At 36.0% G+C, this 72,089-nt stretch overlaps 2 protein-coding genes across 2 annotated transcripts; both read left to right on the top strand.

The window, feature by feature from the left end:
* The first annotated feature begins 14,695 nt into the window (after positions 1–14,695).
* Positions 14,696–16,004, top strand: LOC149843891 (uncharacterized). The gene is made up of 2 exons (XM_090001983.1): positions 14,696–14,926; positions 15,753–16,004. Exons 1-2 carry the CDS (start codon positions 14,705–14,707, stop codon positions 15,837–15,839), a joined length of 309 nt encoding a protein of 102 aa, XP_089858109.1. The 5' UTR covers positions 14,696–14,704; the 3' UTR covers positions 15,840–16,004.
* A 27,819-nt stretch (positions 16,005–43,823) lies between these two features.
* LOC149843890 (WAT1-related protein At5g07050-like) lies at positions 43,824–45,902 on the top strand. The gene is made up of 6 exons (XM_090000984.1): positions 43,824–44,026; positions 44,136–44,198; positions 44,344–44,460; positions 44,573–44,828; positions 44,952–45,262; positions 45,632–45,902. Exons 1-6 carry the CDS (start codon positions 43,824–43,826, stop codon positions 45,900–45,902), a joined length of 1,221 nt encoding a protein of 406 aa, XP_089857110.1.
* Positions 45,903–72,089: the final 26,187 nt, after the last annotated feature.

The following is a 72,089-nucleotide window of genomic DNA, read 5'->3' as shown; positions in this document are numbered from 1 at the left end:
GCTCCTCTTATGTGCAAACCTAAAGAACATGATCTTAGGGCAACATCTCTATGGGTTCATGCATTGCATTTGGTTCATGTTTCCATTTGCATTTTCACTATTTGATGCTAATATTGATCTATGGTGTTTGTATCTTTTCAAATTCTTTATTTTTTAAATTTATATTTATGTTATATTTTCCAAATAGATACATGGCATGCTCATATCTATGTTGTTTGAGATCTATGTTGACATCTACATTCGTACAAATATGTATATTGATATCGATCTATGTTGTTTGAAATCTATGTCGACATCTGCATCCATACAAATATCTACATGAATTGAAAGTTATAGCATGTCATGGATCCTCAATGAGGTCTATTATTTGTTTTACTATTGACCAATGGTTATGTTAAATTAATTAGCATTCCTTGGCCTCCTTTTCCTTTTTCTTTTAACTAAAAATTTTGGGGACTTCATGTGTTACTATGACATGTTTCTTCTTTGGATCGGGCAATAGTTGTATATTTGTCAAATCTTGCTAGTGAGATCCTTGTGCTTATGTAAGGCTTATCAACCCTAGATCAAATTTGGACACAGGTTTGCTCAACATAACTCTATCCATGTTTGAACATAATTAGATTCAATCCAGGGTTGTATTAATTACCATATAAAAATTTTGCTATGACTTTCTTTAAAACATAGGGATTTGCCTATCATCAGTCAACCAATATGACTTTCTTCTTTTATTTATACTTTGACAAGGTTTATGCGTAGGTCTATATTGAGAATCAGGGAATCATATAAAATTTTTGATATGATTTACCCATTTTAATCCAGCCAACCACGAAGGTAAATCAGGTGCAATCACATTGCATACCAAAAGTGTGTTGTTGCAATTGACTGCCCTTCATCTATGAGTGCATTCTGTCAGTTATGGGGCCCAACAACGAGGTAGAGGGGAGTCAGGTGCAACAACACACTTTTGGTGTGCAATGTGATTACATATGATCTACACTTGCCGACCATATTGTGTCATCACACAATCTTCAAATACAAGTTACAATCCAAGAGCACCAATGCTCTGATATCATGTAATGAAAATGGAAAAAAGATACAATAGAATGGCTCTTATGAAATTATAAGAGCTTAAGAACAATGATCACTTATGGGTTAATAAATAAACACATGCTCACAATCGACCAAGGGGCAAAAAACACAAGTAAAAATATAGACTTTTATTAGAAAACAAATATTTCAGAGAGCATAATTATACAAGAGGAAGTACAAGGATGCATGTCAATAGCAGCGATATATCTCACCTCTATTGACTTATTTTATGCCGTTATAGACCTAGTTGTCGAAAAGAAATAGCCTTTGTTGAGTAATAATGACGATGTTTATAATTCATTGTTAAAAGGTGAACCAACACTAGCTAAGAACCCCGTTGAAACTGGAAACACCAATAAAAGCGTAATATTTAACGATGAGGTTGTTTTGACAACAGCAAACAAAGAGAGTTTAGAAACATACTTCAAATACAAACACATTACACCCTTTACATCCTTTCTAAGCATGCAACAAACATATACACTTCTAATATTCACATAAACAAGTAAACAAAGGGAGTTTAGAAATTCTATCATCTTCAAGCCTGCAACAACATACTCCATATACAAACCCCCTACATCATCTCTAAGCCTTCAACAAACATATACACTTCTAATATTTATATATACAATTAAACAAAGAGGGTTTAGAAATTGCATTTTCTTCAAGTCTGCAACAAATACAAACCCCCTACATCATGTTCAAGCATTCAACAAATATATACACTTCTAATATTCATATAAACGAGTAAATAAAGAGAGTTTAAAAATTATATCCTCTCCAAGCCTGCAACAAATACACTTTAAATACAAACTCCCTACATCTTCTCTAAGCCTACAATAAACATATACACTTCTAATATTTACATAAACAAGCAAACAAAGCAAGTTTAGAAATTATATTCTTCAAGCCTACAACAAATACATTTCAAATACAAACCTCTTATATTCTCTCCAATCCTGCAACAAATATATACACTTCTAATATTTACATAAATAAGTAAACAAAGAGAGTTTAGAAATTATATACACCCATCATATGAGAATCAAAATAATTACATCATAAACAAGTAAACAAAGAGTTTAAAAATTATAGCAAGGTAAAAAATTGTGGTTAAACAATATAACAACGAAAATTTGAATCTAGGATGGGGGTTTCTGTCTATGCACATCCACGAAGGCCTGCATTTCCTCTTTGAACTTTCTAGCTGCTTCTCTCTCTCTCTCATTCTTCTCGGACCATCATTTGTTCTTCTCTTAATTGTTGGATCTCCACATGTGTCGCCTCCAACTGAGAAGATAGTTTCAAAACTCGAACCTGACTGTAAGATGATGGTTTGGATGGAATGACAAATACAATCATCCCCTCATATATCTGTACCGCTCCTCGAAGACCTTGGCAAAGACCTCTCATTGTGTCATTGACAAGCCTTGGTGTAAGTTTTGGAAAACTCTTTTTAAAACAATAATTTTAATTAAAATCCAGTGAAAGCCAGACACCAAATAATAAAAACTGGCTCGCACGAGTGGTGGAGTTTGGGTCGATCTCAGGGAACGAGAAATATTTTGTATTCAAACACACAATTTAAACTACGTTTTATTGCCAAAAATACAAAAATCAATTAATTGAATTAATAAGGGAGAGAGTGCAGCCCCCTACGGAGGACTTTAAACAATAATTAACGGCCTTATTACAACCCAAATAATTAAAATAAAAATAAAATATAAGCCTAATCTAAATAAAAGACAAGGTCTTCGGTGCTCTGAGTCCTTAGTAGTCCCCTTTCTGTTCCATTTTCTAATAAAATAGGTAATGCATCTTTTCTTTTGCCCTTTGAGGGCTCCCTGAGGGCACTTGAAGGCTTGAAGAGACCTCAGAGGGTACTTTGAGGGCACAAAAAGGGCTCTACCGCACGTTCCAACTCTCCCTACAAAAATCAAAAACACAAAACAGAGCAGTACGAGGAAAACTAACAAGAATTTACTAACTAATGACTAATAAATTCAGCAAAAACAAGAGTTGAATTAACTAAACTAAACTAAAAACATTAACTAAACTATAAACTAACTAATAACTTACACTAAAAGACAAAATAGCAAAACTACCTAACTAACTAAGAAACTAGAAGACGAAATAGCGAAACAAACTAACAAAGACTAAATAATGTCAAGAGATCTAACTAAACTAAAATAATTATGAACTACTGAATTTAAAACACACGATGGAATGAAAATCGTGAAAATTACTAAAACCAATTAACTAATATCTACTACTAAAAAATCATGAATTTAACTTACTAAGTCTAATATAACTAACAAGCACTCAATGTGAGCTAATTCAATACATGAACTACTTAAATAAAATATAACTACTTAAGACTATGAAGTAAATTAACAAAAATCAAATCCACTAAAATAGAATGGCTAATGAAAACAACTATCACCGTATGGAATAACTAATATTTAAACAACTAATGAGATCAATAACTAATGACTAAATGCTAGTGAAATAACATAACCTAATGTATGCTATATATGAACAACGAGTAGGATAAACGACTAATGAAAAGAGACTAACTAATAAAATGATTGCTATTACAAACTAAAAACAAAACATTGTATGATGAAAACCAATTATTAATAAGAAACTACAAACTAAAAAAACAAAACACTATATGCTGAAAACCAAAAACACATAGATCGAATAAAACAATACGCTGAACCTAACAAAAAAAATTATTAGCACTAAAAGGAACACACACTACCGTCTTGACTTCACGTTGTATCACTCATGCTAATACTTAAGTAGCAACTTAACAAAATTGATATGGAAATAAAATAAAACTAAATGACATTGAGTAGAACGATTAACGAGATGCTATTTAACTAACATGTTAAGTGAATAATATAAGTGGCTAATCTGGAAAAAAATATCAAGGAAATAAAATACGTCTAAGGACTTTAAACTAATGAAGTAAGATATGATGATATCCACGACTACTAGACTAAGCACTTAAATCCTATGAACTGCAACACACCAGAAATAAACTACTAAAAAAAACAGAAAACAAAACACGTTAATTGACTAACGAACTACGCACCCCTAACAAAAAACCATGATTTCAGAAAAATGATAAAGGAAAGCTAATCGGCCAAAAAAATCTATTTACTTGATTAAAAAAAATGAAACACACCGAATATATAAACAAATGGGTTGAAGCTGTTCTAAACTAAATCTAAACCTAAACTATCCTAGAACTAATCAAGATCTAATCATGACTCACGAAAATATATAAAACCCTACATTAGAATCGACGATCTACTCGACTTCAACGCTTAAAAAGTGAAACGATTACTCTATCAAAAATGTCATATTTTTATTTTCTTTTTCTTTATTTTCAGATGCAAATATAAAACTAAGTATGCAGATCTAAATCAAATATTCAAATCATGACAAAGAAAATCAAATGATGCTATGTTTAATGCCTTGCAAACTAAACTACAGTGGAAAAAGAGAGAGAAAGAAACAACATGTCACATATCATTTTCGATGGAAGGGTTGAGAAGAGAAGATGGTTGATCCAGCTGCATCCACGCTGCCCCGACGAAGAGGAAGAAGTTGCCGATGATGAAAGGGTTCGAAGCTTGAAGAAAAAGGGGGAGAACAAGAAGAAGGGGAGAACAAAGAGAGAAAGAAATCGACAAGAGTGCGAGAGAGAGCAAGGAGGAGAAAGAAGAGGGAGGCAAGAAGCAAGGGGCATGTTTTCCAATCTGAAAAAACATCTGCTTTTGCTGGAAAAAATGTATTTATAATGCTCTAATTAGGTTAAAATAGATTTTTCAAAAAGAGTCCGAAGATTTTCGATAATTTCAAAAATAGGGTCTCTTATGAAAAATGTGTTTTTCTAAAAAACACTACTTCCTAAACTAATTAATATTGGCTAATTCAAACCTAACCTAATTAAAATATAATTAAGAAAATCTAAAACTAATAAAAACACTAAAAATGCAGGCTAAGCTTTGAAATATGTGATTTTTTGATAAATTTAATTTCAATACGGTTTCTCAAAACTAACAATAAAATTGGGGTTTTAAAGTGATTTTAACTTGGATCATGCATAAAATAAGATGAATAATAATGCAAAATGTATGCATGATCAAGCCTCTTTATGAAGATGTTGAACTCTCAATCTCCAGATATTTAAACTTAGTCTGCATGTCATTCATAAATGGTATCAGTCATTACTGATAATGTACAAAATAGAATAAATGAATGTGGCACTAAAAAGTGTGAGTTACTTACAAAAGTGTTTTCTTCTTGGCTATTGATGAATGACTCGCGATCTGAATGAATATATGTATCTTTGTAGAATGCACTCACAATCGGTTTCTGACCACCTATTTCAGTATGTAAATAATGAATTAAGAATTTATTAGATTAGCATTATATTACATAAGAAAATAAACTTATGGAATAAGAATTTTTCTCTCATATGGTACATCTGGAGGTACGAAGATGATCTACTAGTATGTAGGACTATCTATTTTGCTCTGTTCGATAATTTTTTCTTCGATGGTCACTGCTAACCAAAAGAAGATCAATTAGTAGACGAAAATCTAAAAAGTTAACTATTTATTTACTTATAAATATAAATCCAATATTTATCATCTAATAGTCTTCAGTGAAAAACTTGCAAATTTGTTTTCACACTTCAGAGTCACATCCCTCGGGAGAATGTTCTGTTACGTCATGATTTTCAAACTTCTGGTAATATTTGTAAAACCCTTTTTGAACCCTTGAATATGATAGTGCAAGTTGTTTCTTCATGCACACCTAATGTTCAGGTATATCCTTGTCTAAATCAAACTCGTCCTATACCAAATTATCAAAATATAGTTATTAACACTTTTTTAATGGATTAATCTTTTTATCAAAATATAGATAGGCAATATACAAACATAAACTGCCTCGTGCGATACCATCTTCTTATTGTCTGAGACCTTCTTCCACGAGTTGTGAGTGAGTATGGCCCGCTCCCTACTGATGCATGTAAATTTCCTTAAGAATGTGGAAGAACCCTCACCAACGACTACATGCATCACATGCTTGATAGTTATTGAAGCCTTTTGTTGCTTAATTTTCATATGGTGGTCTACGCATTTGTTCTTCCCATATTTGCGCTTAAAAGATTTTGTATTTACTAATTTATAGTAATAAACAAATATTAATAGAAATGACAGTAATAAATTATTAATTATACTAATGAATTACTAAAATATTTATCTGAGGTCGTCGTGGACTGCTCTGGAGCTACAGTGGCCTATGGTGTATGGGGGGCACCTCTTCTTCCCTTAAAGTATCACCCATTTGTGATCTGAAGTCGATCGCGTCTAGGTGTTCACCTTGGCTGGCGGGTGGTGAACCAAACTTGAGAGAAGAAGAATGCCCACGTCCTCATTGTGAATATGTTGACATCTGTTAATTTCATGCAAACAATATTAGATTAGACTACACTAAAGAATTAAATCATACAAGACTATTCACTATCTAAGTTAACATACAAGAATATTAACTATCAAAACCCTTCCAATCATCTTATCAATCATTTCAATGTAATAACATGGGATCTTCATTGATGGTGTGGTGAAGTAATGAATCAACCCCTCCACAATTGGCCTCTTGATACATATTGTTGTTTTGTTCTTCATTCCGTTTAGCTGAAGATGGTAGAATCTCGTATATATTTTTTAGAATTATCTTTTGTGATATATTATTTCATTATTTATGGGATCATTAATATAAAATACTTGTATAGCTTGAGAGATTAAAATAAAGAGATCCTATTGGTATGCACGGTGAAGCATGCTGACACATATAAAATATTTGTCCTTATGCATGCACCTATTATTAAAGCAATCACATCCACTACAAAAAAATAGTTGATTAGCGACGGAATTTAGCGACGGAGTTATATCGTCGCTACTTAGCGACGGATTAACGAGAGAAATGAATCCATCGCTATATTTGTAGAATTTTACGAAACTAGCGACAGATTATATTCCCTCGCAAAATCCGTCGCTACTTAGCGACGGATTGTGCGAGAGAATATTTTGTCGCAATAAATACGACAGTTAGCGACGGAATTGCGACGGCTAAAATTCCGTCGCAACATAGCGACGGCCTAGGCGACGAAATATTTTCTGTCGCCTTTTTTGTTTTTTGAATTACGATGGCTTAGCGACGGAATTAATCCGTCGCTAAGCCGTCGCTAAATGTCGCATTACCCCTAATCCCAGCCCTCTTTTTCCTTTCTCCTTTCGCTGCTCCTGCCCGCCGCCCTCTCCCTCCTGCCGCCCTCTTCCTTCGGCCGCCCTATACATCCCGTCGACCTCTCTGCCGGCCCCCACCGTTTGCCGGAAGTCGATCTCCGTCAACCTTCCGCTGCCGCCGTCGCTGCCCGGAGCAACCGCAGGTACGTATTTCACCTTAAATGGATTGGAGGTCGACCCCCTGCGTTTTCCGGCAGGGGGTCGACTCTGCCAGGCAGTCGACCCCGGTAGGTGGTCGACCCTCTGCCGTGTCCGGCCGGGGGTCGACCCCCTGCCGTGTCCGGCCGGGGGTCAACCCTGGTAGGGGGTCGACCCCCTGCCGTGTCCGGCCGGGGGGGGGGGGGGGGTCGACCCCCCGCCATGTCCGGCCGGGGGTCGACCCCCCGCCGTGTCCGGCAGGGGGTCAACCCCGGCAGGGGGTCAACCCCTTTTGATGTCCGGCAGGGGGTCAACCCCCTGCCTTGTCCGGCCGGGGTCGACCCCCTGCCGTGTCCGGCCAGGGGTCAACCCCCTGCCTTGTCCGGCAGGGGGTCAACCCCTTTTGATGTCCGGCCGGGGGTCGACCCCCTGCCGTGTCCGGCCGGGGGTCGACCCCCTGGTTTCTTGCTCTTTTTTTTCTTTTTTCAGAAATTAGGGTTTTTATTTTATTTTTATTGTTTAGTTTTCTTTGATTTTCATTGATTAGGATTTTTTATTTTGATTTTCATTTATTAAGCAATTGAATCAAATTTCTTAAATTAAGGCTATTTGTAGTTAATTTAATTAGGGTTTTTTATTTGATTTTGTTTTATTAGGGCTTTGAATCAAAATTTAAAAATTAGGGCATTTTATAGTTAATTTGATTAGGGTTTTCTTGGATTTGATTAGAGCTTTTATTTTTATTTTCTATGATTAGGGATTTGAATCATAATTTTTTTAATTAAGGATTTTTAGTTAATTTGGTTAGGACTTTAAATCAAAATTTTTTAATTAAGGCTTTTATAGTTAATTTGATTAGGTTTTTTTTATTTATTTAGAGTTTTTATTTTTATTTTCTATAATTAGGGATTTAAATCACATTTTTTTAATTAATACTTTTTAGTTAATTTGATTAAGGATTTTTTTGTATTTGATTTGGGCAGGTTTTTTCCTTGTTTGATTAAGGTTTAAATTGTGGCTTTTTTATTTAATTTTATGGTTTATTTTTCTTATAGTTTATGATGTTTTGGTTTATTTATAATTTATTTTCTTGTATTTTAAGGTTTTATGATTTAATATGGTCGAATAATTTCATGGTGACTTCATTTTAAAACATCATTTTTTTTTGCAGATTTCTCAACAGAACTCGCTTGTGCCCCGCCACCCGTGGTAAGTAAGTGACAAAAACAATGCAAATCGGGTAAATACCCGTGGTGAGTAAGTGATGCAAGCGCATCACATGTTATTTAATTTATTGAATATAACACTTTATTGTTCACACACTCACTTAGTTGTTGATATCTAGGACTACTTTGTTGGAGTTCGGAGATCATGCTGAGCATGATTTTAATGTATGAATATGGAAGTGTTCTTATTTTTGGAGTACGGAGTCCATGCTATGCATGGTAGTAGTTAGTGGGATATTGAAGTGTGTTTGCTGCAGGTACATGTTTGATATTTGTTTGATATGAATTATTTCGATGTATTGCAATGTTTGATGTGATTGTATCCATGCTTATATGTAGTTACTTTCAATTTGATTATGTCTTCCATGTGAAATTGTATACTGAAAGCATGCTTCAAATGAATGTATCGTGTCATGAATAGTTTGCACATGAAAATATTAAGTTATCAATGCATGCATCATAATTCTTGTGATTGTATGACATCATATATTGCATGATAAATTTGATATTTTCTTCATCATAGTATTCTGATGGTTCTCTTTTAACTGGTTAGGATACTATTCGTAACATCATACGATAGAATGACTGCAAACCGTGAATGGATGTACCGTAGGATAGTGGACAATGAGTTATCGCATGAATATATGGATGGTGTCGACAGTTTTATTGAATTTGCAACGGCAAGTGTCAGTACGGTAGATCCCACAGGTCGGATTAGGTGTCCCTGCAAGATTTGTAAGAATAATCGATTTGTAGAACCTCATGGCGTTAGACATCACCTATACAGGAAGGGTTTTGTGAGTGATTATCAGAACTGGACGTTTCATGGAGAAGAATTTAGAAACGATTTTGATGCACGGGTGAATGTGGTGCACGATAATCCATATACGAATTTGATATTTGATGCTGCAGGAACAGAACTGGGTTCTGCTATGAGTTCTAGTGATGTAAGAACTGTCGTAGATGAAGAATCACCAAACGATGCAGCTAGTAGATTTTATGATTTACTTAGAGATGCTGATGAGCCACTTTGGAACGGTTGTGAGAGTCACACTATCTTGTCTGCAGTTCTTCAACTAATGAATTTGAAGTCCGAGTATAATTTGAGTCAATCATGTTTTGACCGTTTGTGCATGATTGTGAAGAGTATGTTGCCTAAAGATGAGAAATTGCCACAAAATTTCTATCGTGCGAAAGTTATGGTCAACGCTCTAGGTATGGGTTACAAAAAGATTGATGCTTGTCCAAATCACTGCATGTTGTATTTCAAGGAGCAGGAAAACGACATATCATGCCCGTCATGTGGGCATCCTCGGTTCAAGCCAAAGACAAGAGGCAATGGTAGCACGAGATCAAAGGAAGTTTCATACAAGTCGCTCCGCTACTTTCCTATCACTCCTAGATTGCAGCGATTGTATATGTCTTCAAAGACAGCTAAACACATGAGATGACATGCAAATAAAGTTCGACACGATGAAAACAAGATCACGCATCCTGTTGACGCTGAAGCTTGGAAGCACTTTGATCGTACTCATCAGAACTTCGCAATGGAAGTGCGAAATGTTAGACTCGGTCTATGTACAGATGAATTTAATCCATTTGGGGGTAGATCAACTCCATACTCATGCTGGCCAGTATTTGTAACTCCATACAACCTTCCACCAAGCTTGTGTATGAAACGTCCAAATCTTTTCTTGTCTCTGTTGATCCCTGGTCCGACCTCACCTGGCCAAAATCTTGATGTATATCTAAGGCCATTGATTGATGAATTAAAAGTACTGTGGGATGACGGTGTTACCACGTATGATGCCCACAAAAAACAAAATTTCAACATGAAGGCCGCTGTTCTATGGACAATCAGTGACTTCCCTGCATATGGTATGTTATCTGGTTGGAGCACATATGGGAGGTTGGCTTGTCCGTACTGCATGGAGGATTCCAAAGCTTTTAGATTGAGGCATGGAAGGAAGCCTTGCTGGTTTGATTGCCATCGTCGATTTCTACCCAGCGATCATCCGTTCCGATGTCAAAAGAATGCATTTACAGCAGGCACAACTGAAATGGAAGGTCCATCCTCAAGATTGTCTGGCATAGAGATTTTAAGAAGATTGCGATACTTTCCAGATGTATTAACAGATGCCCGCAGTCCTACACCCTTCCGTGGATTTGGGAAGGAACACAATTGGACGAAAAAATCTATTTTTTGGGAACTACCGTATTGGCCGACCCTATTGATACGACATAATTTGGATGTGATGCATGTAGAGAAAAATGTGTTTGATAATGTGTTCAATACAGTAATGAATATTAAAGGAAAAACGAAGGATAATCTGAAGGCCCGTATGGATTTAAAATTAATATGTAAAAGACCAGAATTGGAACTCAAAGAATATAATGGCAAAGTACTGAAACCAAAGGCGAAGTACGTGCTCGGACCTGATCAAATAAAACATGTATGTCAATGGTTGAGACAACTGAGATTTCCAGATGGATATGTCTCTAACATTGCTCGGGCTGTGAAGATTGACGATGGACAGTTATATGGGTTGAAGAGCCATGATTGTCATATCTTTATGCAACGATTGATACCCCTAGCATTCCATGATATGTTAGACAAACCTATATGGGGGGTATTGTCTGAGTTGAGCGGATTTTTCAGAACATTGTGCGCATCGGAGGTCATTGTATCAGATGTAAAGAATCTCGAGGACTCTGTCATCACCACTGTTTGTCTGTTAGAAAAGATATTTATGCCAGCATTTTTCGATGTTATGGAACATTTGATCATACATTTGCCATATGAACTAAGGGTTGGTGGCCCTGTGCAATATCGATGGATGTACCCATTTGAAAGGTATATGTTTTTTTATATTTGTCTCTTTAATGACAGATATTTAAAATTTGAAATGTATATTCTTGTCAGATGCATGTTCGACCTAAAAAAAAAGGTTCGTAATAAAGCAAGAGTAGAAGGCTCTATTTGTGAGGCGTACACTTTAGAAGAGATTTCAAATTTCTCATCTATGTACTTCGAACCTCATATTTCAACACGTTACACATGCCCGCCCCGTAACGATGATGGAGAACAAGTAACTGTAGCTGACAAGCTGTCGATATTTCAACGACTTGGGCATGCATTTGGTAGTTGCCGATCAAGGCTATTGACAGATCGAGAGCAATATGCAGCACACATCTATATTCTTTTTAATTGTTCAGCGATCGACCTATACATCGAGTAAGTATATGTATATGCAACTCAATTATAAATCCTTTTATGTTCTATATGTGGATACATGGCTCGGTAATATAAGTATTTGTGGTTTGCAGACGATTTGATCTGGAGTTGCAAAGCAAAGTTTCACATCTCACTAATGCAGAAGTACAAAAAGAACGTGAAACTAAGTTTGTGGAGTGGTTGAAACAGTTGGTAAAGAAGCTAACATAAATTTTGTACTTATAAACAACACTAAGTTACTTAATTGATCGTGATCACAATAATTGTTTATGTCTGTGCGTAGGTTCGCCATGGTGATGTTAAAGATCAAGGAATATGTGATTTAGAAAATGGTCCGACCAAAGTTGTGCAATGCTACAACGGGTATATCGTAAATGGTTATCGATTCCATACAAAAGACTACGGTATAAACAAATCAACGATAAATAGTGGCGTGTGTGTCAAGGGTAGCAGCTACGGTGAAAATGAACATGATTACTACGGTGTTATAGAGGAAATAATGGAGTTGACTTACTTAGGCATGAATAACAGGGTTACGGTATTCAAGTGTCATTGGTTTGATCCAACTGCAACAAGACTCGACCAAACTTCAGGCATTGTGGAGGTGAATCATAAATCCAGGTTTGGAACATATGAACCATTCATATTAGCCTCGCAAGCTCAACAAGTTTATTATACTTCATATCCGAGTATAAAAAAGTCAGATAGAAATGAATGGTGGGCAGTTTGCAAGGTGAAATCCAAACTATACCCCGAGTATGATCAGTTACAAGAAGATGAGTTAGCTGAAGACAATGATTACTATCAATCAGATGATGTCTGTGACTTCGCTTATGGTCACGATGTTGCGCATGATATGCATGTCATATCTCCATTGGCTGATGAAACATTCATAGAGGAATGTGATCCAAATGATGTACCAAGTGGATGGGCAAACAATGAAGAAGAAGAAGAAGAAGAAGAAGAAGAAGAAGAAAGTCAAACTAGTGACGAGGAAGAATTCTCAAGCTAGTGAGCAAAATCTTATACTATAAACCTCTATTTAAATGCATTGTAATACTTAATGTGAGTTGTATTGCAATACTTGGTGTGAATGATTAAAAATTTTATTTCAATGTATTGTAATACTTGATACGAATGATTCGAATGCATTGTAATACTTGATGTGAATGATTTCAATTATCTGAATGTATTATAATTTATGCAATTAACGAATGATTTGAATTAGTGCAATACTTGATGTCAATGATTTGAATTATTTGAATGCATTGCAATGCTTGATGTGAATGACTTGAATGCATTGTAATACTTGATGTGAATTATTTGAATGTATTGTATGACATATGTTATTTGTTAGAATATGGTTCATGGAGGTTATAGTGGTCGCTCATCCAGTAGTAGCCAGGCTCAACCTTCATCTTCACGGGCTCCTGTGATAGGTATATCATATAACTAATTAGATGCTTGATTAGTTTAAATGCACATTCTGAGAACTTGGTGTGTATTTTTTTACAGATGATGTTGCGCCTGTACACGACCCACCTACACCAGTTGATCGCACAAGTCAACAGCCAACACAGGAAACAGGGTCTTCTCAGGCTGGCACAAGAAGACTCATTCGAATAGTGTATATCGATAATCGACCGTAAGTATTTTGTTTTCAATTATTGCATATCTTTTAAATATTTTATATTGATATTTACTGTGTAACAATTCATGTGCAGCACGAGGTTTGAGCCACAAGAAGTAGTACGGGAGATTAGGAATTCACTTCTTCAACATCTACCAGGACCAGTTGCTCAATGGAAAGAGTACCCAAAGGAGGTATTAGACAGATTGTGGTCCTCATTCATGGTATACAGTTGTTCCTCATAGTTAATGTGTTTCATATTTAATTTATTTAAGCAATGTCTACTAACTTTCTGAAAATATTTGTAGGCTTCGAATCGCTTTGCAACTACGGTGGAAGAAAATGATGCAAGGAAGGTGTGGCAGAAGGTGGCTGCCAATCGATTTGCAGACATGCTGCACACTATGAAGACTGCAGCAAAAAAAGCATCTGGCGTAGTAGATGATATCCATTACTGTGGAAGGGCCATGGTCCTATTACTATCAGGAGAGATTACTGGGATGAAATGTGCGATATGTGGGCGGGAGATGCATTTAAAAATCGCTCTGCGAAGGCTTCACAAAATCGATCGAAGATGCCCGAAGCCCATCTACACACAAGTGGATCTAAGACATTTGGGAGCCACCTAAAGAAAATGGTAACTCGTCAATATATAATATTAATTTTATAAGTATTGTTGCAAATTTGTGTACTAAATCTTTTGTCATTTAACTTCACAGGAAGCAGAAAAAGGAGGCAGTGTACCATATAAGGATGTGTTTGTAGAAACACATAAACGGAAGACCACGGGAGTCTTCGTATCAGAGAAGGCGAGAACGACAACGGTATGTATTAATTCTATTAATAATCATTGCAATATATATGCAAGTCATCATAATGTTATCATTAATTATTAATGAATACTTTAAACATTATTTTGTAGGAGGCATATGAGCAACAAATGGTAGAGCGATATGGCGAAGACGCTACTCAGCATCCATCATTTGATCCTACAGCATGGGTGACTGCAGCAGGTGAACCCAAAAAAGGTCGCGTGTTCGGGTTTGGGAGTAATATGAACACTTCACCAGTTATTGGTTCTTCCAGTTACGGCTCACCAACTTCTTGCGCCGACATAAGCTCCAAGCAGCCGACTATTCTTTCCGGTGATGATGTACGCGAGATCATTAATGAATCACTGAATAACTACTTCCAATACACCGTCGCCCCCTTTCTCCGAAATGAGATCAAGGCCGCTGTTCAGGATAGGGGATCTTCGATTCCAGGTCCCTCTCAGGTATAATCACATATATAGTTTTTTTGACTGTCTTAAAGCACATCTGAGCATGGTAGAATCACATATAGAGTTTTTCTAGATGCCTTAGAACACATATGAACATGCTATAATCACATATTCAATTTTTTTACTGCCTTAGCACACATATGAGCATGATAGAATCACATATATATATATATATATAACTTTTTGTCTGTCTTAGAGCACATATGAGCATGATAGAATCACATATAAAGTTTTTTTGATTGCATTATAACATATAAGCATGCTATAATCACATATTCAGTTTTTTTACTGCCTAAGAACACATATGAGCATATTATAATCACATATTCTGTTTTTTGACTGCCTTAGCACACATATGAACATGCTATAATAACATATAAAGTTTTTTAACTGCCTTAGAACACATATGAACATGTTATATATCATTTATGATAGAATCACATATAAAATTTTTGGCTTTGCCTGCCTTAGAGCACATATGAGCATGCTATATTCACATATTCAATTTTTTTACTGCCTTAGCACACATACGAGCATGATCGAATCACATATATAATTTTTTGCCTGCCTTAAAGCACATCTGAGCATGGTAGAATCACATATAGAGTTTTTTTATATGCCTTAGAACACATATGAACATGCTATAATCACATATTCAATTTTTTTACTGCCTTAGCACACATATGAGCATGATAGAATCACATATAGAGTTTTTTTATTGCCTTAGATCACACATGAGCACATGATAGAATCACATATAGTGTGTAATTTATTTCATTATATTTTGTTTATCAATACTGACTGTTCTTTTCTTGTGTAGGCTGCTAGCGATAATCAGGGTAGTGGAGCTGAAGGGACAGATAAAGACAATGAACAAGAAGACGCACAAAATCTTGGCGATGATTAGAGGACTGTGTTGAAGAAGTTCTATTTTTTTTATTTTTCCTAATTGTAATTGTTGAATTGTAAATAATTAAACTTCTTAGTTTTAAGGTGGAACGATTAATTATTATAGATACTTGTTATATGAATTTTTTTGTGTGGTTTGTTTTTTATTTACAGGAAATATAAATTGTACAGGAAATATAAATTGTACAGTTCTCGGTAATTAATTTTTAAATAATTTTTTTTTGATTTTTTTTCGTTTTTGCGACGGATTAGCGACGGATGATTCCGTCGCTATTCATATTAATCTAGCGACGGCTTAGCGACGGAATTAAATCCGTCGCCACGCCGTGGTCGCCGTTTAGTACCGGCGGATTGGCGACGGAATATAGCGCTCGTTATTCAGTCCCAATTAGCGACGGACTTGGCGACGGAATTATTCCGTCTCCAGTTAGCGTCGAAATATTCGCGACGTAAGCATACTGTCGCCGCGTTGTCGCTAATCCGTCGCTAACATGATTAGCGACGGATTAGCGACGGATTAGCGACGGAATGTGGTCGTCGCTAAGCTACTGCTTTGTTGTAGTGATCTAAACATATACACCCAATTTTATCATATATATTTAAACTCAATAATATCTTTTAGAACACTATAATAGTCTATATTATACTCCCCTATATCACCTGCACACGTAACCATTACCCCAATGCTCTGAGAATTACAGTCTTGACCTCGAGACTGTGTATGAAACCTGATTTTATTTACATCACAGTTTGATAGGACTATGATTCACGTTCAGGTCTTCTTGCGAGACTTCAGAATTCTATAGAATCATCATCGTGAGCTTGTAGAAACTAACTTGCAAACTTCTGGTCATGTCGTATTGTAGCTTTCTGAACATTATTACAGAAGCCATGGATTATTTGCTTATATTACCTTAGATACAGTTCAAATTCAATGTAGTTGTCCAGCACATACCGATGAGTTGTTGCATGTTCTGAATCTGAAAGTACAGTTTGTAAACCGCCTATGAATTTCATATCAATGTCAAGTGAGAAAATAGACAAACTGGGTGACCTTGTTGTGCTAAGCCGATCATTATGCCAATTCTGATGGTTAAATCTAGTATCAATACTACTAAGATACATTGTGCAAAATATTGCACATTCTGTTGAAATATATACTTCGCCAATGAAACTTTCGGTTGTGCTTTGTTCCTCACAGTTCGCTTGAATCTACCAAAGAATCTCTCGATTAAATACATCCAACGATATTATATTGGTCCAACAAGTTCGACTTCACATGGTAGATGAATGGCTAGGTGTACCATGATGGTAAAAAAATATAAGTGAAAATATCTTCTTCAAAGTACATAAGATTACCAAAATATTTTCTTTCATATGCGTTAAAACATCTCTTCTCGACGTCCTTGCACACAACAGTCTGAACATATCACCCATGTTATTTGCAAGAATCCAAATCAATACCCTAATCCTAAAAAAGTATGCATTTATGCTAATTAAAAATATCTTAATATAATAATAAAAATCAAACATTCGCTACATGCTTAATGATAATAAAAAAGATAATAAACCCTAATTCCTACAAACATCATAAATTATGCATTTATATTAATTGATAAAAAACTATTAATATTCTAATTCAAATAAAGCATTCATTATTCATGAATTCATATTTAATAGTAATTAGAAAAAGCACAAAAATAAAAATCCTAAAACCTTAATTAAATACTCATGTTATTTGCAAGAATCCAAATCGATATCCTAAATCCTAAAAAAAAAACCATGTGTTTATGCTAATTAAAAATTACTTAATATTCTAATTAAAATCAAACATTTATTACATTCCTAATGATAATAAAAAAAACACAATAAACCCTAATTACTACAAACATCATAAATTATGCATTTATGATAATTGATAAAAAACTATTAATATTTTAAGTAAAATCAAGTATTCATTATTCATGAATTCATGTTTAATAATAATTAGAAAAAATAAAAAAAGACCTAAAATCCTAATTAAACACTCATGTTATTTGCAAGAATTCAAATCAATACCCTAAATCCTAAAAAAGCATGTATTTATGCTGATTAAAAATTCCTTAATATTGTAATAAAAATAAAACATTCATTATATGCCTAATGATAATAAAAAAAAACACAATATACCCTAATTCCTACAAACATCATAAATTATGCATTTATGATATAATTGATAAAAAACCTTTAATATTTGAAGTAAAGTCAAGTATTCATTATTCATGAATTCATGTTTAATAGTAATTAGAAAAAAAACCTAAAATCATAGCTCAACGTTTATGTCATTAAAAAAAAACAAATCAAATTCCTAAATCCTAACAAACATCACTCATAGATATACTAGTTAAAAAAAACATAAAACCCTAAAATTTTAACTAAAATCAAGCATGAAATCATAGAATCGTGTTCAATGTTTATTGAGAAAGAAACATAAAAAATATGTATAAAGATGATCCAGCAGGTGGAGGGTTAGAGAGAGATTAGAGAGAGAGGGATTTGGGTGAAGAAGGGAGCAGACCAGAGGGAGGGGATGACCGGCGACAATCTGACAGGTGGAGGGTTAGAGGGGGGGGGGTATTCAGGTGAGGGAGGGAGCATACTAGAGGGAGGGGATGGATGGCTATAGCTCCGTGGAGGGTGGCCAGAATCCGACATCGGGGTAGAGGAAGCCAGTGGTCCAACACGGGTGGAGGGTTAGAGAGAGATCATAGAGAGAGATATGAAAAGGGCCCATCAATCCCCTTTTATAAACTCTATAATGGCAACATAATTGTCATTATTATTGATTAAAACCCTATAACAATGACATAACTTCATTTTAATCTATAACAGCGAGATCATTTGTTCGTTAAATATAGTCGTAAAGTATTTTAACAATAATATCTAACGGTTAGATAATTTCACCATTATTTTTAAACTCTATAATGATGACATAATTGTCATCGTTATAGAGTAAAACCTAAAACGATGAGACATGTGCAGAGGCAAGGCATTTCAAGGGATATTTAACTCATCATGTTATTGATAAGCTAATAATGACAAGATTCATGGTCGTAATAGAGTAATAATAGCAAGATATTTATGTCTCTGCTATTACCTATCAATTAGCAGGGACAAAAATATCATCGTTATTGCTTTATCAGTAGCGGTGAGATTTTGTCTCGTTGAAAAAGAGTCACTCCTATTGACCCTCATCCTTGTAGTAAGGGGAAACCCTCTATTTACACTACAGGAAAAATGTTAATTAGTGATGGAAATTGGCAACGAATTATTTTCATCGCAAAGTTGTGACGGATTAGCGAGAGAAAAGTAGTCATCACTAAAATTGAAATTTGCTGCAGAATTAGCGACGAAAACATTCTGTCTCAAACTTCATTGCTAATTAGCGACGGATTAGCAACAAAAAAGTTCTGTGTCAAACTTTATCGCAACTTAGCGATGGATTAACGACAAAATTTTTCCATCGCTACTTAGCGATGGATTTTAAAACAGAACTTTTTCATCACTGCTCTGTCACTATTTTTCGATATAAGCCCGTCTAAGGTGCAAAATTCTCTCTCTCTCTCTCTCTCCTCTCTCTCTGATTATCCCCAAATCGGGTTCTCAATCAGAGAACCCTAACCCTCTGCCTTTGCCTCCGTCGGCCCTCCTTGCATCCGGCTACCTGCCACCGACAACCCAGACTAAATCCACTCCTCCGTTGCTCCCTTCTCTGAGCACTGATCCTTGACTCACTGGAGGTCACTCGATGCCAGAACCCTCGTGCACCATCTGCCACTGGCGACACCCTCTGCCTCCCCCCCCCCCTCAGGTGTCTCTCTCTCTCCTAGTCTCCTGTTGTCTTCCTCTTCGTCTCCTTCTATTTTTTGGCAGGCAGGCAGAGGCTGCCTGTCCTTTATTTTTTTTTTTACCAGCAGGTAGGGGTTGCGCTCCAGCTTGTCTCCCTTTTTCGACCGGCAAGCAGGGGCACCTCTGCCAGTTTTTCTGACATGTTGGCAGGGGTGACACCCCCAGCCGCCTGTGACAAAGAATAAGGCAGGGAATTTGGGCACCTCCCTTGTTCCTTTCGACCGACAAGGGATTTTCCCCTACTGCCTGGGTGTTTCTGGCATGCGGGGGAAAGGCTCTTGCCCCACCCGTTCCTTATTTTTCGCCAGGGATGGGTCGAGTTCCCTCCATGTCTTCTTTTTCTTAGGTTTTGAGGGAGGGGCTCAGCCCCCTCCCGTTTCTCCTTCTTCGTAAAGGAGGGGCTGAGACCCCCTCTTTGTTGCTTGGGTTACTAGGGAGGGGTTCGGCCCCGACTGTGCCTCCCCTCTCACCGTCGCCCTCATCCCACTTTGCCGTATATAAATATGCATTACAATATATAAATATGCATTGCAGGTACGTAGCTGAGCTAATTGTGCGATGCTTAGTGCTAAGCAACACATGCAGCTAAAAATGCAATACAAAAAGAAATAAGAAAAAAATGCAAAGGCAATGCAAATCGGGTAAATACCCGTGGTGAGTAAGTGATGCAAGCACATCACATGTTATTTACTTTCTTGGATGCAACATTTTCCTGTTCACACACACTTAATTGTGGATATCTAAAACTGTTTTGCTGGAGTTCGGAGATCATGATGAACATGATTTCAATGTATGAAAATAAAAGTTCTCTTATTTTTGTAGTTCAGAGTCCATGCTAGTCATGATAGTAGTTAGCAGGATATTGGAGTGTGTTTATTGTAGGTATATATTTGACATTATTATGGCATGAATGATTGAATGTATTACAATGTTTGACATGATTGTATACATGCTTGCATGAAGTTATTTTCGAATTAATTATAACCTCCATGTGAAATTGTATTTTGAAAACATGCTTAAATTGAATGTATCATATTTATGAATGTAATTTCATCTTTCTAAATATATATATATATATATATATATATGTGTGTGTGTGTGTGTGTGTGTGTGTGTGTGTGTGTCGTGTATCCATGCTTGCATAAAGTTATTTTCGAATTAAATATGCCCTCTATGTGAAATTGCATTATGAAAATATGCTTAAATTAAATATATCGTGTTTATGAATGTGATTTCATCTTTCTAAATATCTTTGTGATATATATATATATATATATATATATATATATATATATATCCAACAATGCATGATAAATTTGATATTTTTTTCATCAATGCATTATTATGATTCTCTTTTAACTGGTGAAGATAATATCCGTAACATTATAGGATAAAATGGTTATAAACCATGAATGAATGTACAATAGGATAGTTGATAATGAGATATCACTTGAATATATGCATAGTGTTGATAGTTTTATTAAATTTGCAACAAGTATCAGTACAATGGATCCCATCGGTCGGATCAGGTGCCCCTGCACGATGTGTAAGAACAATCATTTTGTAGAATCTCATGACATTAGACATCACCTATACAGGAAGAGTTTTGTGAGTGGTTATCAGAATTGGATGCTTCATGGTGAAGAATTTTGAAATAATTTTAACGTACGGGTGGATGTGGTGCATGATAATCTATATGTGTATTTGATATTTGATGTTGCGGGACCAGAACTGAGTTATGGTATGGGTCCTAGTGACGTACAAACTAGGGTAGAGGAAGAAGCATCAAATGATGCAGATAGTAGATTTTATGACTTACTTAGAGATGCTGATGAGCCACTGTGGAATGGTTGCGAGAGTCACACTATCTTATTTGCAGTTCTTCAACTACTGAATTTGAAGTCAGAGTATAATTTGAAAAATCATGTTTTGACCGTCTATGCTTTATTGTGAAGACTATATTGCCCAAAAATGAGAAATTGCCACAAAATTTCTATCGTGCGAAGGTTATGGTCAACACTCTAGGTATGAGGTATCAAAAGATAGATGCTTGTCCAAATCACTGCATGTTGTATTTCAAAGATCAAGAAAATAGCAGATCATGTCCGTCAAGTGGGCATCCTCAGTTCAAGCAAAAGACAAAAGACAATGGTAGCACGATGTCAAAAGAAGTGACATACAAGTCACTCTGCTACTTCTCGCTCACCCTTAGATTGCAATGATTATATATGTCTTCGAGGACAGCTAAGCACATGAGATGGCATGCAAATAAAGTTTGACATGATGAAGACAAGATCACGCATCCTGTTGACGCGGAAGCTTGGAAGCACTTTGATCGTACTCATCAGACTTTCGCAATGAAAGTAAAAAATGTTAGGCTAGGTTTATGTATAAATATATTTAATCCATTTGGGGGTAGATCAACCACATACTCGTGTTGACCAGTATTTGTCACCCTATACTAGGATGTAGTGTGCGACAAGTGGGCAGGCCAAGAATTTTAAAACCGCTCAGCAAAGGCTGCACAAAACCAAACAAAGATGCCCGATGCCCATTAATAACTAGGACTTTTGGAAGCCACCAGAAGAAAATGGTAACTCATTAATATATATTGTCAAATTTATAAGTATTGTTATATACTTTTTAATTGATTTTTTATCATTTAACATTACAGGCATTAGAAAAAAGAAGCATTGTGCCTTATAAGGATGTGTTTGTTGAAACACATAAAAATAAAAGTATATAAGAGTTTGTATCAGAGAAGGCGAGAGCGACAACAGTATGTATTTATTATATTAATAAATATTATAATAGATAAGTTACCATGAACATTGTAATTCTTAATTATTAATCCATACTGTAATCATTACTTTGTAGGAGTCATACGAGCAACAGATGGTAGAGCGATATGGCGATGACTCCACTCAGCATCCGCCTTTTGATTCTGCAGCATGGGTGACTGCAACCGGTGAACCACAAAAGGGTCGTGTGTTCGGGTTTGAGAGTAATATGAACACCACACCAGTCGTTGCCTCCTCCAGCCAGAGGACTCAGAGTTCTCCCGCCAGCATCAACTCTCATCGTCCAATTCACCCTACTAATTCTTGGGATGGTGTCCGCCAACTTATTAAGGACACTGTGCATGACTTTTTACATGAAGCCATTTCTAACGTTGTCCATAATGAGTTGTGCAGCCTTTTTTGGGACAGAGAAACTTTGTATGCAGGAGCCCGTCAGATATGAAAGTTTCATGTCATTTGTTTCATGTCGTTAGATTTCAAGCTAGTATATGCATGATTTCATCACATATAAAAGTTTTTTGACTGCCTTATAACACATATATGCATGATTTCATCACTAAAAAAGTTTTTTGACAACCTTAGAACACATATATAAGCATGATTTCATCACTATAAAATTGTTTGACTACCTTATAACACATATATGCATGATTGAATCACTATGAAAGTTTTTTGACAACCTTAGAACACATATAAGCATGATTTCATCACTATGAAAGTTTTTTTACTGACTTATAACAATTATATGCATGATTGAATCACTATGAAAGTTTTTTGACAACCTTAGAACATATATGAGCATGATTTCATCAGTATGAAAGTTTTTTGACTGCCTTATAACACATATATGCATGATTGAATCACTATAAAAGTTTTTTGATAACCTTAGAATACATATAAGCATGATTTCATCACTATGAAAGTTTTTTTACTGCTTTATAACACATATATGCATGATTTAATCACTATGAAAGTTTTTTGACAACCTTAGAACACATATAAGCATGATTTCATCACTATGAAAATTTTTTGTCTGCCTCATAACACATATATGCATGATTGAATCACTATGAAAGTTTTTTTATAATCTTAGAACACATATATGCATGATTGAATCACTATGAAAGTTTTTTTATAACCTTAGAATACATATATGCATGATTGAATCACTATGAAAGTTTTTTGACAACCTTAGAACACATATAAGCATGATTTCATCACTATGAAAGTTTTTTTACTGCCTTATAACACATATATGCATGATTGAATCACTATGAAAGTTTTTTAACAACCTTAGAACACATATATGCATAATTGAATCACTATGAGAGTTTTTTGACAACCTTAGAATACATATGAGCATGATTTCATCACTATGAAAGTTTTTTGACTGCTTTATAACACATATATGCATAATTGAATCACTATGAAAGTTTTTGACAACCTTAGAACACATATAAGCATGATTTCATCACTATGAAAGTTTTTTTACTGCCTTATAACACATATATGCATGATTGAATCACTATGAAAGTTTTTTGACAACCTTAGAACACATATATGCATAATTGAATCACTATGAGAGTTTTTTGACAACCTTAGAACATATATGAGCATGATTTTATCACTATGAAAGTTTTTTTATTGTTTTATAACACATATATGCATGATTGAATCACTATGAAAGTTTTTGACAACCTTAGAACACATATAAGCATGATTTCATCGCTATGAAAGTTTTTTTACTGCCTTACAACACATATATGCATGATTGTTATACATAACACATTTATTTGATAGCCTTATAAACCATATATGCATGCTTGAATCACTATGACATTTTTTTGACAACCTTAGAACACAAATTTGCATGATTGAATCACCATAAAAAATTTTTGTCAGCCTTAGAACACATATCTGAATTTTGTTAATGTCCTTCACTTTATTTCTAGTCTATGTGTCATTCATCCATGTTACTTTGATTGCCTTAGATTAGGTGCATTGTATATAATTTATTTCATTATATTTTGTTTATCAATACTAACAGTTCGGTTCTCTTGTAAGATGCTAGAGCTGATGGAGGCATGGATGAAGGGGCATATCAAGACAATGAAGAGGATGATGTTCTGAATCTTGGTGATGATTAGATTCATGTGTTGAATTTGTTGCACCTTCTTATTGTTTCAAACGAAACTCTTTGTATATGTTCACTTGTAAATAATTAGAACTTGGCAAGGATTATAGTGGATCTATACGTTTTTTTCCCTTGTAACTTGTGTTAAATTTGTTTCACCTGCTTTATATATGTATTTTTATGTGTACTTTATTTTTTATACACAGGATATATAAATTATATAACGAGAAATTTTTTCTCGATATTTATATTTCAAATAAATTTTTTTTTTTATTTTTTATTTATTTTTGCGACGAATTAACAATGGATAATATCCGTCGCTAATTAGTATCAACCTCCAATTTAACGACGAATTAGGGACGAATATTTATCCATTAAAAAACTGAATTGGCCGATGTTTTGCAACGGATTGTAATCTGTCGCTACAATAGCAACGGATATGTATCTGTCGCAAAACCAAATCTTTGTGGATTAGCGATGACCTCACGATGGATCATGGCATTCACTAATCTATCACAAATTAGTGATGAAAGTAGTGACATATATGTTCCGTTGCTAATTAGCGACTAGGAAATTGCGATGAAAGTTATCCGTCACTAAACTGTTTAGCGACAGATTGACGATGGATTGGTGACGAATTATGTTCGTCGCTAATCTGCAAATTTATTGTAGTGCTATACATAAATGAGAGGCTCATAGAGTTGTTGGGAACTTTTCAATGGCTAGAAATAACCTTGTTGGAGAGCTTCCATAACTCTATTGGCTTTTGACTAAAAAGCCCTTAAATAAAAATAAAATACAATAAAATAAAATAAAAGAGTATTGTGCTCCTAATGGGCATAGTCATAACAATGAAATGATAAAAATACCTCTAATGAGTAGTACCTGTTACAATGATATATATATATATATATATATTGTTTATTTATTTATTTATATATATGCATATTTATATGTATATATCATAGTAACTTGTATCATTGAATTTCTCTGAAAGATTTTCAAAAGTTGATAAATCTCAAGAGTATCTTGGTAATACATAAAAAAATAAATATAAATTTTAAAAAATAAGTAAAAAAAAAAAAAAAAAACTAAAAGAAACAGTCCCTTCTTTTCTTCCTTCCATTTTTTCTTTTCCTTTTCTTCCATTATTCCTTTTCTTTCATTTCCTTTCCTTCCCCCCCCCCCCTTCTTTTCTTTTTTCTCTTCCTTCTTTCTTTTCCTTCCTTTCTTTCTTTCTTTCCTTCTCTTCCATCTTTTCCCTTCTTCCATTTCCTTCTTTTCATTCCTTCCTTTCTTTTCTTCTTTCTTCCCTTTTTTTCTTCTTTCCTTTCTTCTCTTTCTTATTTTTCTTTCTTTTTCTTCCTTCCCTTTCTTATTTTCCTTTCCTTCCCTCCTTCTCTCCTTCCTTCCCTTTCTGTAGCGATATTTATTGCAATAATATCATGATATTATCGTGAGAAATATAATTTGCTGATATATTGAAAATATCAAGATATATTCTCCATATTATCGGCTACCTTGAAATAGTAGATAATAGCACAATATTTTCAATATATAGGTGACTGATACATATATGTACATACACATATATATGTATATACAAACATGTACAACTTAACAAGCTCATCTGAACCAATTGTTCATCTTTGGATAGAAGCAACTATGAATCAGTTGGCTGACTCACCCTATTCAAGGTCGAAATTAAATATCCCCAGAATGAGTTGGGTAGGCAGACTTTGAGTTTGGCTCGACTTCTCTAAAACAGTGTACAAACATGGTAAATGAGGTAATTGGCTAGTCTCTTTTCTTTTAGTCATGTCAGCCATAGCTACAATAATGACTTTCTGTGAGACTTCCAATCCACCAAAACATTGCCCTCTTTTTTGCTAAGCTGAGTCACTGCTCTACCATCAGAAAGGCATATTCTTTTGACATAGTGAACGATATATGCTTGGAGATGAAACAAATCTGCAAGCTGAGCATGCCCAAGTACAAACCTTTGGCATATTCTTTGACATAGTGAAGGATGCCTAGACCTCATCTTTCTTGGTGAAAAAGTATACAGCCTAGGGCAACATGAACACTCTCTTCTTTGTCACAACCTTCGCCTTATGATTCATCATCATCATCATCAAACTTGTCCTTCATCTGCACCACCACCACCACCATCACGCGTCATCCTTTTCTCATTTGCAGAGTGTCGTCATCAGCAACATTATTATCATTTACCAACCTGTGACCGCCATGTTTATGTATCACTAACTGAGACTACGTAATTGAGATCAGGTGCAATGTAATTTGTACACTTTTAAGTGCGCTGCTGCACCTGAATCAGTCACTGCTTCCATCATCAGATGCACCATCTTGGTCATACATTATCATTGATATTATCGTCTGTATTCCCTCTGTAAGCCTCTTCAGTACCAAAAATTTGGCTGCGTCATCACTATATGTGAACTAATAGTGTACCATCATGTGGCATTAACATCCTTTTTCATAAATGAGAAAATATTGCTACTCTTGGCAGTACCGTACCCTCTAATAAAAAACACTTATGGATCCGAAACACTTATTCATTCACATGTTTTTTGCTTTTTGTGGATCAAGCCCTATGGATATGATTTATATGGTTTGTTTAATCAAAAACATATTTTAGATCGTTTGATTGTATTGTACAAGCTGTTGTTCTAAAGGTTGCAAAATTCAAGAGTCTACAATGCATGAAAAATTCACTGTTAAGAAAATAATATTTTACGTCTAAACCATCCAATCGAAAGCTCATTTCCTAATAGGTGGTCCATGTTGAACGCATTCGTGTGGTCAAATTGATCAAATAAAGCCAACACCTATGAGATTCAACTAGTGAGTACCGAACTCTAGAGCGTAGCCAATCTTTCCCCGTGATAAGCCATCTTGTGGTACCAAACTGCAGCTAATCCATGAGTTATCATTATTGTAGGCAAAAATTGCCAACAAACACATCTACAGGTTAAGATTAAGCAAAAACAATGTCTTCAACTGTGATTTTTTGTAGGGTCTTAATGGAGATCTGGTCATAGATCCATTAAGCCATAATGAGTAGAAAAGACCATTTTTTCACAAGTTTCGTGATCTTTTGTTTTGTAGATTAAGCCCTATAGATGTGATCTACAAGGCCTTTTTAGTGTGAAACAGGACTTAAAATGTGCTATTACGATGTGTAAGCAGGTTTTTCGATTGCATGATAAATCAATGGCCCGCAATATTTGAAAACTTCAGAGCTCAAAAAGAAGTGCATGTTGACATATGAGGTCACATTGAGTCGATAAGTAAAGTGTCTTCAAGGGAAAATGATTGTGGGATCACTTTCAGGTGTCGATCCCATGCATGAAGCAAAAAAGAAGGATGAGGAACATGTCATGATAAATGTAAAAAAAATAAAAGAATGTTTTTTCAGAAATTTCCGAAAATATTGGCATGTATGAAAATTAAAAACTATAAAAGCATATATATATATGACTATATATGGTTTATCATGTTAATATTATGATAAAAATATGATATTTTCAGAATAGGTGAAATTTTTTGAAGGGTATTTTTGTTAACCTTTTCTTAATAAAGAAAACAAGAAAGAAAGAAAGAAACGGGAAAAAATATCTCATCTTTTTAAAAATGTATCATAATAAAATCAAGATACTTCCAAGGTATTGATATTTGTTTCATGGAGCAATTTTTGCTAAAAAGAGTCCCAACAACACACCCTTCTCCTCCCTTCTCTAGTGCAGGGAGAGAAAGGTGAACAAAAATCTCTCTTTTTATTTAATATCATGATAAAATCAACATCTTTCCAAATGTCAGAGTTACATGGAGTAATTTTGCTGAAAAGAGTCCCCATAGCACACTCTTCTCCTCCATCCCTAGTAAAATTCTTGAATGCTCACATACTAGACTAACATGGTCAGGTTCGCCGCGTGCTGCATGCGTGCATGTCAGCCATCAAAAAAACGCGTAGTCTGCTCAAAAGTTATTGATCTCTTTGGCCCAAAATATGGCCAATTGAAACGACATACGCACTATCTCATGTCGTGTTTGGAAAAGAATTGACACAAACTATTTGTTGTCGTTTACTGCTATTTTGGAAAATTTTAGGGCATCCTTTCAACTATTGGATTGCAATCATTCTTATATGGCGTAAGTTCCATCTGTATACGCACTCACCTACCCCCTCTCTCTCTCTCTCTCTCTTTATATATATATATATATATATATATATATATATATATATATATATATATATATATATATATATATATATATATATATATATATATATTTCTCTCTCTGTTTCTCTGGCATCCTTACTGGTTTGTAACCCTTCTTATATGGTGTAAGTTCCATACGTATACGCACTCACCTACCCACCCCCCTTCTCTCTCTCTCTCTCTCTCTCGGGCATCCTTACAGGTCTGTAATCCTTCTTATATGGTGTAAGTTCCATACGTATACGTACGCACTCACCTACCCACCCCTTCTCTCTCTCTCTCTCTCTCTCTCTCTCTCTTACACGTAATTTTCTATAGTTGGTTAAAAAGAAATTAAAGTTGGTAGTGAGCTTGAGGCTCATTTTATGATATATGGGCATGCTTTGATATATAATTAGCTTTAGGTCCTTATCATGCTTACTGAAGTCTTAGGTTGATCAGCTAATCACATTCTGGCTTGTTCATTTGAAAAATGCTGAGAAGTAGACGTGGCGCACAGACACCACGTCAGGGTAGCGGCACCAATTTGCTGTTTGTGGCTTTCGTGATTTGGAATTGAGAAGTCCAATTCCTTTATTTGAAAATGGTCATGGACACTAAGCAATCACTTACGTTGTGGGACCCTCACTCGTTGTCGTGCAATAATGAATGAGTGAATCTCTCTCTCTCTCTCTCCATAGACATATAATGCCTTTTTAAAGCCCCCACAATCTCTTGCTAAAGCCCATGACATTGACCTACACTAAAATTCAAAAGACAGTATGATGCTGATGGATGGCAAACAAAGAGGCAATTCCCAGATAATCACCATCAGCCAACATAACCAAAAGAGTTTAAACAATTAGAGCATCAGGAAAAAAATTCAAAAGACAAAATGATGCTGACGGATGGCAAACAAAGAGGTAATTCCCAGATAATCACCATCAGCCAACATAACCAAAAGAGTTTAAACAAAGGAAAAATGTATAGACCTTTCACTTATTTCAAGTTTGATGAGCTAAATTAGATTTCACGTTTTGTATCCAATGTCGACATGAACTTATGTCACACAAAGACACTGATACGAACCGCCACTCGATACAAGTCCATGATGCAAGTTTGCAATTTTTTTGGCAAAATTTTGATATTTTACTGTATAAAAATTGAAAACAGCACTAAAAATATTCAACTTTAATAAAATGTGCGCAAGTGCCAGGGGCGTGCCGCAGGACATGTCATGCTAGGTGGTGTCCCTAAACACACACAAACGGCATAACTCTGTGACATATATAGAACTGATGTTCTATTTGAAGGAAGATCAGGTACAATGTGATCATTGCACATCTTTAGTGTGCTGCTGCACCTGATCACCCACTGTACAGCATCTCAGCTGTGAAAGCATATCAGGTCATTTGGAAAATGAGGGAAAAACTCATCCAAGCATCGTGACCATTGATTGCAGGTTCCTCGATGAACGCCACATGGCTCGGATGGTTTTGTTAAATTGTATCAATTCATGTATACATATATTTATATATATACATAGAGGGATATATATATATATATATATATATATAGCCTCGGGGGTATTTACATTTTTTTCCATTTTACGCATATTAACACGTGAATGTGCATGTAACTTTTCTTCCTTTTTTTTTTCTTTCTTTCTTTTCTTTCTTCTATTTTCTTTTTATTTTTCCTTTTTACCTTTTTGACTAAAAGTCAAAGGTGGGGGAGACGTTGGACCCCCGCCAATAGTTAGATTTCTAACAGTTGGAGGGGCTCCAACGTCTAGTAGGAGCCCCTCCTTTTGGTCTCCTCTTGTATTATAAATAGGGGTGTATATCCCCACTATTGTGATTCATTCTTGTGGGAGCCTTTGTGCTTACCTTTGCTTAATAGATTCAATCTTTTGCATTTCAAGTGTTCTCTTTGTACCTTTATTTATTTGTTCAAGTGTTCTTGGTGTATCTTTGTACATGTATCCCTTTGTAGAGTTTGTGCTTGTAGTGCACATCTTTGAAGATATTTTTACATGGCATCAGAGTCAGGTTGGCAGAAAAGAAGATCGTGTATTTTGTTCTCTCCATTGGGTGCCTCAAAAAGCATGACATCAAATTTTGGTGATCGGGGTAAAGATTAGTTTCTTCATTCAATATTTTAGAAGCATCCTACATCGAGTAGGACCTTATATCTCCTTGTGGTATGCATCTCTTCTCTTTCTTCTTCTCTTTAATGGGCGAAAATGACTCTCACTTCTCTCTTGATTTCAAATTAAATGGATTTAATTATCATGTATGGGTCGAGAATATGGAGGCCCATGTCAAAGGTAAGGGTCTTTGGGAATATGTTCAAGGAACTATTCTCAAACATGAACCTAAAATCACTATCTTTGAGAAAAGGAAGATTAAGGTTCTTGACGAAGAAGAAAGAGAAAAAACTTTTGAGGAATACAATAAAAAGCATGAAGAGTGGGAGATGAAGAATTACAAAATTCTTTTATGGTTTTTCTCTTTGGTGGAAACAAAGATTAATGCCAATATATTGCAATTCAAGAAAGCATATCAAGTATGAGAGTATCTTGAATGAATGTATACGTCAAGAGACTTGTCCCATAAATATTATCGTCAAAAGAAGGCTTTAACTTTTCATCGAGGAGAGATGTCGGTTAGAGAATATTTTGCCAAATTATTGGCTATTTGGGATGAACTTGCTCTCTTTGAACCTAAATGGAGTGGAGAGGCAATCAAATTGAGGCAAAAACAACTTAAAGTTGATCACTTTTTTTATTTCTTAAATGGGCTTAGACCCGAGTTCGAACAATCTAGATTCTCTCTTTTATCTTCTTTTTCTTCTTCACATTTAGAAGATGTTCTTACCAAATTAAGTGGAGAAGAAACTAGATTAAGAATGATTAAAACCAATCAAAATGTGTTGGTCGTCTTCTCTAAAAATGAGGATGAGGGAGCTTACGTTGTATCTAGACCGAGGAAGAATGTCAAACCTTATAAACCGCTCCACTTCAACAAGAATCAAGGAGGAAGAGAAAATAACAGACATTATGGAAGAAGAGACTACAGTAAAATCGTGTGTCATTTTTGTAAAGAACCAGGATACATAAAACCGGTGTGTCCCAAATGGAAAAAGATGGTGGCAATGTCGACAAATTTCCAAGAGGAGACGCCGTCTACCTCCAACAATGCCAATCTATCTCTAAATCAGATTATTGAAGCTCTTCAACCACTCCTTAAGGGATCAATCTCCGGAGCCGTTGTGTCATCTTTCTCTCCTCCAGGTAAAATTCTTTGGCTATTAGACTCGAGTGCATCCTTTTATATGACTCCAAATGCTTTTAAACCGACAAATTATTTTAAAAACCTTACACCATCCTTTGTTTCTACTGCGGATGGGGTTCTCTTGAAATTAAAGGAACCGAAGACTTTGAAAAACAAGATTTTTTACTCTTAAAGTTAGATTTATTCCAAAATTAAATTCGAACTTGCTTTCCTTCTCTCAACTTTCGGATCATGAATGCGATATAAAATTTTCATCATATAAATGTTGGATACAGGATCGTTGGTCCAGAAAGTTAATTGGGAAAGGCTCTAGGAAGGGTGACCTCTATTTCATGAAGTCTCTTCAAATTTCAAAAACTTTTTTTGTAACATTGCCCAACATAAAGATATAAATGTTTGGCATAAATGCCTTGGGCATCCAAATATTGATAAGCTTTCTCATATTCATTTTGTTAAACATTATGTAAAAAAAAAAATCAGTTGTAATGATTGTATTCTGGGAAAAATGAGAAGCTTACCTTTTGGTTCTACTACAAAAAATCTGCGGATTAGCGACAGACGCTATCTATCACAAATCTGTCGCTAATCCATTTAGCGACGGATAGGTGACAACTTAGTGATGGATAACGTCTGTCACAATTTCTTGGTCGCTAATTAGTGACGAAAGTGATTTGTCGCTACTTCCGTCACTAATTCATGACAAATTAGTGAATGTCATGATCATTGTTAATCTGTCACTAAATAAGGATTGATTTGGTTTTGTGACAGATACATATCTGTCGCTAAGCTATCGCTAAAATTTCATGATGGATACATTTCCATCGCTAAATTCTGTCTCCCAATTAGCGACGACATATCGATGGATTATATTTCATCGCAAAATATCGGCTGATTCAGTTTTTGAGACAGATGAATATCCATCCTTAATTCGTCGCTACATTTGCGATGAAAAATATTTGTCGCTAATCCATCATAAAATAAAAATAAAAAATTTTATTTGAAATAGAAATATAGAGAAAAATTCTCGTTATACAATTTATATAACCTGTGTATAAAAACTAAAGTACACAAAAAAGACATATACAAAGCAGGTGAAACAAATTTAGCACAAGCTATAAGTGAAACAAATTTAACAACCCACTATAATTCTCGTCCAATACTAATTAGTTACAAGTGAATATATATATAAAGAGTTTCATTTGAAACAACAATCTAATCATCGCCAAGATTTGGAGCATCATCATCTTCATTGTCTCGATCTGCCCCTTCATCCATGCCTACATCAGCTCCTCTACGTTGATCATCTCTAGCATCCAACAAGAGAACTGAAATATTAGTATTAATAAACAAAATATAATGAAATAAATGATATACAATGCACCTAATCTAAGGAAATCAAAGTAACATAGCTGAATGACACATAGACTAGCAATAAAGTGAAGAACATTAACAACATTCAGTTATGTGTTCTAAGGCTGACAAAAAAAATTTATAGTGATTCGATCATACAAATATGTGTTCTAAGGTTGTCAAAAAAATGTTATAGTGATTCAAGCATGCATATATGGTTTATAAGGTTGTCAAATAAATATGTTATGTATCACAATCATGCATATATGTATTCTAAGGAAGTAAAAAAACTTTCATAATGATTCAATCATGCATATATGTGTTATAAGGCAATAAAAAAACTTTCAGAGTGATGAATTAATTCTTATATGTGTTCTAAGGTTGTCAAAAAACTTTTATAATAATTCAATCATGCATATATGTGTTATAAGGCAGTCAAAAAACTTTTATAGTGATTCAATTATGATTATATGTGTTCTAAGGTTGTCAAAAAACTTTCATAATGATTCAATCATGCATATATGTGTTATAAGGCAGTCAAAAAACTTTCATAGTGATGAAATCATGCTTATATGTGTTCTAAGGTTGTCAAAAACTTTCATAGTAATTCAATCATGCATATATGTGTTATAAGGCAGTAAAAAAACTTTCATAGTGATGAAATCATGCTTATATGTGCTCTAACGTTGTCAAAAAACTTTCATAGTGATTCAATCATGCATATATGTGTTATAAGGCAGTCAAAAAACTTTCATAGTGATATATCATGCTTATATGTGTTCTAAGGTTGTCAAAAAACTTTCATAGTAATTCAATCATGCATATATGTATTATAAGGCTGTCAAAAAACTTTCATAGTGATGACATTAATCTTATATGTTTTTTTTTTTTCCTCAAGATAAAAGATCTACCTAGTCATGCTGGCTAAGCCTGCGGTACTTACGGTCACTGTCCCGATGGTGTAGGTCTCGTAATCTCGTGAGGATTATCCTCTAGCTTTCTATAAAAAATAAAAGCAGATCAAGTATCAATAAGAGTTGGAAGCGTGTAGACTTCCACAAAGGAGGTAGGTTCAGATTCTTTATATCACCTGATGGTTATAAACGGTGGCGTTTTTTTTGAGTAACATCTTTCCAAGTTCGCATCTAATTCTATAGCCGAAGTCGACCTTTCTCCCTTACCTAGCAACTCCTGCACTACTTTATTAATTAGGCGTCACCTGATTAGCTAGTACAAATTAAAGAACTAATTGCTTTGAAAACTCATGGATACACAATTAACTACACACATGTGGCATAATTAACATGTACTCTCCCGTTATGTTGCTATAGTATAGAAGTTTCTCACCCATAATACAATAAGACTGTATCTGCACTCCGGGAAAATGATGCAATCATAATAATCAGGTCTCTCTCTCTCTCTCTTGATCATTGAGGTTTTACATATGGTATCCACTGAGGATCCCTTTAATTCGTATTTTCCTTCCCTTGAGCTAATAAAGTATATAAAAACAGTGCTTTTAAGGACAGGCAAACAATTGTACAGTCCATCTTAAAAATAAAAAGCCCTATAAAGTATATTCCATCTTTCTTAAATACAAAGCTTTTTATAAAGTATATTCAAAAAAGGTATACCCATCAGTGAACCCAGGTACCCAAAGTTGGAGCAAAAGCAAGGATTTTTTAATAGTTAGTTTTAATAGATTTGACTAAACTTTTGATCTATGCCCTTCTTTTTAACTGTCACTACTTGGTGTTTCCCAAAGGAATTCAATATGATAACACCATTCAAATCTCTTTGAGCACTCAAACAACAGAAAATGAACAATGCAGTTACGTCCATTAACAAAACAATCAAGCTGAATAAAGACTCATAAGTGACACTGCTGTATTTGGAATATGCAAAAGTGATACGCAAGAGACCAACTTACAGCTTAGAGCTCATACTTGATCTGACAATTATGAGGGGAAAAGGCATACATGATAGGGAGTAAAAAGATCCTTTTCTAAGGTGGGGGAAATTGAATCTTTGACCAACAGTATTGCTTCGTTGACCATCTAAAGGCCAACCATGGATCATGAAATAAATTCAAGAATTTAGGGAATCTACATGCTAAGGTGGGAAAGGCATTTGTCCTTTTCTTCTCTTTTAGATTCTTCACTCTAATAAGAGTGGTAGCACTATATATGTCATCGAGCTGAGAGATGCTGCCCTACCAATGTCGTGTAACAAGATACAATGAACAGAAATGAAAGATAAAGGAGATGTTATCAACATTGAGGTGAAAGATAGATACCCATTCTTTTTATATAACTACTTCTAATCAAACAAAAAAAATGAACCTTGATCTAATGTAGTATATGACATAAAAAGTTGACGGTCAGGGGGAAATTCACTGTAATTTTCAAAGTTTTAGGGTTCTCCAGGACACTCTAAACTAAGGGGTGCCTTATTACTTTGAAAGAAACAAGTCAGTGGCCTTTAGTACCATGATTGTATCAAGGGGCCCATCTTGTCGTTTCTCAGCAACTAAGATATGGTATGCGTTTCAATTATGATATCTTGGTCCAGTGCCAGACTTAAATACTAAAAAAAAAACTATATAACTAATCTTGTATTTTTAGTAGGCAAAGACAGAATTAGAAGAATTAGAAAGAGGAGCTTCACTAGTTTAAGATATTTTTAGGGCAACGCTTTAGGCCAACGAAGGTCACGAAGGCACGTATTTGTTCCGAACGTACCAAAGTATATAGCGTTACTCAAGAGCAATTTATGGGCACACGTCACGAGAGGAAGAGAGAGAGAGAGAGAGAGAGAATCATTTGAGTGTGCTGTTGCACCCGACTGCCCTCAATCTCTCAGATACAGCTTGTCAGCTGTGGGACCCAACAGAAGATGGCAGATCAGGTGCAGCGGCACATTAAAGTGTGCAATGTGATTGCACCTGATCTGCTAGAGAGAGAGAGAGAGCTGTGCAAGTGCCACACTTGCAATATGAAAAAATGCACATAATTGCTCTATAATATCTGGCATTGCTTATGCATGCATGCAATCGAATGTGTGATATGCCAAGCTTTTATTATCATGCTTGCTTGTGATTCATGTGGATGTGTTATGCATGTCAAGTTGCATACCCACGCTGATTTTTTAATGAAAGTGCACCCACGCAACATTTTGCTCATGTGCTTAGAAATATGTCCAACTAAGTCTCTCTCTCTCTCTCTCTCTCTCTCTCTCTATATATATATATATATATATAAGCTATAAGCTATAAATCATATATGCAAGCTGTATCGGTTCAACAACCACCTACATCTGTTCAGCATGATTTGTTTACTAAGGATTTCTTTTTTACGTAAATGCCTGATATTTTAAGCTCCAAATTTTTGTACATTATGAGACCTTGATTTTTGAAGCCCTTGAAAACTTGCTTACATGTCACAATCACATGATTTAAAACCCATTTCCTACTAAACAAACATTGTAGTCACATCCATAAGGTCCGATCAACAAAAAAAATATAAAATAAAAATAAAAATTATTTGTAGAGTATGAACTAGGCATTTTCGATACTTTTTTTGTAAATCCCACCATGTAGATGAATTCAACATGGTCTATTATTTGTCAGGAATCTACCAGTGGATCATACTTTTTCGATGCAAAAACATAATTTTTGGATGCTTGAATATTTAAGAAAATTCTAAGCTGTTGAATTTCAAGCCTTAAAAAATCCTACTTATATATTGCAATTAGATGATTCAACAGCCATTCCCTTTAAAACCAAGTATGTAAATCACATTCATACAGTCTGATTTAAGAAATAGACCAAAAAAAACCTATGAAATTCGAGGTTCATGCTTTAGTTTTCATATTTCCAGTCCTCGTATTCTAGTGGCTTATATGTTTGTGTATGTTGTTGAACTTTTTATATTAACATTAGCAATGTTCAACTAATTAAATTGCTAAGGGACAATCTTAGGGAGACAATTTATATCTAAAACACTCTTAGAAAACAGTTGCATTTTTTAAGACAGGATTACTTTTAAGAATGTTATTGTTTTTTAAAGAAAATGCTATTGCTTTTAAAAAAGTTTGGCCCATTTTTATTCAATGTTTGAGAGAGAGAGAGAGAGAGAGAGAGAGAGAGAGAGAGAGAGAGAGAGAGAGCATTTTAGCATGGACATAGCTAAATGAATGTCCTTTTGTGCTTAATTAGTAAAACTCATGCAGCTATAGATCTAACTGTGATTCTTTAAAGGGTGGATCAGGTGCAATGACATTGCGCACTTTGAATGTAATGCTGACTGGTCGTCCTTCATCTTTAGCTTACAGCCTGTCAGTTGTGGAGCCCAACAGTGGATGGAGGATAATCAGGTAAGGTGGCACACTCAAAATGTACAATGTGATTGCACCAGATCAGCCATCGGTTATTTCTGCTTGGCTTAATTCAACACAACACAATCAGCTAACAAGAGTAGCCCACATCTGGCTAGTAGACTGAATGAATTGAAAATTAAAAAGACATGAAAGAAGCATTTTGCCCTACAGTCTTTAGTGCTACTAAGCTTTTAACACGTGTTGCTCATGGGGCTACCCTGGCCCACCTTCCATTTTGTAGGACAGGTCAGACTCTCTTTGTATTGGTAGGTTTAGGGCAACAAGCAAATCATCCCTCTCTTCTTTTGTCCCATAAATGACTAATCATATAAATCCCCATCATTGCCCCAAGAAAAGCAGCCTCTTTTCTTTTTTGGTTTTTTGGTAAGCTCAGAATTAGGGTGGGGAAACTGTGGGTCCCATGATGACATGGCTTTGTTTCAAGCTTCAAAGCTGGGAAATGCGCAAGGGTGTGAGTAGATTGCCATTCTACATTGGTGCTCCACCTCCCAATGTGTGGCCACACACAGCCCCTTGACAATTGACATAAGCATCAATTCCCTAATTAGATTAAAAAAAAAGAAGAGTAATTTTTATATTTCACTAGGGTGGGATTCCTCGCAGCCGTCCATCTATAGCAATTTTCTTGATGGAGGGCACTCAATTAATGGAGAGAAGTGTTAAGTTTGTATAAGGTAGGCTGGCCATGTATGAATGATCACATGGGCCATGTATGTAAAATGCAGATGATTGATGGTCATGTGTTCTCTTCTGTCACAAAGAATCGTGAACTCGAAAATTATTTTTTTTTTTCAAAATTTGGGACACTAAGACGCAGATTTCTTTAATTTTTAATCAATAGAAGACATTTTTTAATATTTTAATATTTAACAATGACTTTTTATTGAAATATTATTAAAAAATGCTATTGAAAAATATTAAAATAATGACCCTATTGATCCATATCTGAATCGATGCCTCCACACGTCCACTCTCACGTGTCATTAAGGACATCCAGCCAAAAATAGCGTGTCCCTGTGATATTGATTCTCTTGATACATTGTAGTGTGAGCCATGCCGGCAGTGGAGAGGGGTGGGGGGGGCAAGGGACAACTTTTGAGGAGCTTTTTGAATGATGGTTTAGTTAGCATAACCCCCTTTTGTGGTTAATAACATCATGGCGGGACCCAAGACAAAGTGACAAAAATACCCCCCCCCCCAGCTGTTTTGTGAGACATTAACTAGGGGCACTTTGGTCCAAGAAAGGCATAAGTTAATCAGTGATAGGGCAAAAACGAGATTCGACGCTAATTGAGGCTTTTGAGACCATGTCGACATTTATCCGTTATTACGGTTAACCTTCTTTTTTAGTCTTGAAATGCATTCTTAATTAAAATAGATATTCGCAAATTAATAAGTGAATATTTAAGGCATTTAAGTAATTTAAATTTTTTTTCAATATAAACCTACCTATTAGTTGCCCCAAGGGAGGGTTGGCATAGTGGGGTGGGGCCTTGGCTGCTAGGTAGGCAGTCAAGGTTCGATTCCTGTGAGTGTCGCCCCTCTGCACAAGTCAATGCGTAGCATAGGCCCCGGGGGCAGGGGTCGTAGCCTCAAAGTTTTACGCAGCCGGTAAGATGATTGTAGGTATGGCAGGCTGAGCCAGCGCAACCAGCTCTTTGTGCAGGGTGCAGTTTTTTTTAGGTTATAAATTCAAAAAAAAAATTACCTATTAATTCATTTAGAACCAAGAGTGCCTTTTGTACAAATATAAAAACAGAGAAGGTCGATAAACAAACTAACCAAAAAGTTGGATACTTTTTTATGATTTGCACCTTTGGTAATCTTTTTCCACCAGTTATTATTCAATGTACCACTGGGTTTCGAACGTTCCACCACAATGAGATGTTCACTGACAGCTCATACCAACCATGCAGATCCCCCCGTTGGTAATCTTCATATCTGTTATTACAGTTAACCTCATGCTTTTTTTCTTGGTCCACAAATGCACTCTTAATAAGATATAAAATGGACATTGGCGAGGACTTTGCTCATCTAGTAGGGACAACTTATGAATGTCACTTTAACGGGACGCCAGGAGTTCAAAACCCACGGGGACGTCTCTTGCCACAAGGCCGAAGCTGATTTATTCCTGGATGGGCGGGAGAGGGTTATACAAACCTAAAGAGGAAGTTTGCTTTGCTAACAAGACAAGGGCAGCATGTCCTGTCAGTGGATAGATCGGGGACATGCAGTTCTTTTTTTTTTTTTTTGTCCACACTGTCCTGCCCTCCCTGTTCTAGGGGAGGGGGAACGAAACAGAGCGGGTCAACAAAATGCTGTATGCAGGGCACCCTGTCCCGCCTGTGCGTGTGTCCCATGTTTGCATGTGCCTGGGCTAAAATGCATGAAAGAAGATTAAACAAAACTGGGCCGAAAGCGGGCAAACATACGAAACTCATTCTGCTCTCAACAACTTTAGACTCTACATACTCTTATTATGTTCTCACTAGAGGGACGGAACCAAGTGATTCTTTCTCTGGAGGCGAAGAATGACTTAGAGAGGAGGCTCTCACCGTCCCTTTCTGGGATTTTTTAGATGAGAGTGGGGGTCAGGGTCGAGTTTGTGTGTTTTGAATGAGATCTGAGTAGTAGAGGTGTTTTGAGGATTGATGCCCAGGGAAGTCCTGCATTTTTGCTATCTCTGAGCAGATTTTGAGTTTTCTAAGTGTTATGTTTTTGCTTTATGGAAGAAAGTGATTTTTTTAGATAATTTTATGCTCCAATTTTTAGTGTTTGAGGAATGTAATAGTCATGCATTGTATTGATATGTGTCTTGATGATTTGGGTTAATTGCCCCAAATTAGATGGGTTTGTGTTTCATCATGAAGTTCATTTTCTGTGTAAAAATTATTCCATTAATTATTGTTGTTGTTACCATTTTTAATTTTCTTTTTTTATTAACTTTTTAAGTCAGAATGAAGAAGAATCGTGCAAACATAAGAGTAGAAATTGAACATGTGGGGTCTTCGTTAGTTTGCATTGAATTTTAATTTTTTTCATGATTGTTCGCAAATCGTCATCAAACAACGGACATTTAGAACACAACATCCGACTACAATTTAAAGGAACGTTGGACTTGGTACATTTGATACAGAACGAGTGTTATGACTCATCTTTTTTGTTCATTTCGTCTAATCATGAACAAAGCATCAAACATGCCCTAAAGGACCGTGGCATATATAACAAATACGGGCGATACTTTGAAAATAATTCACTTTATCGTGATAGTTTTCAAACAATGATCATATAATCACAAAAACAAAATGCAATATTTTTTTGAAGCAGCGCCTGTTTCGAAACTCACCCGAAGTCAATATAAAACTCTCACCCCTCCATGCACCAAGTTGGCTCCAAGAAATTAAACTTCAAATAATTAATGGTTAAGTTTACTTAGACTAATCCTGGGATGCGTTTGAACTCTTTTAGCTCTGAAATCTTAAGATCTCTAGTCCGACTCCCCACCATTGGATTATAGATCTCTGCTTTTAAGGGGACACCAGGACCTCAGATCCTCGGATATGAGACCCCTCACAAATGAGAGGGTGGCCGAATACCAATCACATTGTACATTTTAGTGTTCCGTTGCACCTGATCTACCCTCCATTTTTTGTTGGGCCCTACAGCTGACAGGTTATATCCTTATAAAGATGAAGGGTGGTCAGGTGCAGCGGCACACTTAAAGTGTGCAATGTGATTGCACCTAATTAATCTACCCTCGATAGTTGTATCCCTAGGGCCCACGCTTTGATCTAGATGTTAGGCATTCAAACGCACCCTAAGGGGGCGTTTGTTTCAGGCGTGAGAAAGAGAAACACAAATTAATCTCATGAAATTTGTGTTATCACATGACGGTGGAATCCTATCAAATGATTTTCGTAAGAAGCAATCTTGTTTTGTGTTTGTTTCTCCATATGGAATGGATTTGTTCCTTCTCCATATGGAATGGATTTCATGATACTAAACCCTTCTCATTGACCGTGGGCCCCACCAAATCCCAAGCTTCAATGTGTTCGCTTCACCCTTCTCATAAAGTGCTCATTTTCTTATGAAACAGAGTTGTTTCATATGAAAATAGTGTGAAACAAACGCCCCTTAAACCTTCGAACTTAAACCATCATCTGTTTTTCCTTGTCCTTTGCCAAAAAAAACTGCGAGGTAATTTTGTTAACAAAATCTAAATCCTGGTCGAGACCGCTAATACAAAATTACCAAGATACCCCTGAATGGGAAAACCAGGAATCCTACCAACACCAAGTGAGCTAGCTGCATAAGGCGTTGGCTGTAGAGCAGCCTGGGAATCCATCCCCCCCTTGAGAATCCAACGCATCCCCTCCCCCATTCCTCAAACTGTGGGGAGATGGAGACATCCACATAACAAAGGGAATCGTATCGCCACCAACCAAGGCTTTCTCCTCATCATTCTGAGGTTATTTTGGGGATTTCAACCACTCTTACTCATGAGCCGGCGAGCAACCAAACCTCATAAGATTGTCTCATGTCAAAGCTCAAACTCAGAAGGCATATTGCCAGTGTATGTTCTAAAGCATCATCTCACACCAAGTGTGTACTGATACTGATTCTTCCAGAATGAGGGTGCTTTGCCCATTTTGTAACATGCATTTCTAATTGTATGGTTATTGTTTTTGACCTTTTATGGTGCAATGGTAACATTAACATAGAAGAACACCATCCTACAGATTAACATGTTTAGTGCCCTTATATATATATATATATATATATATATATATATATATATATATATATATATATATATATATATATATATAGAGAGAGAGAGAGAGAGTCACTAGAACTAATGTGTGAGCCGCAATTTCCATGGATATTTTGTTCTATTCTCTTGAATCTAACTTACTGATCTAAATGCTTGGTTTTATAAGAACTCTCTTGAATCATCCAATTTTGCTGCATAAACGAGATTTTTTAAGGCTTTAAGATCAATGGCTCATAATCTTCATAAATATTCAAGCATTCAAAAAACACATTTTTTCATCAAAAAAACACAATCCAATAGTTGATTCCTAGCAAATTCATCATGCCAAGCGCATCCACATGGTTGGATAATTTGCAAAAAAAGTGTCAGAAATGTCCATATTTCTAGTTCTCATATATATATATATATATATATATATATATATATATATATATATATATATATATATATATATATATATATATATATATATATATATATATATATAGAGAGAGAGAGAGAGAGAGAGAGAGAGAGAGAGAGAGAGAGACATGAGAACTTGAACTTTTTATTAGGATGGTTAAAATGACAACAATTCCCTTGTTCCATAGGCTTGATTGGCGCTGCGTTTCAGATTGGTCAGAAACAAGCCATGCATGCACTGGCCGGGTGCTGTGCATAGAGCAGTCATAGACTATACACTCCAGCAAGCCCGAGCGTGTGCCACCACACACTGATTGTGGTCACATTACAGGCGTGGACCCCATGGCTACATCACCAAAGCATACATAATGGCTATCAAATCACACCCCACTATCACCTCAAAATTGAAGGGGCCCCACAACCTGGACCCACATGCCACTGAGAAGTAATAGCACCTTCTATTGGTGCCACATCGGATGGTGCTCTGTCCTTCTCATCGAGGGGGCCCCACACAGTATGGATAAAATTTTACTCATGGTTTGGAGTGTGTCACCATATGCATATAAATAGGGGAGTTGGCTTGCCTTACTACTCAAAGGAGTCACTTGTGGAATACTTCATAGTGCTCCTTGGCCCCTCTCCCTCTCCCTCTCCCCCCCTCTGTGCGTGTGTGTGCTTTGTGTGCCAGTGCTTCGAGCAACCCTTAGCTTGAAAAAATGGCAGGCCGAGGTTGTGGTTCGAACCTGCTGCAGGCAAGCAAGCCCTACATCGCCATGGCCTCGCTTCAATTCGGCTATGCCGGCATGAATATCATCACTAAGGTGTCCCTAAACAGGGGAATGAGCCACTATGTGCTAGTGGTGTATCGCCACGCTTTCGCTACTGCTGTCATGGCTCCGTTTGCAATCTTCCTGGAAAGGTATTATGATTCGAATAAAGAACTAGTGTGAATATTTCGATCTGATGGTCAAGAATTCATCGTTTTCATCGTTTACTCATCGGTCAGCTTGTTTTGCATGTTCATGCAGGAAAGTTAGACCAAAGATGACATTCTCAACTTTCCTACTGATATTCGTGTTAGGCGCTCTTGGGTGAGATAAAAGGATTCTCTTTCTATTATTTGTTATATTTGAGCATCATGGCATGGAAGATTCTTGCATTATTCTTCATATATGTGCACCATATCATGAAAGATTGAAGTCGTATCTAATAGTATATTTACCTTGGCTTTGGCAGGCCTGTTATTGATCAAAACTTTTACTATGCTGGATTGAAGTTTACTTCCCCTACCTTCTCATGTGCCATGAGCAATATTTTGCCTGCACTTACTTTTGTCATGGCCGTGCTCTGCAGGTAAAATATTTACCTACATGTGTGTGTTCGTGCTCACATGTGCACGCGCACGTGTGTGTGTCTGTGGAGTGAGAAACTGATGGTTTCATGTAATTGTTATGTTTCATTTTAGAATGGAAAAAGTACACCTGAAAAAGCTCAGGAGCCAAGCAAAAGTGATGGGAACACTGGTGACAGTAGCAGGGGCTATGCTGATGACCTTGTACAAAGGGCCCATCGTTGAGCTGCCATGGACTAAGCATGCCCATCCAATGGCCACACACACAGACTCCAACACCACAGCAGGGGCACAAGACAAAGATTGGTTCAAGGGTTCTATCTTTCTCATCATCGCCTGCCTTGCTTGGGCTGCTTTCTTCATAATACAGGTAAAAAAAGCAAATGATATATACCCCTTTTTCTATCTCATTCCCCACATTATGCAAAAATAAAAAACACAAATTTGAGGGAAATATTTCTTTCTATGCCTTTTGTTTGGCTGTGGGTGGCAGGCAATAGCAATGAAGAAGTACCCTGCTCAGCTTTCTCTTACAACCTTGATATGCTTTATGGGGACCCTGCAGTCCATTGCAGTCACCCTTGTGATGGAGAAGAAACCATCGGCGTGGCAAATAGGCTGGGACCTCAACCTCTTGGCTGCAGCCTATGCTGGGATCATTGCTTCTGGGGTTGCTTACTACGTGCAAGGGCTGGTTATGGTGAAAAAGGGCCCAGTTTTTGCAACTGCCTTTAGCCCTCTCATGATGATCATTGTTGCAATCATGGGCTCTTTTATCTTAAGAGAAGTCATCTATCTTGGAGGGTAATTTCATGTTCCCATATGACCTCTTTGTGTGTGTGTGTGTGTTTCCTGATGTAATATTTGTTAGGGTATTCCTTTTTCAAAAAATTCCTCAAACTTCAAATTCCTTATTCCAATTATATTTTCTTTAACTGTTGCACACCTAAATCATTTTTAACATTTGAAAATAAAAATAAACTTCTTGTAAAGTTTTTCTTAAAGGTGTTTTTTCTTCAAACCTTTCCAAACATACCCCATAGTATCTTGTAATGATCATTATTTAACATTCTCAACTAAATAATCTCATTTACATATATTTTCTAAAGTTAAAATCAAACTTATGCTTTGAGATACATGTCTTTCTAATGAACAATATTTTTATGGTTTCAGTGTTCTTGGAGCCATATTGATTGTTGCAGGCCTGTACTCTGTCTTGTGGGGTAAATACAAAGACAACAAGGCAACCAAATCTGCAGAGATATCAGCAGCAGCACTGCCAATCCCGGCAAAGGATGGTGAGGAAGTTTGTCAGATTGAGGACACAGCCACGAATGTTGTGGATCTGGAGAAGGCAAATGCAGCAAAGCTGTCCTATGAGAACTCCTTTGTCCTCTCAATGCCACAAGAACCCACAAAGCCTAAGCAGGCACCAACTGCTTAGCACGTTAACTTAGAGAGAGAGGGAGAGAGAGACAGAGAGAGAGAGAGGTGTATTCCTCTAGGTACTTTCCACTAGAAGGGGCTCTCTTTTTTTTTGGACTGTCTGAAAGGCTTTTTAGCTTTTGTGTACTCTCATATTCTGATCGAGAAAAATATGAAAACAACTTTTGAATACTTTTGCTCCCCACTTGGAATTTTGGTTGGTTTTTTTCCTCCTCTCTTGTAAGTGTCATGAAGATGGACACTGAGTCTTGTGGTTGGCTGTTGGTGACAGTTGAGAGACCACGTTTCTTAGTTCGAATCCCCCAATCCCCTCTTGCATCCAATTCCAAGAGAAAGCTGGGATTAGGCAGATCCCTACCAGTTATACAACCATACCATGGGGTTAGAACTTGCAACGTCCCAACACAAGGTGACGTGCACTAACTGCTCCTGCCAAACAAGCAGAGCTCCCGTTGTTCCAAGAGTTTTGCTTTAAGCTTACAAATGAGGGAGAAATTAAGTAGTGAGAACCATGGAAGACACAAACATGACAGTAGGCAATCACTAAAGAAAAGACACAAGATTCTCATGAAGCGACCAACATATCCTTCTTCACATCAAATGGTGAAAATATTATTCCCTGCTTATGTCACAAATCTTACTGCTTAAAGACGGAAGAGGGCATTGGTGGGCCAAAATAATTTGCCTTATAATCTTTTTAAAAATTGCATTAGAGGTTTTTATTAGATTCTAATGTCATTTTTAAGTTCTCGAACCATTTTGAAATAATGCCCCCGTCACACACACAAGAGAGAGAGAGAGAGTAAATCCTACGAAATTTTAGCAAAATTAAAATTGTGGATTATATTAAGAGTTACTAAAGTTAAATATAGATAATTTTGAGTTACCACAAGAGAGAGAGAGAGAATACCAACTATTAAAAGTAGCCAAATTAGAGAAATTATATATATTCTTTAAAGTTACCAAATTCCAAAACCCATTAAGCATGGGATCCATTAGGATCTTTCCAATTATTATTTGTTAAAAGTTCATATATTTGTATGGATTTTATGTGCTGGGTCAGATGGAGGTGATTGTCTAAGGCAGCCATTAAAGGAGGGTGTGCTCTTATTCTAGGTAAGTGATCCTATGATCACTCTCTTGGTTTGAACTGAAGGTTAATTTTTTTATTGCCCGGTCGGTAAAGACGGGCCATTGATCTAGTATGGATGATCATTTGAAAATATCACAATTTCCTATATAATACTCTAAAACATGATATTTACAAATTACCACCTATTTTTAAATTTTGTTGTTTTTCAATATTAACACAATACAAACAATTTTTGCAATATCTTTATATTGTTTATGTTTATGTTTATGTTTATGTTTATGTTTATGTTTATGTTTATGTTTATGTTTATGTTTATGTTTATGTTTATGTTTATGTTTATGTTTATGTTTATGTTTATGTTTGTGTTTGTGTTTATGTTTATGTTTATATATATATATATATATATATATATATATATATATATATATATATATATATATATATATATATATATATATATATATATATATATATATATTATGCTGATATTTTTCTAAGATTTTTTCCTAAAAAAGTCCTCTAACAAAGTTTTTTGTGAAAATAATATTAGTTACATTGTACCTAGGAAATGAAAACCTAGCTACCCACTAGAAAACCCTATAAACATTTTATCAGATTTTCAGTCTTTTTTTCAAAATTCCGACCAGATGTGTTCATGATTGATTTACTAGAGATTAACACTTAGATCATTCATTTTTGGATGAAATGGTATTTAGAGCCTCAAAATTTTATGAAAATTATAGGTCTTTGATTTTTGAAACCTTATAAAAACCTATCCATGCATCGAAATCAAATGCTCCAAGAACTGATTCATATTAAAACAAGCACATAGATCACATCAGAATTTTGAAAAAACACAGAAAATCTGATAAAATGTTTCCTAGTAGGTAGGTTTAGTTGGTTTTCTAGTGGGTAGGTTTTCATTCCCCCCTTATACCTTAGCTACTTATAAAGTTGACATTTGAATTTGCACTTTCGGAATTATAGGACATTCACATGATTATCATACAGAATATCTTGTTAGAGTTTGTTCATTTTTCGACTTAAATTTAGGGTCTTAACTTGTTAGAATAATTGAGAACATGAGATCAGTGTATTATGCTGCCTCTTGTACAAAAGTAAGGGCCATTTGGAAATAAAAAAAGACAGAAAAAAAGCTGTCACAGCTTTGCACGTGGCACCATGCAACTTTTTCTTTGCAAACTCAAGAAAGAGAATAAACAAAACCCTTCATTTTAGCTTTCATAGCAAGAGTAAAAGAACCTAATAAGATCAATTAAAAGTTGCCGAGGGATGTGCTTATCTGGTAGGAGCAGCTAGTGCAGGTCACCTTGTGTTGAAACGTTGCAGGTTCAAAACCCAATGTTATAGTTGTATAACTGGTAGGGGTCTTCCTAACCTCAGCTTGCCTTTCAAAAAAAAAAGTTGAGGAACAGGTTAGGTCATATTGTATATTACTAATGGTTGGTTATATTCAATCTCCAGCGCACATCTCACTTGGAAAACGTCATAATGAAACCTACCCACATCTCCATCAACTGAGACGTGCGGTGGAGATTGAATATAAGTGTGGAATCAGTTATATAAAGTATGACCTGATCTGATATCCTCGGGTTTTCTGATAGCCAGTTCAGCTCTTTCTTTATAGCAAGGTAGGGATGTCAACTAATCGGATTTTATCAGATATCCACCCGAACTCTATTCCATTTAGTTGCATTTGGTAAGCTAAAACCATATGCGATTATAATCAGATGTGGATATGGTTTTGAGTTTTTGCCATTGAATCTAGCAAATATCCGAATTTGATGATTATCCATGAAAATGTAAAAAAACAGATCTGGTATGAGCTTTTCACCATCCAAATTTGAATCCGTTTAGCCAACATCCCATTAGTCTAATATGATATTGTCCACATCCAATCCAAATCCGAACCATTTACAAACCTACAGGCAAGGGCTAGCCTCAGATTTTTGTAACCAAGCGCCGTATGGCAATATCTAAATTTTGGCATATGTATTAAGAAAGTTACAAACACCATATGGTATGTAATCTTGTAGTTTGTGTTGAAATGTGTTAATATGAGATATATATACTTTATTTTTAGCACAAAAAAATGGTAGCACGTTGACTTCACATGTTAATTAAAATTCTTGGCTTTCCTTTCGTTAGTTTTTCCATCACAATTCCAGCCTAAAACAATTAATATCTACCTCCGTAGGATAACTCTTTGCAGAGATGCACGTACTTTTTCTGATATTTCAGCTTTAACTTTTGGATTTCAATCCAAAAGAAATTTGAATATCATAGAATAATGATCATATGAAAAATAATGCAAAAGTTACGCACTAGAAGAATAGAGTAGGAGGAACAATGCTATCTTAACACATCGTTGTTCTTTCTTTTCGCTAAAAGTCACAGAATAAAAAAATTTATTCCACGAATAATTATTCAGCGTTTTAACTTCTAAGAATAGTAATAAATATCACCGTTATTTTTAAACTATTGCGATATTTTAAAAGCATGATACTATACAGGAAAACCCAGATGTTTTGAAAATATCACCTGCAATATTTTCTAAACCTGATCATTACGTGATAAATAATATTTTACTGTCTTTATATATATTTTTTATTTATATATTATATACTGATACTTTTCATATTTTCTCAAAATATTATTTTTCAAAATATATGATATTTCATCGCCAATATTTTCCGAAAACGAGATGTGAATTTTGGCAGCCTTTTTTATGCTGTTTTTTGTACTAAATAATTGAGACAGAAATTCTCTCTCTCTCTCTCTACATATATATATATATATATATATCGTATGTGTGTGCATTGGACATGCCCAAATACATTTTTTGAAAGATTTTTTTTTCTTGAAAAATTGGACATGCCCAAATACATGGGGCATGGGAACATCTAGACATCCACATGATGCCAATACATGCCATAATCTTGGTGGACCATAGTTCGAGAAGAAACAAACATTGGTCCGAATAAAAAAGTATTCAAAAGGCGTACGTGCAAATCCATTGTCTATGCTTGAATAGTGCACGGCATGCAACAGGGGAATGCTTTTGCATTTTCTTATTTCTCTAATGTACCATCACTTTTCTGTAATGATTTGCCTTATTTCCATTCATCATATAGACATATACATGTGAGAGATAGAAATGGGGGTATCTTGTTGGTTTGGCGTGCTAATTGGTCATACGCATGATTCCACCAAGCAATGGAGCTGTCCATTCTCTAAATTTTTTGTTTAATGTATTGCTAATCCAACACACCACACCACCAAAGGGGTGTTGAGTCTTCATGTTACAAGTACTTGTCATGAAGAGACGCATTAAAGTACCTAACACTATTAAGTTGTTTAATGGTACAATAAGATCATCATTATGTTGGATCTTAGTACCGGATCCAGTGTCCATAGGGACTTCCCCAAGAGCCATTCTATGGTGGGTCCATTAAGAATCATAATGAGGCCCGTTAAGTGAGATTAATATAAATACTAATCCTAGACTAATGGCTGCATGTATAACCTACCTAATGGTTATGGAAGGGGTTATTGAATTTAATGGGGAACTATGCTCAAGGTTGCCTATATTAGAAAATCATGACCATTGCATATTATGGGATAGAGCAATCATTGAGTTCATTTTAAGGATTGTGAAGAAATTTAAGCCTAGAGATGAACTGGAATAACTCAACGGATAGAGCATGTCTTCACATAGATAGAGGTTTATGTCCTCTTTCTAGCACATGCCCCATTCTATTCATAACCCCATCCATACCAGATTTCAGAACCACTGAGTTCCAACACATTAACCCATAAAGATTCATGCACTCGTATCAGGTTGTGTAGGTGAAACCCATAGAATAACATCTCGCCATCAAAGTGTCACTCAAAACACAGAATATTGAATCCAAAAGCTTAAAGGTGGAGAGCTATTCGATTTGCATGTTACACAAAATTATAATATGTTAAAGCACAGAGTGCTAAAAAGAAAACGGTATATTTCTTTCTGGAAGCATGATAAGGGCAACGCTCATTGCTTTTGGAGTAGGCAATTCCACATTTTTTAAGTTTTATCACATACGCACAAACATGAGAGAGAGAGAGAGTTGTGGTTAAGGGAGGGCAGTACTTAGGATATGAAAAAGTTGGTTAAAGATGTATTCCTTATTAGAATACAAGGCATAGAAAGTTGATTGAGGTGCCCAATAGCACTAGCACATCGACTTAAAGACGTGGGGAATCGAGGTTGCTTAATCATGATAAATTCTATATATGCCCTCCGTATGGATTTCATGCAGATAAATCTTCTTTAAAATTTGATTAAACTATTACAGCATCTCATAAATTCATCACCCCAACCGTCCCCATCTTCTTTTGTTTATGTTTCAGCCATTAATGTGTGCTTGATTAGTGGATATTGCAGCTATTCCCCCACCTGCATTCCCTTTATTGACATCATAATCTTTTGAGGATCAACTCTTATTAGAAGTGCCAATTTTAATAGAGGTGCTATTGGTCTGTTTCTAGAATGCTGCTATTTTTAGTTCTGTATATGAGCTCATGCATGTCTCATTTTAATCGACCACCTCCTAAACCAAAGTGCAACCGTGGCTGTAAAGGTGATTTGATTCACACACGCGTAAAAAGAACTTCAAAAGGCTTCACATTTACCAAAGAAATGCAAGTATTCTCGTAAGCTAGATGATTTTGTTGAGGATGTTAGAAACTTGATCATCATCATCATCTCTATTCAAGTGTAATAATATACCAAATTCTAACCACAATCATCATCCCCAAAGGGGTTGGTGTAGTGGGATAGGGCCTTGGCCCCTAGGCAGGCGGTTAAGGTTTGATTCCCTTAGGCATCCTGCCTCTATGCATGATGACCAGCATAGGCCACGGGTGAGTGTCCTAGCCTCAGCTGCTGGCACGATATCCGTAGGTATGGCAGCGCGACAAGCTCTTCATGTCGGGTGTGATTAATTTCTTCAAAAGGCTGCAATCTTCACTAACCCCACATAAAAGTTGTTTAGTTGCTGAAGATGGCATTACAGTGTCCCAAGACTCCCAACCATTCAGAAAAATAGATTAAAACAAAGTCTTCTTAAGTGGTTTAAAGGTAGGGTTGTAACTGGGTCGGGTATACCTGACCCACCTGATGTCTCCAACCAGTTATAGCTGACCTGAAATGATTGTAGTGAAAACGGGTCGGGTCTTGGGTACTGTAAATGAAGACTCATGTCTACTCTGACCTAAATGATTCTCCATATTTTAAAACAGAGCTTACACCTGATTATGTAATCGAGCTAATTATACACCCAAACCTGAACCGACTTGTACTTGACCCAACTATATACCTGAACTAACCTGTACCCGAACACACTTTGCACCCGATCCAATTGAAAGTTTTTAATCAATACACATTACATATTCAATTAAATATTTAAATATGTTGAGTCGATATATTCTTTTTATATTCAAATTTTAGCATTATTTAGAATAGATATTAAGCTTTCTATTTTGTTAGCATATAATCCCCTGGGTAGGCGGTCAAGCTTCAATTCCCCGACCCGAATCAAAACAGGCCTACTAAAGACCCGACCCGGTCATACCTGGCCTGATATATATATATATATATATATATATATATATATATATATATATATATATATATATATATATACCTGAACCAGTTAACCCATATGAGTCCACAGTTTTTAGCTGTACCCAAACCCGAATTAGATTGAGTCGGGTTTGGGTCTTACTTTTAGGCCCGAATCAGAATCAAGTCTGATAAGACCCGAACAGAACCCAACCCGTTTACGCCCCTATTTGAAGGGCTTGAATCCTATTTAAAAGGGTATACAAGTTTGTTTAGTAACAGTAGGACCACATGACATCAACAGATTTAAAGCCCATTGATTGCACCTGTAGATCCAGATTTTTCAATCACCATCCTCACCCATATCTAGCAAGAATCGCAAAACTGGGTGATGTCAGGCGTGGCGCATCGATACCGTGTCTGAATAACTGCCTGAGCAATATTGTCCCAACTTGTGGATTTAATTGTTTTACTTTTCCCTCTCACGTTCACTAATGTCTCTGTTGCTTTCTCACGAGTACCTGCCTTTTCATAAGCAACTTGAATAATCTCTCTCTCTCTCTCTCTCTCTCTCTCTCTCTCTCTATATATATATATATATATATATATAGCATGCCCAGATATATAAGAGAAAGGGGGTGGATTAACTTTAGGAATAGGCATATGCAATGTGTACAGAGCACAATCTATCGTACATGAAAGCGCCAATCATCATGAAGCTCCACGTAGCACGAGAAATGATCTTGCCGTTCCAGTGCCTTAATTCATGTTAATTTTTTCACAAAACCTAATTAATATACAAGCTAAATTCACAAATCTCAGCAAGGGAAAACCTCGGAATATGTTACAAAAATATGGTTTTCCTTAGAGAAAACTTGGGAAAATATCAGCATATGATAAAGAAAACTGGGTAGTTTCAACTTTCAACATGTGATTTTTGGAAAATATTTCACTTTTCAGACAAAATGTCAGTTCCTGCAAATACATTATGATAACAACACAGTATAATCAAAATATCACCAATATTTGCATCATAGATGTAGGCAATGGATGGTCTTAAGTATGTGCGGTTGGAATATGCTAGAAAGATGCAGAGGCAATGTGTAGAGCGAGTCTCATTCACCTGCACCAAGTGGCAAGCAGGGTGGCTTTTCAGTCATTCTGCAAGCGGGGAGCAAAAGCAAGCATAGTGGACAGCACCCTCGATATCCACTCAAACAAACACATTTTTTCTTGCTCGTGCCACATTGTGCCGCATGACATCATGAAGTCCATAGTTATCAATTGATCTGCCAAAATAAGGGCTTTGGTGCTGATGAGTGCTGGTGGTTGATGGGTGCACATGAGTGCATGCATGCACATTCATAGATGTTACAAGTATTATTTAGGAGGCGTTACATTGGGCGAACAAAACTGTGTAGAACAGGTTCATCTGGATGCTGCTAGCTGGGTGCAGAGGTGTCCTGGACAAGTCAAGTTCTTGTGTCAGGTGGTCTACTCCTTTTTCTTAACTTTTTTTTTGGGTTTGGTCCCAAGTGTCTCGAACACCACTGCTCCAAAAGGAAGGGTTGAACACCACAGGACACCCTTTTAGGTGTCCCTCTGAACATTTACAAGGATCAGTCAAAAGAATGTGCTGTCTTTAAATCTTGCTTTTACAAAGGGAAAAGAAAGAAAATTTGAAAAGTAACTAAAGAAAGGAGACATAGCAGATGATGTGTTTAGAGCTAAATAAAGTGGTCTTTTAGAAGAGAAACCTTGTTCACATGGCACTCCCCGCCGTCAACCTGTTAGAAAAGTTTTAAAATATAACTTAAATGTAGAGTCTTGGTGATTTATTGTTTCCCACCAAAAGTGCTTTGAAAATGTTTAGTCCCATATTTAAGAGAGTAGTTTTTCTGGTGGTTTAAATAGAGGGTTTGTTCTTTATTCTTTACTTTGGTAATCCTTGAGTCTTTAGGTGGCTTGCGGACGTTGTTGCGCATCGTGCAGCAACAGAAGCACCGTTCGCGCACACGCGCATGCACGTGTGTGCGCAAGGGCGCTTGAGGTGCAATGTTGTGTTTTGATGGCGCACTTTGTACGCTCGCAGCGGCGCGAGGTGCATATGAGGTGCAAAGGTCCGTTTTGACTTTTCGGGTTTTGAGTTGTCTGGCTGAAAGACTTTAAAATGCATTTATATAGAGATTATTGTGCATTGTGGTTGTTGGACGGTTTTGAAGGCCTTTAATCAACAGTCAAAGGTGGGTGACCGTTTAGGAACCTTTTCGTCCTAATTTCAAACCATCAGATTTATGGTCATTAATCTTATTTATCGCAAAACGTTTTGGCCTTTCTAAAAGTCTATGAATCTCTTAGTTTTTTGTCTTTTGAGCATCCAAATTTCTGACTCTCCAGTTTTTCTCCTTTCTTTCTTCCTGATTTGGCTTGCAAAGTTCAAGCGTGGGAGAGGTCATCTGTTCTTGCGAAGCAGTGACTCTCTTGAGGTTCAAGCCTAGTTGTATCCTGGGAACTCAGTCGTAACAAAACCCTTTTTCGCATCTTCGAAATTCCCAGAGTGGGGCGATTGAAGTTCTAAAGATAGCGATCTTAAGAACGTGCCTCTAGGCTTGAGATCTCCATTTCCTTAAATCCTTATTTTGTCACCTGTTTGAGTTAACAATTTTAGAACTTCAATATGGCCTCTGGTTTGACATCCAACTCTATCAATCTGCTTAGCTGTGACCTTGAAAAACTCGATCGATTTGATGGGTCAAACTTCAAGCGGTGGCAATCAAAGGTCAACTTCATGTTGTCTGAGCTGCATATCGACTATGTCCTCAAAAAGGCATGTCCCACTGTTGTTGCTGGAGAAGTTGAGACAAAAGAACAGAAGAAAGAGCGAGAGAAGTATCATACTGACCACTACTGATACAAATGGCATATCCTGAACACTTTAGCCGATTCTCTCTTTGACTTGTGATGTGGCATTTTTGTGATGGTTATTTTAAAACGTTATTTTATCGTTGAAAGCGTTTTGAAAAATCACCAATCAAGTAATAATAAAAATCGACTTTTCACAAATGTGGCGAGTACGGGTCGAATCCTCAGGGAACAGGATACATTCAAATTAAATCTAAAACTTCAATTTATTAATATCACAACTGTTTACAACTACGTTAACATTACAATTCTAATTGAATGACAAACTAAAAAATAAAATGAACTGAAACAAATTGCTAAGTCTTCTCCGAATCGCCAGGGGTAATCCTGTCTTTTCGCCACACGTGCATTCGCACTCACATTCTGAATACACCTGTTGATCTGTTTCTAACTTATCAACCTAACACAAAGGAAAATCAAAAGTTAGTAACACTTCCAGAAGTAATTCTAAGAATTAGACTAACCGTAATTCTGAACTAATTACTAACCTAAATTACAATAAAAAAAATGAAAAATCAACTAGACTAACTAATCATATTAATTTTAACTAATCTAACTACTGCTAGTAAATTAACTACATGCTAGAAAACATGAAAAACTACGGAAAATCAATTAACTAGCTAAATGACTGCTTTACTCCTGAACAGTGCAAAATTTGATTCTGATAGGTTTCCGCAAACAGGGAGTTTGACAGGGGAAACGAAGTCCGATTTGAAATATTTTTCTTTTATTTTGTGCCCGACAGATTCAAGAATCTGTCAGACTTTACAGAACTGAAAAACTCCTCCAGAAGCTCTGGATTTAATCGTTTCAAGTTCGATAAAAATTCTAGAATCGTTTGACCCGAAATCTAAAATAGCGAAAAACCTAATCTTGGAAAACGCTTAAAAGGCAAACCAAATCAACTCGAAACAAGCTGAATTTTGGTTTGCAAACAGTAAACATTCTAATGAATAGACTAGAACAATAATACCGGAAAAACTCAGAAAATTAACACTTAAAACAATGAGTGTAAGTCCATGTAATATTCTGGATTTGAATTCAATCCACTATTCATTTGTGCTAATCTCAAGAAAGCATTGTTGCTCAAAACATACACAATTACAGTCATTCACAGCCTACTACTAACTAACTAACAGAAAATACAACTAATTATACTAAGAAAATAAAATCTAAATTAACTACCTACATTACCTGTGAGAAATATACATTAATGCCAGAGTAAAATGCTATGTTAAACTAACCTACAAATATGAATTAAACTAAGTTAACTTGCTGACATTACTAACCTATTGTATACTAGTTAATAAAATCTAAACACATGCTTAATCTATAAAACTAATGGAGAATTAGTAAAACTACTTAACCACACAACGCTAACCTCAAGGAATATAGAAAGTATATCGACTCGACTTCTAACACTAGAGCTTCACTAACTCTCTCTAAACCCAACTCAATCAAAATTAGCATTATCCTTCGCTGGATTGATTCATCAATTAACAATAGAGCTACTGCTAACATGCTGCTAAAACAGAGTTTGTTGTATGGCCCTTAAGTAACCCAAAGCACCCATTTCGGCTAACATAGAATTGAACCTGGTTAATGCTAATGCAACACCGAACTAGTTGCACGAGTAGAAATTGACACAGCAGCCCTAATAACATCTAAATGACTCTGCTAACAGTTCGGAAATGACTACCCTAGCTATGCTAAAAACCAAAAAAAATATCATCCCATTGAATCTAACACATGACATGCAATTCAAACAGTGTGCAAAAGTATTCTAGGAAAACGACATACAATTTACCTAATTCATACAAACTATTCAGCTGATGAACCTAACAAAGCCCTAAGATCAGCCCTCAAACTAACATGGATCCACTCTAAGTTACTGTACTCACAACAAGTAAACAAGCACATTAACCCTGGGAAAATAGAGATTAATATCTTAACCTAAAACACGATATGCATTTCAAATATCAACTAAGAACATTTAAATGAATGCAAATGTTATCTAAACTATATGTATTATTCAATTAGCAAACTAATACAGCATTGAAAGCACCTACTGACTACAACTAACATGACTAATGCAAGGTTTAATCCAACACACAAGCAACCTAATTAACCACTAATTAACAATTAAAAACTACCTAAACTAATGTTGGAGCAGCAATCAAACAGAAATTACTAATATAAATTATTTTGTGCAACACCCCCAAATCGCCTAACATGGCAATGAGCCTAATTACCTCTAATACATCACTAAACTAATTATATAAGTAAAATTTGACAAAACAGTAATACTATCATCTAAATTACTCTACTAACAGTAAGTAACCTAATACTATAAAACAAAAATCCTCAGCCTAACCTAGAACACACCCCGGAATCCATATAGCATGCAAATACATCTAAAAATTAACATAAAAACTACTTAATGCATATGAACAAATCATAAAGCTAACACAGCATTGGAGTACCTCACGAATTAGCCATTTAAACACTGAATCCAATGCTAAAAATCGACAACACACTTAATTAAAACCTCTATAAGTCTAAACACAAAAATCAGGTAGAATACTTCTACTCAATTGTTGGGAATTGAGTATACCTAAATCAAAATGCAATTCGGACCACAGAAAACACTCTTACAGAATTAGCATCAACTCCTACACATTCAGCAACATAAACTAATTTAGATTAATCAACTGAACCCAAATCTTAAAACATAACAACTATGCACGTTAGCTGAATTCGAATCATAAAAGAAATGCTTCAACCGGCTAGAGTCAATCTAGCCGGTTTGGGCGTGAATGAAATTTCCATCGAATCCCAAAACCAAATGACAAAAAAAATACTAAAGACGTTACTAAGTGTTGTTTTATGCACTAACTCACTGATACTATGGCGGAAACAGAATAAAACACAAACCAAACAGAAAACAAAAGCAAATCACACGCAATTTGGGATTTACGCTAAAAGAGGGGAATGAGAGAAAGACTTGCCGTGCTAATCCGGAAGTCCGACGAGTGGAAGGATAGGAAGAGATGAAATCTGACAAGAGGATGCGCCTACACAGCCTCGGTGGTGCTGCTACCGTATCTTCTTTGCTTCAGCTTGTTGGAGCAGGCAAGTGGGAGGAAAACCGAGCAATGGGACGGAGGAGACGACCGGCTAGAGAGGGCGGTCGATCCTAGTGGAGCAGACGGCGTTCCAGCTAGGAGCAGCTCCCTCCACGACCTGTTGTTCCTGCAAAACGTGAAACATGAGTCATTAGAGCAGCAAGGGGATAAGCAAGATAGGTGTGGGAGAAGGAATGGAGGAAAAAGAAGGTGGTGGCCATGGAAAGCTTGGCAAAGCCAAGCAACCCTAAGTGGAGAGTTGGGGCGGCTTGTGAAGGAGGAAGAATGCTGGAGGATTGAGAGTCGTCTGGAGGAGGCGTGTTTCCCAAGGTAGAGACAAAAATGCTAGGGTTTGCTAATTCATTTTTAAGCAACTGACCTCTTTTCTAGAAATTCCAGAAAGAGGCTTAAAATGATTTTATTGGATAGGCGCCTCTTCTGGAGGGGTTTTTAGCAAATGTATTCTTAAAAAAACGTAAATGGGCTGGAATGTGGCTTTTTGGCCCAGATCCACGGCCCAAATGGGCCAGTTGGATCCAAAATGTCCCAGTTTGCCCCGAGGTCCGACCCGTTTCACTAAAAATGTGATATCTCTCTTGTTTTAAGTCTGATTTGAACGAAATTCGAACCGTAGCTCAATGACATCTAAATGCACCTAAGTGTGGGTTCTAAACCTATAAATGATGCATTTATAAAATAAAAATATATTATATTTACGAGTAAATAATGCATCATCAACTTGTATTCTCCATTGGAGTCGGCTAGAGAGTTGTGGAATGCTCTCGAAATCAAGTACAATGCAGAAGATGATGATAACAAAAGGTTTATCGTAGATCAGTATGTTAATTTTTCTATTGTTGATGATAAGCCTATACTTGCTCAAATTCATGAGATGCAAATATTGGCCTATAAGATCAAAGGAGAAGGTATGACTTCTAAGTTGCTGTCATCATTGGAAAACTACCGGATTCCTGAAAAGAATATAGGAATCACCTAAAACATAAAAATGAGAAAATCACTTTAGATGGTCTTCTTAAGTGTAAAAATATCTTAAAAAGAGATAGTGTACAAAACAAGCACCAATTCCACGAAGGGATATGTGCACAAAGGCACAAGAACACTTAGAACAAAATGTACCCAAGATACAAATGAAGAACACAAATGCCAAAATATAAAGAATTTTATTGAACAATTGGAGAACAATGCTCCAAGCATTGAATACATTTATGAGGGGGGCTCACCCCTATTTATACAAAAGAGGGACCCTTGGAGGGGCTCCCACTATACGTTGGACCCCCTCCAAGGGTTGACTAAGTCAACAAGGAAGAAAAGAAAAAGAAGAAAGGAAGGAAAAAAGAAAAAGGAAAAAAAGTGGAAGAAAAAAAAAGGAAGAAAAAGTACAAACATATTCACTAATGTGAATATGTGCAAAAAGAGGAAAATACCGAAATACCCTTACGAGTTACATGTGAAAAATATATATTTATATATATAACGATAGATACATATATCTATCATACATATATGTACATGTATCTCTCTTTATATATATAAATATATGTATACAAAAAATAGAGATACAATTTAACACCCTCCCTCAAACTTAGGGCGCAATGACTGAGAGTTTGCCGAGAAGAAAATTGAATTTTGGAGAGCAGAGTGCCTTCGTGAAGAAATCTGTCAACTGATACTTTGAGGTCACATAGGGAAGATCTATAACTTTTTGCAAATATGCTCCTCTAACGTAGTGGCAGTCCATCTCAAAATGCTTTGTGTGTTCATGGAACGTGTGATTTTTAGCAATATAGATTGCACTTTGGGAGAGGGTGATTGAGTCTAGGTTGAGGAAGGTTGTCATGATATCGGAGAATCAATTTGGTTTTATGCCTGGAAGATCTACTATGGAAGCTATACATCTTCTTAGACAACTTATTGAGAGAAATAGAGAGAGGAACAAAGATTTGCATATGGTTTTTATTGATTTGGAGAAGGCTTACGATAGAGTACCTAGGGACGTTCTCTGGTGGACAATGATGAAGAAAGGTGTTTCTCTCAAGTACATTAGTATAATTAAAGATATGTATGAAGGAGTAGTAACCAATGTCTGCACTTGTGGAGGGGTGACAACCAATTTTCCTATAACGGTTGGGTTACATCAAGGATCTGCTTTAAGCCCTTTCCTATTTGCTATAGTGATGGATGAGCTTACGAGATCAATTCAAGAAAATGTGTCGTGGTGTATGTTGTTTGCTGATGATATTGTTTTGATTGATGAGTCTAGAGCTGGGGTTAATGCTAAGTTAGAATTATGGAGACAGACATTGGAAGCAAGAGGTTTTAAGTTGAGTAAGAGTAAGACAGAATACATGGAATGTCGATTTAGTAAGCAACGAAATAGAGATGGGAGTGTAGTGAAGCTTGGTGAGCAAGAAATACCGGTGGATGATTCTTTCAAATATTGGGGATCTATCATTCAAAAGTATGGAGAAATTGATGGAGATGTCAATCATAGGATAAAGGTTGGGTGGATGAAATGGAAGAGTGCAACTGGAGTGTTGTGCGATCGTAGAATGCCATTGCGGTTGAAGGGAAAGTTTTATAGGACGGCTATTAGGCCCGCTTTACTATATGGTACGGAATGTTGGGCTGCCAAGAGACATCATATTAAAAAAATGAGTGTAGCTGAGATGGATGTGTGGAAATACAATAAAATATAAGATTCGGAACGAGGAGATACGTAAGAAGGTAGGTGTTGCAACCATTGAAAATAAGATGAGAGAGAATCGTTTACGGTGGTTTGGACATATTCGACGAAGGCCTAATGATGCTCCAGTTAGAAGGATGGAGAAATGGGAAAATATATTAGTTAAAAGAGGTCGGGGTAGGCCTAGGAAGACATGGATGGAGGTGATAGGAAAGGATATGAATGCTTTGAACCTCACCGAGGACATGGCATTGGATAGAAATGAATGGAGGAGAAGGATTCATGTGGAAGACCCAGAATGATTTTCTTTGTTGGTTCATATCGCCGACCCCAATTGTTTTGGGATGAAGGCGTAGTTGTTGTTGTTTGTTGTGTATAGATTGCACTTTTATTATCACAACATAACTTTGTAGGTCCTTGAACCTGAATCCCCATGTCTTGTAGCAGTTGATGAATCCCTAATTTCCATGTTTGTAGAAGCCATGGCTCGATATTCTACTTCGGTGGATGATAGAGACACCTTCTGTTGTTTCTTACATCTCCATGAGATCAGGGATTCACTTAGAAAAATACAAAAGCCTGTACTGGAGTGACGATTATTTGGGTCACTTCCCCAATCAGAGTCAATATATGCAATTAAATTTAACTCAGAAGATGAGGAAAGAAAAACTCTCTTTTTTAAGGTTCCCCTTATATATCTGACAATTCGGAGAACGGACCCCATATGGACGGATGTAGGAGCATGCTGGAATTGGCTTGCAGTGTGCACGGCATGCGAGATGTATGGCCTTGTGATGCTAAGATACATTAGAGGCTCCACAAGTTGCTGGTAGGGAGTAGGATCCTCCAAAGGAATCTCATCATTGATCTTCATCTTTAATCCCACAATTTCAGGGGTCTCACAGATTTTATCGTCAGAAATACCTGATCTATCAAGAATCTCACATGCAAGCTTAGTTTGAGACAAGAAATAGCCTCTATGAGAGTAGGTTACCTCTATACCAAGAAAGTATGTCAAATACCCCAAGTCTGACATTTCAAACCTTTCTTTTAAAGTAGTTTTAATACTTTTGATGCCCTTTATGTCACTACCTGTTATCAACATGTCATCAACATATAACAATAAAATCATAATTCTTGCATTAGACTTTTTGACAAACAGAGCAGTGTCAGTATAGCATGAAGTAAAACCTTCTTGAATCATAACTTCATTAAATCGATCATACCAAGCCTTAGGGGCGTGTTTTACACCATAGAGCGCTTTTTACAAACGAAGGACTTTACCCTTCAGTACGTCCATGCCAGGAGGAGCATCCATGTAAACTTCTTCATTAAGATCTTCATTTAAAAAAGCATTTTTAACATTTATTTGATAAATGTTTCATTTTTTAATAGATGCAATGGTGATCAAACATCTTACCGTGACCATCCGAGCAACGGGGGCAAAGGTTTCTTCGTAATCAATATTGTATTCTTGACTATATCCTTTTGCGACAAGGCGGGCTTTATATCTTTCAAGAGTGCCATCACTCTTGGTTTTGACTTTAAAAACCCATCTACATCCTATTGATTTCTTTCCTTTTGGAAGATATTGAAAGATCCAAGTTTTGGCTTTGTTGAGAGCTCTAAGTTCGTTATCCATGGCGTCCCTCCATTCTATCATTTGTTTAGCTTCTTCAAAATTCCTAAGCTCTTGATATGAGTGAATGGCACTGAGACATGCCCTATGTTTTGGAGAGAAAGACTCATAGGATATAAATCTAGAAGGATTTTTCCTAAGTCTTTCGGTTCTTCGAGAGTGGTTAGAAGGTTCATTAAGGTCAATATACTTCTTTATTGCACTTCTAAAGGTACTTTTATCTCTATGTGTATAGGTAATTGGTTCAACTGTTATTTCTTCTTCATGTTGGATGGGTTGTGGAATACTTTCACTTATGTCCTCATCCTCATTTAATTCATCATCACTAAACAAATCATCGTTCCTAGATAATAACTCAAACAAAAAAGAGTAGTCGGCATTATCTTCATGAGTTTTATGTTCTTCAAAACCACTTATATTTTCTAAAAAAGTTACGTTTCTTGAGACATAGTTTGTCATTTTTAATATCATAACACCTAAATCTTTTTTGTGTTTTGGAATATCCCAAAAACGCACAAGGGATAGCTTTGGGAGATAGTTTATCATTCTTGTCGCTGAGGACAAAACATTTACAACCAAAAATTCTTAGTCTATTGTAGTCGGGTTCCTTTTTATACAAGGTTTCAAAAGGGAATATTTGATTCAAATTTTTGGATGGAAGTCGATTTATGAGATAAACCGATGCAAGAGCCGCTTCGGCCCAAAATCTTTTTTGGAATTTTTTGAGAAATGAGTAAGGTCCTTGTAGTTTCTATTATATGTCTATGTTTTCGTTCGGCTAATCCATTTTGTTGAGGTGTTTTGGGGCAATACCTTTGATGAACAATTCTATTATTTTCAATGTAACTTTTGAACTCATTTGAAAGATATTCTCCCTCGGAATCAGTTCTAAAAATTTATAATTTACTATTGAATTGATTTTGTATCAGCATATGAAAAACCTTAAAGGTAGAAAAAACCTCATGTTTATGTTTGAGAAAGTAAATCCAACTATATCTTGAGAAATCATCAACATAGATAACATAATATGAAAAACCTCCCTTAGACACTACAGGTGTCGGTCCCCATACATCCGAATACACAATTTCAAAAGGCTTAGATGAAAACATAGTGCTTTGTCCAAAAGAAAAGTTTCTCATTTTACCAAGAATATAATCATTACAATTGAAATTGTCTTTACATAAAGTTTTAGCAAAATATAAATGAGATAGCTTGGCAATATTTAGATGCCCAAGGCGTTTATGCCAAACATTTATATCTTTATGTTGGGCAATATTACAAAAAGATTGTTTTGGAATTTGAAGAAATTTCATGAAGTATAAATCTCCCTTCCTAAAGCCTTCCCCAATCAACTTCTCGGACCGGCGATCATGTATCCAATATTTATTTGATGAGAACTTGTTATCACACCCATGATCCGATAGTTGAGAGACGGAAAGCAAATTTAAATTCAATTTTGGGATAAATCTAACTTTAGGAATAAAAAAACCTTGTCTTTTAAAATCTTCAATTCCTTTTATTTCAAGAAAAGCCTCATCCGCGGTAGAAATAAAAGAAGAAGAAAAAATTTAGTATTTAGAAAGAGAAAAAACATTTGGAGTCATATGAAAGGATGCACCCGAGTCTAAAAGCCAAAGAGTCTTACCGGGAGGAGAGAAGGTGGTCATGGCGGCTTCGGAGACGGGTCCCTTGAGGAGAGGTTGAAGAGCTTCCATGATTTGATTTAGAGACAAAGTGGCATGGTTGGAGGTTGGAGGTTGCAGGTTGGAGGTTGAAGGTTGAAGGTCCTTCCTCCTTAATTGGTTGGAAAGTTGTAGACATAGCCACCATCTTTTTTCATTTAGGACATACTGGTTTAATGTGTCCCGGTTCTTTGCAAAAGTGGCATATGATCTTACTATAATCCCTTCTTCCATAATGCCCACCATTTTCTCTTCCTCCTTGACTTTTGTTGAAGTGAGGGGGTTTATATGTTTTGACATTATTCCCCAGTCTTGAGACGGCATAAGCACATTCATCCTCATCCTTAGAAGGAACGGCCAACACACTTTGATTGGTTTTATTCATCCCCAATCTAGTTTCTTCTCTATTTAGTTTGGTAAGCACATCTTCCAATGGAGGAGAAGAAAACGAAGACAAAAGAGAGGACCTAGTTTGTTCGAATTCGGGTCTAAGCCCATTTAAAAAGTTGAAGAAGTGATCTTCTTCTAATTGTTTGGCTCTCAATTCAATTGCCTCTCCACTCCATTTAGGTTCTTGGAGAGCAAGTTCATCCCAAATCGTGGATAACTCGGCAAAGTATTCTCTAATGGTCATTTCACCTTGTTGAAGAGTTAATGCCTTCTTTTGGAGATAATATTTATGGGACAAATCTCTTGAAGTATACTCCCATATTTGAAATGTTTTCTTGAACTTCAAAATATTAGCATTTATTTTCGTTTCAACGGAAGAGAAGAACTATGAAAGAATTTTATAGTTCTTCATCTTCCATTCTTCATGCTTTTTGTTGTATTCTTCAAAGGCTTTTTCTCTCTCTTCACCATCAAGAACTTTGATTTCACCTCTCTCAATAATGGTGATCTTAGGTTCAGGTTCGGGAATGGTCCCTTTGACGTATCCCCAAAGACCTTTCCCCTTAATGTGAGCCTCCATATTTCCGGCCCAAACATGATAGTTGGAGCCATTTAATTTGAAACCAAGTGAAAAATGAGATACTTTTTCACTCATTAGAAAAGGAAAGAGTGGAGAAAAATACGTACCACAAAGGGATTTTCAAATCTTACTTGACGTAAAAACCTTCCAAAATAATGAAGAGAAGCCCCCACGCTTTTCACCAAGAAACCAAAGGCATGCTTTTTGAGGCACTTGCAAATACGAAGAATCCCACGATCTTCAAACTTCAACCTAGCTCTGATACCATGTAAAAATATCTCAAAAAGAGATAGTGTGCAAAACAAGCACCAATTCTATGAAGGGATATGTGCACAAAGGCACAAGAACACTTAGAACAAAATGTACCCAAGATACAAATGAAGAACACAAATGCCAAAATATAAATAATTTTATTGAACAATTGGAGAACAATGCTCCAAGCATTGAATACATTTATGAGGAGGGTTCACCCCTATTTATACAAAAGAGGGACCCTTGAAGGGGCTCCCACTAGACTTTGGAGCCCCTCCAACGGTTAGAAATCTAACCGTTGGAGGGGTCCAACGTCTAGTGTTGGACCCCCTCCAAGGGTTGACTAAGTCAACAAGGAAGAAAAGAAGGAAAAAAGAAAAAGGAAAAGGGAAAAGAAGAAGAAAAAAAAAGGAAGAAAAAGTACAAACATATTCACTAATGTGAATTTGCGCAAAAAGAGGAAAATACTGAAATACCCTTGTGGGCTACATGTGAAAAATATATATTTATATATTTAACGATAGATACATATATGTATCACACACACACACACTCACACACACACACACACACATATATATGTATATATATATATATATACAAAAAATAGAGATACAATTTAACATTAAGGACATCCGAATTGAGGAGGAGACTCGTCTTCGTGACAAAAAGAATTTGAGTCCTAAAGAGGGTTATTCTAAAGTGAATTTTGTTAGTAACAAGGGTGGCAAAATCATGAAAACCCAAAAAAAAAAAAGAATTTCGTGAAAGAAAAAAAGTCAGCTGATAAAAATAAAATCAGTTGCTATGTTTGTGGCAAGTTTGACCATTTTGCTAGAGAATGCAAAGAAAGGAAGAGGACTGGCCCTAAGCCAAATGAGTCAGAGGAGAGGCTTGTTGCTATAATCTCTGAAACCTTCATGGTGGCAGCAAATAAGGATTGGTACCTGGATACTGGAAGCATTGTTCAATTGGCAAACGATAGGAACTTGTTCAAGTCGTATGAAGTAGTGGGGGAGAGATGTAATCTCTTTATGAGAAACTCTTCCTCAACTAAAGTGCTTGAAAAAGGGAGTGTTGAAATTAAGTTCAACTCCGGGAAAATCCTAACACTTGAGAATGTCCACTATGCTCCAGAAGTTCAAAAAAATTTAATCTTTGCAGATCTACTGTCACGAAATGGTTTCAAGATTGTTATTGAGTCTAGGATTGTAACTGTGACCAAAGGGAAAATCTTTGTAGGAAAAGAGTTTGCCACCAGTGGTATGTTCAAGATGAGCATAAATGAAGCTATTACTTCTGTTTATATGGTTGACTCCTGTTTTCTTTGGCATTCACGATTAGGACATATAAATTCTCATTGCATTCATAATATGAATAGCTTTGGTCTTCTTCCTTGTCATGTTAGAATAGAACATAATCATAAGTGTGAGACATGCACTCAAACCAAGCTAACTAGACTCTTGTTTCTTAGTGTAGAAAAGAATTATAAATTGCTTGAATTAATGCATTCTGATGTGTGTACGATGGATAATGTTTTGAGTCGTGGCGGCAATAGGTACTTTATTACATTTATAGATGACTACTCAAAATTCTGTTATGTTTATTTGATGAAACATAAATCTGAAGCATTTTCAAAATTTCTCATTTATCTTGCTTAAGTACAAAATAGGTTTAAAACAAAGATTGTAAATTTAAGAACAGATAGAGGAAGTGAATACTTAGGTGGAGAATTTGATAAATTCTGTGGAGATAATGGTATTATACATCAAACATCTGCTCCTAAAGCTCCTGAACAAAAATGGAGTAGCAGAAAGGAAAAACAAAACACTTGTAGAAATGATGAATGTTATGCTTCTTAATACGGGTTTGCATTTCAACTAATGGGGAGAAGCTATACTTTTTGCTTGTTATATTCTTAACTGAGTTCCTTATTCCAAATCTGAAAGATCACCTTATGAATTGTGTTTTGGTAAGAAACCTAATCTTAGTTATTTTCGTGTTTGGGGTTGTTTAGCATATGTTAAAATTCTAGAAAATAAAAGAAAGAAGGTTGGACCTAAAGCTTTTAAATGTGCATTTGTTGGATATTCTGAACATAGTAAAGTATATAGATTTCTGGACATTGTTAATGATGTTATTGTAGAATCTAGAGATACATCTTTCATAGAACATAAAAATGCATTTGATTCTCTTCTTTATGGCAGTCATATTATAGTAGATGGACATCCTGTTAATGACATGATTGAATATTCTAATGATTGTGCTGCTGAACCAGAAACTGAAGTTAGGCACAGTAAACGCATTAGAAAACCAACTAATTTTGGTTCTGACTATTATACCTTTCTAATTGATAATGATCTTGTGTCTTTTCGAGAGGCGATGTCTTCTCAAAATGTTGCATTTTGGAGAGAAGCTATAAATGATGAAATTGAATCAATTATGTCTAATAATGTTTGGAAATTAGTCGATTTACCTGTTGGTTGCAAAACTATTGGCTGCAAATGGATTTTCAAAAAGAAATTAAAAGTTGATGGTACAATCGATAAATTCAAAGCTCGCTTGGTTGCAAAAGGATTTAAACAAAAAGAAGGTATTTTGATACTTTTGCTCTGTAACAAGGATTTCTACTATTAGAATTCTGATTGACATGGTTGTCATATATAAGCTCCAAATCCATCAAATGGACGTGAAAACAACATTTTTGAATGGAGAATTAGATGAAGAGATATATATGGAGCAACATAAAGGATTTGTAGTGCTAGGGAAAGAGCGCAAAGTATGCAAACTTGAGAAATCCTTATATGGATTAAAGCAAGCGCCGAAGCAGTCACATGAAAAATTTGATAGTTCTTTGGTAAATAATGGTTTTAAAATACATGATGCTGATAAGTGTGTCTACAGTAAAGTGGATTATAACTCGATTATTATTATTTGTTTATATGTTGATGATATGCTTATTTTGGGTTCCAATAGTGAATGCATAAATCAAACAAAAAGATTTTTATCTTCCATGTTTTGTATGAAAGATTTGGGTGTTGCAGATGTTATTTTAGGAATTAAAATTGTAAGAAATAATAATGGCTTTGCATTATGTCAATCACATTATATTGAGAAAATTCTTACAAAGTATGAATATATTAATAGTTCCCCAACATGCACGTCATATGATCCAAATATGAAATTGACTCCTAATGTTGGTACAAGTGTTCAACAATTAAAATATGCCAGTATTGTAGGTAATCTTATGTATGCAATGAATTGCACAAGGCCTGATATAGCCTATGCAATGAGTAAGGTGTGTAGATATACTAATAATCCTGGTCATCAACATTGGAATGCAGTGAACAGGATTCTTAGATGTCTTAAGCATACTTTAGACTACGGAATTCACTATACCGAGTTTCCTGTTATTATTGAAGGGTATAGTGATGCAAGTTGGAATATTGATTTTGAAGATTCCAAGTCTACGAGTGGTTGAGTTTTTACCCTTGGTAGAGGAGCAGTTGCATGGGGGTCTAAGAAACAAACCTGTATAACTCATTCTATAATGGAATTTGAGTTTATTGCTTTGGCATCTGCTTGTAGAGAAGCTAAATGGCTTAAGAATATGCTAGTAGATATTCTACTAGGTGAGAAGCCTATACCTGCTATTTCAATGTTTTGTGCTAGCCAATTAACTATATGTAAAGCAGGTAATATGAAATACAATAGGAAGTCTAGACATATTAGTCTAAGACACAGTTTTATAAGACAAATGATTGATAACAATATTATATCATTAAAATATGTAAAGTCATGTCAAAATTTGGCAGACCCATTTACGAAAGGCCTTTCGAGAGATGTCATCAAGAAAACATCGAGGAGAATGGGAATTAAGCCAATTAAGTCATCACCTAAGGATACCCAACCTAGAGCGTTGGAGATCCCACATGCCTAGGTTCAATGGGAAACGAATTGGTAAATGACAGATATTGAAAATATTTATGTGAGCCCATTACTGATGTTTGCTCATGAGCTGTAACTAATGTGAGGGTTGAGCTAATAGCTCTTAATGAGTTTGTAGGCCTTAAGGCTAGGGTGTGTGTTACAACATAACCTAGACAAACTCACCTATGTGAGTGTAGAAGTGTGAGCCGCTTCTTATGAGAATTGGCAATTCTTTAGAGCACTCATGAATCCAGGGAAGCACGAAGCTCAAAATGTGCCAACATTAAATCCACACAATTGAATTTTTGGAAACCTATGTATGATTGAAAACCCGTTAACAATATAAGGAGCTAAGTTCAAGGTAAGTCCACTTAACACCTTGGTTAATTTAGATTTTCTTTCAATAAGTGGGGGTTAAAGTCATGCAGACACTCTCACTGATGCATAAGTTTCTATGCAAGTCAAGTACATTTTAAAACTAGTGGGGATTGTTAGAAAAGTTTTAAAATATAACTTAACTGTAAAGTCTTGGTGATTTATTGTTTCCCACCAAAAGTGCTTTGAAAATGTTAAGTCCCATATCTAAGAGAGAGAAGTTTTCTGGTGGTTTAAATAGAGGGTTTGTTCTCTATTCTTTACTTTGGTAATCCTTGAGTCTTTAGGTGGCTTGCGAACGTTGTTGCGCATTGTGCAGCAACGGACGCGCCGTTCGCGCACACACACGCGCATGCGTATGTGCACAAGGGCGCTTGAGGCACAATGTGGCGTTTTGATGGCGCACGCTCGCAGCAGCGCGAGGTGCATATGAGGTGCAAAGGTCCATTTTGACTTTTTGGGTTTTGAGTTGTCTGGCCGTTTAAAAGGCTTTAAAATGCATTTATATAGAGATTATGGTGCATTATGGTTGTTGGACGGTTTTGAAGGCCTTTAATCAACAGTCAAAGGTGGGTGACCGTTCAGGGACCTTTTCATCCTAATTTCAAACCGTCAAATTTATGGCCATTAATCTCATTTGTCGCAAAACGTTTTGGCCTTTCTAAAAGTCTATAAATCTCTTAGTTTTTCGTCTTTTGAGCATCCAAATTTCTGATTCTCTAGTTTTTCTCCTTTCTTTCTTCCTGATTTGGCTTGCAGAGTTCAAGTGTGGGAGAGGTCATCTGTTCTTGCGAAGCAGTGACTCTCTTGAGGTTAAGCCTAGTTGTATACTGAGAACTCAGTCATAACAAACCCCTTTTCGCATCTTCGGAATTCCCGGAGTGGGACGATTGAAGTTCTAAAGATAGGGATCTTAAGAACGTGCATCTAGGCTTGAGATCTCCATTTCCTTAAATCCTTATTTTGTCACCTGTTTGAGTTAACACAACCTTGGCTAACTCCTCGCCATCCTTACCAACTGACATCCCCACTGAACTGTCGAAACATGTCGATTCACCGACGTTGCAGACGGTGCATCTCCATTCACATTTTGGCCCAGTGTCTTCCTCAGTGATGTAGTGATCTTGATCTAAAGAGCATCTCTTGCTCAGTGACATCAGCCGATACAATAACAGCACAGTACGTTTCATCTAAAAAAAACATTTGTTATCAAACAGCAACCTAAGTGACTTTGAAAATAGACTCACCTCGAGAATTTAGAAAGAAGCACATACATGTCATACAAAGGATAGATTTATGGTTTCCGCCCTGTTAGTAACACAAGACAATACAATCAACATGATCAGAAGAAAGATTATGCAAAAGTTTACTAATTATCCTGTTTTGTTGATGTTTACCTGCATTGCAATCAGCGGGTATCCCTAGACAAACGAGTAAGATACAAAAATTACTGATGCAGAGGAACACTTGGCATGTAATTCTCAAAAGGTTATGAAGTCAAATTAAAAGTTACAGAGTTTGGAACACATGTAGATGACAAGAGTGACATTGTGAGCATGTATTAAAACTTGAGGGATTAAAAGGAAGAAAAAGCACATTCTTTAAACTCAGAAAGTAAAAGTAAGTAGAGCAACACTTACTGAACCCCCTTATACAACAAAGTGAAAATAATCTCTCTGGTGCATGAGGTGCACCCATAGATAACAGAGTTGGAAGATGGAATCAATGCAGATAGTTCTGGCATCGTCAGCATGTTTAATTTTGTAACAAAATGATCTCCAAATGCAAACATCTCTCAAACTGCCAGGTCAGCCAGCTTGGACAAGCTAGCTGGCCACATTTGAATCAGTATGCTTGTTTAATACAG

This window comes from Nuphar pumila, chromosome 3 (assembly GCF_984573655.1).
Source record: "Nuphar pumila chromosome 3, dmNupPumi1.hap1.1, whole genome shotgun sequence".
Lineage (NCBI taxonomy): Eukaryota > Viridiplantae > Streptophyta > Magnoliopsida > Nymphaeales > Nymphaeaceae > Nuphar > Nuphar pumila.
The sequence above is the reverse complement of the archived record's forward strand: the minus strand, read 5'-3'. Positions and strand labels throughout refer to the sequence as shown.

What these genes read in the sequence shown, in the direction of transcription:
- LOC149843890 (XM_090000984.1), top strand. Translation starts at nt 43,824, where the DNA reads ATGGCAGGCCGAGGTTGTGGTTCGAACCTGCTGCAGGCAAGCAAGCCC. An exon ending in CTGCTTTCTTCATAATACAG is followed by an intron (nt 44,829 to 44,951) that starts GTAAAAAAAGCA and finishes TGTGGGTGGCAG; the next exon opens with GCAATAGCAATGAAGAAGTA. An exon ending in GAAGTCATCTATCTTGGAGG is followed by an intron (nt 45,263 to 45,631) that starts GTAATTTCATGT and finishes TTATGGTTTCAG; the next exon opens with TGTTCTTGGAGCCATATTGA.
- LOC149843891 (XM_090001983.1), top strand. Translation starts at nt 14,705, where the DNA reads ATGAACACTTCACCAGTTATTGGTTCTTCCAGTTACGGCTCACCAACT. An exon ending in CGATTCCAGGTCCCTCTCAG is followed by an intron (nt 14,927 to 15,752) that starts GTATAATCACAT and finishes TTTCTTGTGTAG; the next exon opens with GCTGCTAGCGATAATCAGGG.